The sequence below is a fragment of the Mesocricetus auratus genome, unplaced genomic scaffold (assembly GCF_017639785.1).
Source record: "Mesocricetus auratus isolate SY011 unplaced genomic scaffold, BCM_Maur_2.0 Super-Scaffold_100001, whole genome shotgun sequence".
In the NCBI taxonomy this organism is placed as follows: domain Eukaryota; kingdom Metazoa; phylum Chordata; class Mammalia; order Rodentia; family Cricetidae; genus Mesocricetus; species Mesocricetus auratus.
This window is the reverse complement of record NW_024429187.1, coordinates 10,646,104-10,709,333: the sequence shown is the minus strand read 5'-3', so window position 1 is coordinate 10,709,333 and position 63,230 is coordinate 10,646,104. Positions and strand designations below refer to the sequence as shown.

General features: G+C 45.9%; 3 protein-coding genes across 9 annotated transcripts; 1 reads left to right on the top strand and 2 right to left on the bottom strand.

Annotated features, from left to right (window-relative positions):
* Positions 1–6,153: 6,153 nt before the first annotated feature.
* Golt1b (golgi transport 1B) lies at positions 6,154–19,413 on the bottom strand. Of its 2 annotated transcripts, XM_040743537.1 has the most exons (6): positions 19,261–19,413; positions 14,829–14,920; positions 13,222–13,400; positions 10,398–10,479; positions 8,809–8,841; positions 6,154–8,449 (listed from the first exon to the last, which is right to left on the bottom strand). In XM_040743537.1, the coding sequence occupies exons 1-5, from the start codon at positions 19,283–19,285 to the stop codon at positions 8,833–8,835; spliced, it is 387 nt and encodes a 128-aa protein (XP_040599471.1). In that variant the 5' UTR covers positions 19,286–19,413; the 3' UTR covers positions 6,154–8,449; positions 8,809–8,832. The 2 variants fall into 2 exon arrangements, with proteins under 2 accessions (XP_040599471.1, XP_005072973.1); XM_005072916.4 differs by lacking the exon at positions 8,809–8,841.
* Positions 19,414–19,569: 156 nt separating this feature from the next.
* Positions 19,570–44,138, top strand: Recql (RecQ like helicase). Of its 3 annotated transcripts, none has more exons than XM_040743532.1 (15): positions 19,570–19,831; positions 21,221–21,268; positions 26,716–26,913; positions 28,162–28,341; positions 29,531–29,637; positions 33,177–33,375; positions 36,875–37,041; positions 37,710–37,791; positions 38,934–39,082; positions 39,174–39,291; positions 39,744–39,882; positions 40,993–41,084; positions 41,999–42,218; positions 42,549–42,678; positions 43,379–44,138. In XM_040743532.1, the coding sequence occupies exons 2-15, from the start codon at positions 21,253–21,255 to the stop codon at positions 43,526–43,528; spliced, it is 1,947 nt and encodes a 648-aa protein (XP_040599466.1). In that variant the 5' UTR covers positions 19,570–19,831; positions 21,221–21,252; the 3' UTR covers positions 43,529–44,138. The 3 variants fall into 3 exon arrangements, with proteins under 3 accessions (XP_040599466.1, XP_040599469.1, XP_040599468.1); XM_040743535.1 differs by having other exon boundaries at positions 19,613–19,631; XM_040743534.1 differs by lacking the exon at positions 19,570–19,831 and adding an exon at positions 20,066–20,298.
* Pyroxd1 (pyridine nucleotide-disulphide oxidoreductase domain 1) lies at positions 44,053–61,502 on the bottom strand. Of its 4 annotated transcripts, none has more exons than XM_005072915.4 (12): positions 61,278–61,502; positions 59,584–59,664; positions 58,205–58,324; positions 55,281–55,409; positions 53,092–53,165; positions 51,066–51,226; positions 49,724–49,824; positions 48,804–48,936; positions 47,725–47,837; positions 47,094–47,216; positions 45,282–45,419; positions 44,053–44,526 (listed from the first exon to the last, which is right to left on the bottom strand). In XM_005072915.4, exons 1-12 carry the CDS (start codon positions 61,350–61,352, stop codon positions 44,278–44,280), a joined length of 1,497 nt encoding a protein of 498 aa, XP_005072972.1. In that variant the 5' UTR covers positions 61,353–61,502; the 3' UTR covers positions 44,053–44,277. The 4 variants fall into 4 exon arrangements, with proteins under 4 accessions (XP_005072972.1, XP_040599470.1, XP_012970966.1 ...); XM_040743536.1 differs by lacking the exon at positions 61,278–61,502 and adding an exon at positions 60,848–60,951; XM_013115512.3 differs by lacking the exon at positions 55,281–55,409.
* Between the last annotated feature and the right edge of the window lie 1,728 nt (positions 61,503–63,230).

Below are 63,230 nucleotides of genomic sequence, written 5' to 3'. Positions count from 1 at the left end.
ATTTATTTGAGGTGGTAGCTTACAGTTTCAGAGGAGTATGGCAGTGTGCAGGCCAAGAGCTGAGGATTCTATCTCCTGATCCAAAGGAGGCAGGAAGTGAGCTGAGATACTGGGTGGGATTGAGCATATATGAGACCTTAAAGCCCACCTACACAGTGACTCACTTCTTCCCAGAAGACCATACCTACTCCAACAAGACCACACCTAATAGTGCCACTCCTTTGGCGGCGGGGGCGGCAATTTTCTTTCAAACCACAACAGTGTCCACTACATTGTGGAGTGGAACCTTCAAAATGTGGGCCCAAAATAAACCTTTTCACTCCATAAACTGTATCATCTTCATCATTCATGACAGTGACAGAGAGCTGACTACCATAGCTAGGTATCCTGTAGGTGGCAGAAATTCATTACTCAACTCTACAGGGTCAAAAGTCAGCATGGTTGGGTTCTGGTAAGGTAAGGGCCTTCTCTGCTGTGTCCTCATATGCTGGAAGAGGAAAACAAATTCCTGTGATCTCTGTTATAAGGACATGTGTCCCATTGGTCTCAGTGTGTGTGTGTGTGTGTGTGTGTGTGTGTGTGTGTGTGTGTGTGTGTATGTATGTGTGTGTGTGTGTGTGTGTGTGTGTATGTATGTATGTGTGTGTGTGTATGTATGTATGTATGTATGTATGTATGTATGTGTGTGTGTATGTATGTATGTATGAGGTTTTGCCTGGATGTGGAATGTGGAGATTGATGTTTAAAGGGTGGATATTATTTGCCAATTCTTGGAAACCAGACTGAGATTTAGATGCTTGATGATCAGGTTGGTCCTTGGATACGGACGGGAAAATTGAGGTTTGACTAGAGTCGTAGCTACTGTTTCTGATGCTGAGATACCACAAGAAAAGCAATTAAAAAGAGAAAGTGTTTATTGTGGCTCACAGTTCAAACATGCAGTCCATCATGGTGGGGAAGCCAAGGGGATGGGAGTGAGAGCATCCACAGAGATGAGAACAGCAGGTCACAGTGCCTCCAGAGAGGTTGAGAGTAAGTACGGAATGCTTGTGCTCAGCTCACTTATACACAGTCCAGTATCTGAGCCCAAGGAATGGCACCATGCCAAAAGCTCTGGATCTCATCAAACTGACGACTGACCATCCATTATAGTGAATGAGAATGGAAAATAGAGAGGCGTTCATATTTACGGATTTCTAGACTGTTCTTCCCATCAGAGCAGCCAGAGCTGCTCAAACGGTGGCTTGTATCCACTGTCTTAGCAGACAGATTAAACCAGGGGCTGGTTTAGTAGGCACAGCGATGCTCGGCAGACCTGAGGGCCTGAGTTTGATCCCCAGGTCCCATAAGGCGAAAGGCTGTCTTCTGACCTCTACATGTACGCTGTGTCCCCCCATCTCTCTCTCTCTCTCTCTCTCTCTCTCTCTCTCTCTCTCTCTCTCTGTCTCTCTCTCTCTCTCTCTCTCTCTCTCTCTCTCACACACACACACACACGTAAAGAAGTGTAGGAAAAATCTTTTTAAAAAAGCCCACAAAAGTGTTGGGAAGAGCAACAGGAAAATGAGTCACCAACACTTCTTCCAGTCTAAGGAAAAACAATCACGCTCTGTTCGTCTGGTGAATCTGTAAGCAGGTGTTTTACGTCAAAGCTGCCATTTTCCATTTCGTGGAACAATGAAGGGAATAGCTCTGACATGTTATCAATATCACGGGCTCACCATGGACAGCATGCCAGATGTTGCTCTGAAAGACCTGACAGAGGGCATCACATCAGGAAGTCACTGCTCTTAGGCCACGGGCTTTAAAAGGAGATGCACTTCTGAATCAAGGGAGCGAGCCATGCTGTTTGGTTCAAAATGTGATCGGTCAAAATACCGAACCTTTTCTGCCTATGTGCACAGGCAGGCTGCCAATCAAACCGGCTCTCATGCCTTCCTTAAAGGTATAATCATTAGAGATCATTATGCCTTCATCGCTAAGACGATTTGGATTCTGAAACCTGGCTCTAGTACGCGCAGGTTCCATTTGAACAACAATCACCTGTCACTGTTTAAAGTGACATATATTTGAATTGATTGGCTGCTCAGCCAAGGGTAGTATCAGTACCAGTGCTAACATCGTCTCTGAACTCGGAGTTGCCTCATAAGCTCACGGGCACAAGAAGAGGCTCTTAGAAGTTCATTTCTCCAGGGAGAAGACTCCTCACTGAGGCCTAGCTGCAACATAAATACAGCCTGATCCTTCTGCCTCCGACTATTTTGGGATTTATAGGTGTGTGCCGACATGCCCATGACTTCTTTAGACCCTGCAGAATCAGAGCTAAGACAAAGCATTACTGGGCCACAAGGCAGTCAGGGCTGCATACCTCTTGCATTCCTGTCTTAATTCTACCTCTGATGAAACCTGGAACTCATATTAGTCTACCCGAAGATTAACTGGGGATCACTGTTAGTCTACCAGAAGATTAATTGGGGATCACTATTCGTTTACCTGAAGATTTACTGGGGGTCACTGAGCCCCTTTTGTCCCCTTCCCAATGTACACAGAGAAACATCTCCTTTCTCCAATTTCCATGATTATCTTTTCAGTTGGGCATTGACACCAGCTGCCAGCCTAGTCTGTTGGGGCTGCCACAGCTGGGCTTTTGCATTAAAACTCCAGTCTCAAGGCCCAAGAATTCCATTGCTGATAAGCATGGGTTTTCAGATACAGTCCCTTGGGGAGCAAGCTTACTTCATTACTTTCACCTCCAGGGAGTTCTTCATGCTATCAACTCTCATTACAAAGTCTTCCCCGCCCCTTTATTTAACAGTGGAAGGGACGGTGACCAATGGTGACCAATGATTCATGCCCAATTGGAGACATCTAGAGTGACTTGCATTGTCCTGGCATTTCACTTTCCTAGGGAAGACAGACTGCCCCCGATGACCCATCCTCTCCAGTAGCAAGTTACCTTGGGTAAAGGTCAGGAATGTGAAGTAGAGATCTCTGCAGGGATCACCTCATTCACTGTAGCTGACAGAGACCTCCCAATTCCACAAAACTGACTTAGATACACTAGGGGTTGGAGGGGACAGCAGCAAATCTGGACAACTGCATTTGATTGGTTTAGCATTTCCTGGTGCCTATGAAACCCAGGTACGGATATACGTCGTAAGAGACTGGAGCTTTAAGAATCATTTGCTACCAAATCAGTGTAAAAGCAGAAAGTGGGGCGGGGATGGGGGTGGGTGAGAAGGGAGTCGGGGGGTGGGAAGGGATCGAGACCCTCCCCGCTACTACTAGTTACTGGGTTGGGGGGGGTGTCAGGAATACACACTGAGTCGGGAGTCTGTTGAAGTAGAATCTCAATTTATTCCAACAGGCATGAATTTAGGACTGAGGCAGGGGATGGGAATCTTAGGATAGGGTAAGGTGATGGCCAATAGTGAGGGCCAATAGTATTCCACCAAGAAGACAGGTAGCTAGGCAGGGGGCAACCTTACATCAGGTCTGGCTGAGTCACCCCCACGTGGAGGTTACAGGTCAGAGACAGGTCACCAAACTCTAGCCAGGCTCAGGAGGTTACACTGGGCCTCACATAGGAGCCTTTTTTAGGCCCAACATAAAGGACCCAGAAGATGCAGCTGTCTTGGCATGGCAGATAGGTAAGGGGAGATATGCTAGTGGCATTTAGTGAGGTCCTTACAAGTGAGTAGTATCACTGGAAAGTACTGCAGTCAGTCAGTAAATTCCACACCTTACTTCAGTCGACAACAGGACTCAAGTTGAAACTTGTGGCTCCTGGACAAGGTTTGGGAGTTGTGCTAGATCACCCACCCACCCACCCATCCATCCATCCATCTATCCATCCATCCATCCATCCATCCATCCATCCATCCATCCATCCATCCATCCATCCATCCATCCATCTATCCATCCATCCATCTATCCATCCATCCATCTATCCATCCATCTATCCATCCATCCATGCATCCATCCATCCATCCACCCACCCATCCATCCATCCATCTATCCATCCATGCATCCATGCATCCATGCATCCATCCATCCATCCATCCATCCATCCATCCATCCATCCATCCACCCATCTATCCATCCATCCACCTATCCATCCATCCATCCATCCATCCACCCACCCATCCATCTATCCATCCATCCATCCATGCATCTATCCATCCATCCATCCATCTATCCCCCACCCACCCATCCATCCATCCATGCATCCATCCCCAATTATCTATCGTCAGTCAAGATGTTTCATTATTTAGTTCAGGCTGGTCATGAAGTCCTGGCAATCCTCCTGTTTCAGCCTCCCAAGTAGTGGGATAGACACTTAACAGACTCAAGATATTCAGTTCCCATTGACAATAAACTGGAATCAGGTTTTAATATGGGATTCAGTAAATACTTACCAGGTTAATGGTGCAATGGCTCATGGTTTTTGCCTATAATAACAAATTTTATGATAACGCTATTGATGAAGACTCTTTTCATTCATGTCATCACAAGTATTAAAGTGCAATAAATTTCTTTTCCAGAAAAAAATATTGTATAGCCTTTTGAACTTAGAAATTCATTCCACTCACTCTAAAATTCACTGCTAATTTTAAATTCTGTAATTAATGATAGCAACCACAACAAATTTCCCTAAAAAGCCCAGCTACATGTAGTGAAAGAAAATCCACAGCAAGCTTGTTATGGTGTGTAGCAGTGACAGTTCTGAATCTTGGGATCTACATGACAACAAAAAGAAACAAAGGTTTGTCTCCCAACACCCATCACCTCACCCTACAATAAATACACTCCTGGAATAGCAAAAGAAATCACGTTTTGAGGAAAGACTCTTCGAATTAATGCTGATAGCTTTTTTTTTTTGTCATCCAAAAACATAATCATGTCACTGGGATCAATTAGGAGACACCTGTGGGCAGGTGAGGGAAATCTCCTGGAAGGTTTGCGGAAAACAGGCAACACCCTTCAAGAGGAACAGAACCTTCGGGCAGTGGGCCAGATGGTCTGAGGGAAAAGCAGCTGCTCTTGCCTGCCCTCCTCTGCTTGTGAGTCTGCCATCTACTCTCTGAGCCTTCAATCCTTTGCTGTCAGAACTCAGTTCCTTTGCTCTTCCAACATGGACTGAAGAACTGCGGCTCCCCAGGAATCCCCCATGCCACCAGCACCAGACTGGGTATCAGGCATCTAGCCTCAAGGACTGAAAGGCTCCAGGATTCTTAGCCCTTTGCAGTGGGCAGACAGGGATGGTTAGACTGAATCTGATAGCCAACCTAAACACCACTGTGACATATGCTCATTTTATGGATCCCTAACATACAACACACATCTGAAAAAACAAGTTTATTACAAAGCTGGAGGCTAAAAGTGGAAGAAAATGAAAGGCTTGGATGTCTGAACATTATTTTACCACCATTTATTTCAGTGCAACTCAAGGGTAAGTTTGGAAATGTTAAGAGTTAAAAATTCCTTGTAGACGGGGATTATTATTCTTCTAATTGCTAACATTTGGTCAAGAGTTTTAAGCTTCCAAGAGACACTCAGAAAATGTTGAATAACCAAATGCTTAGCAGACTTCTGAGTTGGTTTTTTTGAGAAAGTACTTAAGTGGCCGGGGCTGCCTGCATCTCACAGGGATCTATTAGTGCTGCCTCCTGAGTGCTAGGATTAAAGACTGCACCAATATGCCCAGAGAAGTTCACCATTTTTAAAAAAACAGCAAGTGGCTGAAGACAATGAATATTCATAAACACTTATATGTGTGAGTGTTTTGCCTACCTATGCATACATCACACATATGCCTGGTGCCCGAGGCCCAAAGGGAGCCATATTCTCTTGACCTGGCATAATTGGAAGGTTGTGAGACGACACAAGGTTGCCAGGAACCAAATCTGGATGCCCTGCTAGAGCTGTGAACCTCTGGGCCATCTCTCTCTGTCCACTCAATATTCTTTAATACATTTGACTAGTTTTCAAATGTGTTTTGCTAATTTAGTTGTTCTATGACTGTACTTAAAAAACTTGGAAATTAAAACATCAAGGCCACTTGACAAAATTGCACATAGGCCAGATTTTTAAAAGGTAGATTATTTTATAGTGCTATTTAAGTCTTAAAACTTCAAAGATAAACTTGACCACCAATGAATAGAAAAGTACCCTTTTATTGAGGTAAGACAAGTGTATTTACAATATGCCATTGTTAGAGTATAGAATTTGACCATGAGACTTGTAAAGCAGCTGAATTCCAGAGAACTGTAAGGGACAACATTGCAGGCATGTTTCTGTTACAGAAGATACATTTGAACATGACAGAAACACTTAAGGCTGAGTACTGGAACTTTTCCTCCATCTGGGGTTTTGGTTTTTGTTACAAAGACAGAAGGCTGATTTTAGAAGTGGGTGGGGTGAGGGAGCCCTCAAGAACAGGGCTTCCGGAAGTCAAAAGGCTGGTTTGTTTAAAGACAGAGCCTCCTCACGGTTCTGACTAGGAAGCGCAGAGATGAGCAGTCAAGCAGTCGCAGGTCCATTGCAGACTCACCTGGAACCGAAAGCCAGCCCAGTCGTCTGCCTGACAAAGGACCATGAGCTTCTTGCATCTTCTCACAGCTCAGTGTTCTGAAATCAGACTGCTGAAAGGGGATGCTTGCTGTAGTGCAAAAGACACTTTGATGGGGTCATGTCGAGAGAGGATTTAAATGGCAAACTCCTGCTCTAACAGAGTGACACCTAGTCACTGTCAAATCATATGGACCAAAGCCTATGAGAAGTCTAGAGGGCATCTCAAACAAGTCAGTTCTCAGAGCATGGCATGGACACTCCAGGGAAGGTGTGACTTTTTGAGGAGCATCAGACACAACGCCAGGTCTTTTATTATCCCATGAGCGATTGAGGTAGGATTCTCTATTTATCGAGTTTTCACAGGTTACACCATAAAGTCAGATGCAAGTACCAAACATGACAGTAATCCACAAGAATGAGCCATCCCACTACAAACCAGTCCTTCCTTCTGCAGACTGGCAAGGCTGGGGATTTTCCTGGCACCAAGAAATGTAACTAAAAACAAACATTGTAATGTCTTGTAGAAATGGTTTGTAAATAAATACAATTATGATTTTCTGCATTAAAAAGCTTTGAAACTGCTAAAAATAAATAGCTTAATTATTAGTGGTAAGGTAAATAGTATATTACATCTGAGGAAGTGCTCCCATGACCAGATAAGGAAGGAAACCATTGTTCCTGTTGGCAGACTAGCAACAGAAGGGAATGACAAGATTCCACCAGCATCATGCTTCTGAGGAACCCCACATGTTTAGCTATAACCTAATAGTTTTTACATGTCAATGGGGCATCTTTTCTCCTAACTCAAGATGGAGAACAGTGGGGGAAGCAGATGTGGTGCTTGCTGCTTTTTGGATGTTACAATAAAGCTGAAGATAGGAAAATTAAGATGAAATAACAGCCCTTCTCACAGTCATAGAATCATGCCTTTAACATGCTACACACCTTCAACAGCACCACAAGTTGTGAAACCAAGGTAGGAGACTGTGGCGTGTGGCCAAATTTCTTATGAACACAAGAAGAAAAACTACATCATGACATGGGAAAAACCATCTGATGTGCATCATTTAATATCTCAACAACTGATTCCAACAACTTCTGTAGCAGACTACTCCATGGTCAGAATGCTCTCTGCTTGGCATCTGTAATACACCCAGGCCATGAGATTTGTGCATCCAGAGTGTTGTAGAGTCAAGAAAGCACTTGGTCAGCTATGATTGAGAAGTAACAGCTCAAAATGACCTCTGCATATTCTGAAAAAGAATATCTAGTTCAGATTTTTATCTGGCTCCAAAATATTAAGATTCAAAAGGACCACAAAAGTTTTATTTTCATGTTTACAAAAAAAGTGATTCACACATGAAACTGGGCTTTCCTTGGGCTGATACATGGAGACGACATAATCCAATCCAATTCAGGCATCATTATTAGAGACCCAGGACACCTAGAAATATCTGGGCTATCATAAAAAAAAAAAAATCAAATGCCTACTGGTGTTCCTGAATCTTCTAAAAAAGAAAGAGAAAAAAAAAGGTAACAGACACCATGGTTCTCTAGGAACCACTGGCTGTTTCACAGGTTGCAGCAAGCCTAAGAAACAGCCTTCTCAAGTCACTAAGCATCGTAACAAGGCTTCATCCTCTCCAGCCGCAGCACTCAGATGACCTGGTCACAAGCCTGCTGTCAGTGCTTCTTCTGTAAGTGTTGGTACTTTGGAGGGTGCGTGTTTTGAACTTCTGAAGGACTTTACAAGTTAGTTTGTGAAATTAAACTTTGTGCTGAATAGTCTCCAAAGGGTTCATAAATAATATAACATTTAAAGTCTCCAGTTCCCTTGCTGTTATACCATATTGTTGCTCTCTCCAACTTTATCTACAAACTGTAAGGAGAAGAAAAACACAATTAAAGGGGGCTCAGGCATTGTATAACATTGAACTAACACTTTAAATGCTGGTTTAAAACATCCAGTGTTACAAGATTTGCAGGGATTCAAGGCATGACAGTGGTTAACTGGATGGTGTCCACCACCACCTTCTCAGGTGCGTATAAAATTTACTTCTCAAAGTTGCTTTTGCATGACATGTCATACACATGAATTTAAGGGTGAAACATGAAAAATGCAACACAACGAATAAAATAATGTATAAAATGACACTGACACCGCTAGCTCAACAAAAAGAAAGACTGAAATGCCAGCCACTCATGCATTAATGAACCCAATAAGATATTTCCACTGACCATTCCTGTGGATCTCTTCTGGGCCTATGTGGTCTTTGGACAAACAGATTTAACTCAATTAAGTTCAGTAATAAAAAACAGCTATCAACTAAAAATATATTAAATGGGCATTCTGGACATCATACTGAAGGGCGCAAAGACACTGAAACATTCAGTGTTGCCAACGTAAACGTGTAATTGTCAAATATGAACTTCAACGACACTCATGTAAATGGCTATTCACTGTTTATTCCTTCCCAAATCATAACGTTTGTCTTACTTCGGCATCCCCGATGGTGATGATGTACACTTGCAACAGTTATATAACCATGGCAATGCTACAAGGCAGGGCGCTGCTCAGAGTTCCAGCCAGCAGTGCCTCTGCCTCACGTTTCAAATCTGCTGCTCAGGTACTGACTGTAGACTCCTACTGTACTGCACTGACTGCCCATTTACACAATCACTACAGAATTCGTAACTGAGGACACAGTAAGCCATCACAACTCCAGTCGTATTAGCAAATTCTATATATAAACAATACCTAAGCTGAGTGTGGTCATAAGAATGAATGGAGCTGGGGTCTACCCCACCCCAAGCTGAGGTACCAACCTTTGAAATGATCATCAACAGGTGACTGATAATATCTGTAGATTCATTAGAACCTTAAAACAAATTTCAGTGGTCAAAACACCGTATTTGCTCTCCACAGATAATGTGCCCAGCTGTAACAGGGTGCTTTGCCTCTGAAACTGACCTGCTATGGAAAGGACTTACAGTGCTGCTCATTTCCTGGAAGTCTCTGTTAGCTGACAACTCAGGCGACACCGTGGCACTCCCTGCAATCTCTAGACAGACAGATGGGCCTAACCACCTTCTGTGCTTTAACCTGTTCAGAACGAGCATGGGACTATTGAACGCAGATTCTCCCCAGATGACTTCTGGTGTGGGTTAGCTCTAGAGCATTCTCTCAATGTATCAGCATCTCACTCAGTTTTCAGACTAAGGAAGACAGCTAGAAAGAGGTCACCTAGAGTTGTCATGAGGTGGACTGGGTTTCTGAGGTCGGTGAAATGTCACTCTTCCTTGACTTGAGTGGCAGGCGCTATGTGGCCCGGGAGAGGAATGGCTAATAGTCATCTGCCTACTCTGCTATGACTATGATCACAGCTCGGGAGCTCTCCTCTTGATAATTTAAACAGGTAAATGTTATGATCGAGGTGTACACAAGGAAGGCAGGTAAAGCCTGGGAGGTTTCAGAGACCCCACAACGGATGGAGCCCCCATGGCAGGTCAGCATTACATATCCACAGAACACACCCTGAAAGCAGGATGGGTCTCACTTATAAATTCACAAAAGTAGCTTAGCATTATCAACCTGAGTAACACTAAAAATAGAAAATACTAAAAATGGCATGTTCAAACAAAATGTTAGGTTTCGTAGACTACGAACTATTAGTTTCTGGTTTTCATGGTAACTAGAATCTATGTGACACAATCATTTATATCATAATGACTCAATCATATCAATGGTTCAAGCTCCCAGTAAAAAGGCATCACAATCTATTCATTTGCATGGTTTTAAAAGTGTATTGCTAACTATGACTACTTACTGATCTGATTCCAGGTAGATTTAGGAGGGATCCAAGGACAGGCACTCTTCTGATAAAGCCAACGACCACAGGAAAGAAACCCCTGGGAGGCAGAAGACAGGTTGTCAGATCAGTGCTTTCTACCAGGAGGAACCACTAACCAAGGGAAACAGAGACTTCAGAGTCACCAGTTACCACACAGTTAACACCTTGGTAATTGGCAAAATTGTGCCCACAGTACAATGGGACCTAGCTGTGCTGCTTTCTGTTGTACTGCTGAAGACAGGGGAGCTGAGGGATTGGGTAACCAGAAGAATTGAGCTGAGACTATGTGCGAAATCCTGAAAACAACACGACAGGTCAGCCTCACTTCTTGTCCCTGTTGCTGTGGACACATGCCCACAGAAGCGAAGCAGCCTCTAGTTAGTTTATCTGTGGGTCAGAGGGGCTGCCTCTCTCTAAGCTGAGAAGCAGTTTAAGAACACACTAGAAATAACAGCACGTGGTTCTTAAAATGCATTCACAGGGATAAGAGTGCCGTGAGAAAGGTCTCAACTTATCTGAACACGCCTTGGCTCTCCCTAGAGAAGCCCTCACCTCTGCTCTTAGAGTATTCTGTGTCTTCGTACACTACCATGTCATTATCACTGGATGCTTGAGACCTTAACAGTTTGTCTTCCACATCAGAAATGGCAGCTTTCCTGAGACAGATTTGGCAATTAATTCATTTTCATGGTATGGTGACATGGTGCCTGGCATTTTAAAATATAAATACAGTGTTGCTGAGCATTATCTTTTCACACACACACTCTGCTGCCTGCCTGACTCACTCCTTTAAGACAGCAGCGACCAGCATCCCTTGTGTTCAGCGCGGACGCCTCCCCGTGCATGCACATGGAGCACGCTGTGGTCAAGGGGAGCCACTAGAAAGCGACCCTTGCATAAGAAAATGATGTGGCACACACCTGTGAACACACCCACATGGGCGTGGTCAGCACTGCAGTACGTAGACCTCTCCCTACAGCTACCCACTTACATACCCCGCCAAAGAAATCGAAGCCTGTTGTACTGGGCGCTTGTGTGTGCCAAGCTGACACAAGCTGGAGTCATCAGAGGAAGGAGCCTTAGTGGAGGAAATGCCTCCTGGACAGCTAGCTAGCTACGGTAAGGCATTTTCTCAGTGGTTAATGGAGGAGGGCCCAGCCCATGGCGGGTGATTCCTTCCCTGGGTTCTATAAGATGGGCTGAGCAAGGCAGTAAGCAGCACCCTCCATGGCCTCTGCATCAGCTCCTGCTTCTGGGATCCTGCCGTTTTGAGTTCCTGTCCTGACTTCCTTCAGTGATGAACAGCAATGCTGAAGTGTAAGCCAGATAAACCCTTTCCTCCCCAACTTGCTGTTCAGTCATGGTGTTTTCTCAAAGCAATAGAAATCCTAACTAGGACAAATTGATACCAAGAGTGGGGTACTCGGACACACTGGACCGTGTTTTGGGGAGAACTGCGGAGGACTTTGGAACGTTGGGCTAGAAGACGCATTGAGGGTTAAGAGCTCAGTGGGGTGTTCTTTAGGAACTTAGAATATAAGGATGTTGAGAAGTACAGAGGGCAGAGGCCTGACTTGCAAAGATTCAGAGGGAAGTTTAAAGACTCTATGAAGGTCATTAGTTATTTTGAATTAAGATCCCGTAGTTCTGCTTAGCTGGGGCTGGAGAATCAGCTGTAATTAACAAGATACCAGAAGTACTAAGGCAAAAGTTTGCTTTGCTGGAATACTCGACGCTGGTGGCTGAGCTAAGAAATTAGAGGTGATAAAGAAGAGACCAGAATCATTGAGGTGAAATCTTCTGGAAGTGTTTCCTGAGGGCACAGAAACTGTGTTCCAGAGGCAGCTAAGATTGTGCCTCATGATGGCAGCCGTACTTGGTAATGTGTCAGCATCACCCAGGTGGTATTGGTTTTGCAGCATGACGGGGTCATGGAGAGCCGCTGAAGCTCGGCACTGTGAGAGGCCAGGAGAGGCCATTGGTGAAGGTGCAGCCTCGGTGGCAGCTGAAGGCTCAGGACTGAAGGGTCATGCAGAGAAGCAGACACAAGGACACCCTATGTGGGTCCACTGGGGAAAGTGCTGCCCAGTGCGGCAAGGGACTCGGGACTCTGGGGATGCAGCATCACCGAGGACCACCCAGAGCAGCAGCAGCAGCGGAGTGGAGCAGCTGGTGCCTAGAAGACAGCTGTGTGTGCTGCACAGGGCACAGAGGGGACTCAGCCCTCTGAAGAGTCCAGAAGACCACGAGTGGACCCCAGGTGTTGGATGGTTGACATTTTGCTTTGCTTTGCTTGTGACTGTGCCCTGAGTTTTCTTCCATCTTGACATAAGAAAGTATTTTATTGGAGCCCTCAGTTGAGAGACTTAAAAGACTTGGCATTTTTAAAGAGATTGGATATTTTAAAGGAATTGACATTTTAAATGTGTTTGAATTTGTAAAGACTATGGGACTTTTAAAGTTATTTAAGATCTTGGGGATGAATAAGAAAGGGTGTGGCTTAACAGTGATGTGTTTGTTTGTCAAGTTGACAAGGGGTAGTTTTGTGTGTCAATCTGACACAAGCTAGAGTCATCTGGGGAAAGAGCATTGAAGATACTTAACGAATACTTTTATTACCTTACTCAGGCAGTCATTTACCTTTAGGAAACATTTTTATAGCTGACTGACCTAAAATTAAAAGTCTTAGTCTAAAGAGTGGTCATTCAGGAAGCGATCTTCCCACGTTAGCTCACCTACCCAGGTTCTGCAATAGGTACCTCATTCACTGGCTCACTAAAAGAAGGAAATAATGGCCTACCTGAACAAGAGAAAGAATCCATAAATTTCGAAGATCATGCCTATCAAAGGCCAACCAACGAGGACCACGAACACACCACCCAGAAAGAATCCAGTGGCTTTCACTTTGTGCTTCTGGAAGAAGAATCTGAATGTTCTTTCTAGACCAATTACAAAAGCCAATCCAGCCACAAACAGAACCTAGGAGAGAAAGACAACACAGCACAGACAAGGTTAAACACCTCATCAAGTGAAGAGCCAGGAGAAACGTCCGTCAGCAGTCAAGCAGTTTGTCTGGCATCTGAAGCACGCACTGCCAGAGTCTTGCGTATATACCCTCAGCAGAGCCAGCTCATGGTGCACGCATGCTGTCCTGGCTGTCTTCGCTGTCTCACTTTTTGCCTAACTCCATTCAATGGAGAAAGATGATGAAATGGGACAGAAAGATCACATTTGCAGCAGTTTCCCCAGCTTGTCTGGGTGGAAAAGGGAACACCCTAGTTAAAAAGACTAAAGGCTTGCTTGAATTTGCCACCAAGTGTCGTCCCTGATTCTATAATAGTCACCGTGGGGTATAGGGGTTTCTACGGGTGGGTGATTTCAATGTTGTCTATACAGATGGCAGAGGATCAAGCCAAAGAGGCCAGCAGCAGAATAAGAAATTATTTCCCTGAACTGTGTATGAAATGCTCCCCCATAGTTTTCCTCAGCGGAAGTTACTCCTTGTCAATACACACCAGCCCACCAGCTAAGTGCCACATTCTCAGAAATCACTAACTTTGTTTTTCCTTCTTTTTAATTAAGGTAAGCCACAGACTCTAAAAACATCTCAGTGCCATTCAGGGCTTTCCCATCTTCTCACAGGGGTTATTTCCTCCTGCCTCCTGTCCGACCTGACACTGGACAGGGTAGTAGGGTTAGTACACAGCAAGAAAAGCGTTTCCTTTCTAGTGAAGTCAGGGACACGGCACCCAAGTATTCAGAAAGCAAGTGACAAGGTGTATTCACTTCTTTACCAGTCTGGAGGCGTGTGCATGGAGGACAGAGGGTATTTTAGAGGAATTGGTTCTTTCTCTTCATCTCTCATGGAGGTTCCAGGGACTGGTTGGTGGTGAGCCCCTTTACCTACTGAGCCAGCTCACGACAAAAGATGTACTTTTTAAAAGCTTCTGCTTATTAAAAATTTATTTATGCAATTTAAAAACACACAGGGTTCCAGACATTTACATTCAAAATAGTTTCATAAATTTAGAAGACAAGGAGCTAGCAAGTCATCTTTCTTTTATTATTTGAAATAGCACCTTGCTCAGGCTATCTCTGAACTGGTGGCAATCCCCCTGCTTTGGTTTTCTACGTGTTGAGCTTGTAGGTCTAAGCCACCATGCCTGGCTAGGTCTTTTGCCTCCAACTCCTATTCAAGGCTAGCACTTTCCTCCATTGTAAATCACACCACTGAGTAGTTGACCAACCAGGTGGGAACCTTACGTTTATCTTCTATCACACAGAGAGCTGATGGGGTTCACTGCCACTGCAAACAGTGAACCTGAGATTCACTGACCTATGATATCAGCAAGCAAGTCACTAATAGATAAGTCTGATGAATTTAAAATGCACATATCCAAAACTTACATTTCCAATAGCCAGCAATGCTTTGTCAAAAAAGAGGATCATTCCAAAGAACAGGAAAAACACTCCAAACCCTGTTAAGCCCATGCCGATTTCTGCAACACAAAGCACATGGTTAAGGCAGAGAACCAGGTCCCTGACAATCCCACAAACGCAGCAAAAATCCCGCAGGTAGGTCAGCTTCTCAATGGCATCCAGATCTCTAACAAAGTGAGGCAGCGTCAGCGAGTTCTGTGGCCAAGTGTAAATCAGGAACAGAAGAAAAGTCTCAATTCTTAGGCAGGAGACAGGAAAAGATAGGTCTAGATTTTAAACACACACACACACACACACACACACACACACACACACACACACACACACACACACACACACCTCTCTCTCTCTGAAAAACTTCTCTGGTCTTAGACAAAAATGCACAGATTTTAACTATTTGTTTCCTACAAATTTTATACTACCCCTGTTACATGCTTAGGACTAGACCCTGAAATCACGACCTAGCCCACATTTTTACCTGTTCACTTAGAACCTACTCGCCCATCAACTACTAGAGACCAGGGGGTGTTTGTTGTAGGTACTAAACGTAGTGGTGGACACAGCAGGGTCTACCCTGCACATAAAATGCTTTACTGACCTTATATTTTCTGGGTCCTATATTTTGTTTGAGGCCACAGACACTCTTGCTACTGCTACAAAACAAAGCCTGCCAGTTACTTCCTGGTCACCCTGCTTTAGCTGTTAGAGGCTAACTGGCAACCTCTATTCTTTTTCCCCACAACTGCTGCTTGTATTAGTGATTCCTGACCCGTTATTTAGGATTTTCCCTTCAGCTCTAGAGTGCTAAAATCCAGGCCAGTCTGCCCTCCACCCCCATACACATCAGAAATCAAGATTAAGACTGAACCATATCAAGGGTCTGACGGGCCAAACTTTAAAACTTTACCTCTCTCTACATCTCCATGGCCTCAATTTTTATACTATCTTCCATTTTGTTTCTAAAATTAGCCTGAAAGTACTGACAAGCATGTCTACCACCATTCTAGTTTAAATGTATTTCAGATGCAAATACCCTAAATCCAGGCTAATACTTTCTTGCTCAAATGTTTTAGGAGAATTTACAAAGCAACTAGAAGGAAGTAAAACTTTATTAAGCAACTAGGAGTTAGGAGCAATTCATAACAGCCAAGCTATCCAAATGTGACTTCTATGTTCAGATTATCTTAATAATTACACAAGTTCCAAGATGTTTGTTTATGGAAAAGAAGAGCAAGCTGCTAAAGGGCCTGCTATGCAAGAGGAGGATTTGAGTTCGGATCCTAGCACCCACCCACAGAGGCAGACAGGGTGGTTCATGCCAGACATCCCAGGGCTGGGGAACACACAGGATTCTGAAGAGCTCTGGCTAGGCAGTCCAGCTAAATCAGTGAGCTCGAGGTTCCATGAGAGACCCTGTCATTCATATTCACCACCCCCAGAATGACTGACTGAATGTCAATCTGGCCACAACTGAGCACAGACAAAGGAAAAGCATCCCCAAGTTTCTAAGTAAAGGAGGAAATTAAATGGAAGCACAGGGACTATGCATTGAGAACCCGCCAGGAGTCAGGAGCTGTCAGGTTTTCCCAGAGCACATGAAGTGCAATCCCCCCAGTGTCACTGGGAAGCAGGCAGAACGACATCACTTCAGGGTTGGGGGAAGATGATGCCTTGACAGGGGATTTAAGCTGCCCCAAATCAAACTACAGTTAATTATCTAAACCAGGTCCATTTTAACCATGTAAGTATTCTTACCCATAGTTTAAAACATATTTACTAAACTCAAGGGTACTGGGCTGCACAGAATGATGTAACTGACATAAGTTTAATCTCAGTCTAGAACAATCCAGTAGGTACCAGAACTACTGAGAGTTAGCTGCAGTGGAAAAGAATGCCCCACATGGCTCATCACAGCGCCGTGTCCATATGCACGCCTGGTGATTCCTTCAACAAAGTTCTGAGGCACCAAGCAGCAACGGCTTAAGCTTCTGCGAGCATCCACTACTGACTGCTGCATGCAAGCATTACTGTGGACAGCAACCAAGTCGCCGGCAGCAGGTAGACTTCAGATCTAGTCTTCTCATTCCACAATCCTTCTACAGCCCAGGACACAAACAGTCCCATGACCCCATCAAGTGCAGCAGGTCACAGGGGGACAGCCTCACCACACCCCCTTTCACCTCCAGATTCCCCTTTGTTCCTGTCCTTATCCAACCATAAGTTCTCTGAAGTCAAAGGGACTATATGGTGAAATGATCTTCCAGCCAAGGATTATACTTGGGAAAACGTAATATCCCGTCTTCAGTTTTTATTTTTCTGCCCATAAAAAGTAAATTTTGATATAAGCAATCTGAGAGGTTAAATTAGGTAACATTAAAAAAAAACCTACTTAAGGAACTTTATAAAAAAATGATCAGTTTAACTTAATGTCAATCATGGTTGACATTTTAGTGAGGGTGACACTTCACAGAGACTGAGCCCCATTACGTTCTTTAAGAAACAGGTAAGTTCAACCAGGTATGAAGCTCAGTAAGTCAAACAAATAGCACAGCAGCATTTTACTTAATGTGACAATCCAGATGTAACAGGATGCTGTTCCCATCTAAAGCCTTGGCATTTCTTTAGGCACTTCTGGAATGAGGAGAGGGCTACTATAGAGTCTTAAGTCAGCCATAAACTGTCTGTCATCCACCCTTCTCAGAAGTGAAAGCCCTGAATCATGTTGGCACATCTCTGGGGTGATACTGGTCCAATCTCTCAGTAAACACAGACACAGATACAATCTGAATTAAAAAAAAAAAAACTCTGGTTCCTTAAGCATTGGTTCTAACTCATCATCTCACCTCAAGCTAGGCAAGTAAACACAGAGAAGTTCACCCTCCCAAGAAATTTGATAAAATGACGTGGGAAAGCGACTTCTTCAGAGCCCAATTCCTCACTGTCTTGTTTTTCTTTTCTTGGAGAGTAAGGTTCTCTGCCTTATGCACTGGGTAATTTAAATACCACAGGCTTGTACCATCCCCAGAGGTGCACTTTTACATCAAGTCTCTTAGAAGTCAGTGGTACAGTGAAAAGAACAAAGGCTTTTAGGCCAGCAGTCTTGGGACCACTGCCTTTTCTGTAGATGTGTGTGTGTGTGTGTGTGTGTGTGTGAATGTCTTAATGCTCCAATTTATAAATGTCCCATGTCTGCTTTCCTGATCTGAGTTTGGTACCCAGCACCCATACCAGGCAGCTAGCAACCATTTATAACTCCAGCTCCAAGGGATCCTATGGCTCTGGCTGCCTCTGGCACCCACATGCAGACGTCGATACCCCCACACAGACACATTAAAAGAAAAACTAACCCATTGTTATCTATATATCTACATCTGACATTAAGAGGAAAGAAAACACTTTCATATTAGTAACAGCTGGGGGGAAAAAAGGGACACCTTTATTTCTGATTAGAACCAAGTGAAGCAGATGGACCAACAGGCAACGCTCCCTGGCTAGTTCAAACCAAACACGAAGTGGGCACGAGTGGGCTGCGAAGGTGTCTAGGAAACCACCGAAGACCTGTGACATCCCAGGGTGCCGTGACTTGAATTTAAATCTTCAGACTCCACTTGAGAATAACTTCAGAGTAAAGTTTTCGTTTCTTTCCAGCGGGATGTTAGGATCTTGAAAAATCTAAGGTGACTCTATGAGAGTCTGAGGAAGCGAAGGTCATGGCAACGAGGAAGGGTGAGGCCAAAAAGATGTCATGCTCATAGAAAAAAATAAATAAAAGTAAACATTTTCGGCAGGTAAGTCAGCAGATAAAAAATAACTAGGATTGTCTAGAAAAGGTCGAAAAAGGAGAACAGGGGAGCCAGGTCACACTTGGCCAGTATACTCTGATCTCTGGACACACACAAAGGCGTAAGGACACCCTTCGCCCACAGAGACGGGCAGGCAGGGCTGCTCCCGCTGGTCATCTCAGCGCCTTGGAGGCTCAGGCCGAAGGATGGCGAGCTGGAGGCCGGCCCGCACACAAAGAGCGACCTTCCGATTGGCACATCCGGGAGACCCCGAGACGGGCAGGGACACCGGGGTCCCCTGCAGGGAGTCGCGGGCAACTGGGGAATCGCAGCGGCCGAGGGCAAAAAAACGATCCCCGCTCTCTACGGTCCCCCATGCCCCGGCCTCGCCGGAGCCCGAGAGCAGGCGGACGCTCGCACTCCCGTCGGCCCGGACGTCCGGCTCCGTCCGCCGGCGGCTCCCCCCGAGCCGGGCAGGCCGACGGCCGCGGTCCCCTCCCTCCCTCCCTCCCTCCTTCCGTCCCGCAGGCCGCCGCCCCACGCCGCGCTCGCTCCATTCATTGCGGGGCGGAGCGGAGGCTGCGGCGGGAGCGCGCGGGAGCCCGGGCGGCGCTTACTCTGCGTGTCCGTGAGGGAGATCATGGTGGCGGCGGCGGCAGCGACCGCGGCGCCTCGGGGCCCACGCTGCGAAGCCGAGTCCGGAGCAGAGCCGCGGGGACGCCGCCCGGCCCGAGCCGCCACGTCTTCCGGAAACACGCAGCCGCGGCCGCCGCGGCCGCCGTCGCCCGGCCGCCGGGCCGCGCGCCATTGGCTGCGGCTTGGCCAATAGGACGCGCTCTTCTTCCGACGCGTGCACGGCCGCCGCGCCGCGCCGCCAATCAGAGCAGGCGCGGGCTCGCGATTGGTGCAGGGGGCCGATCCGGAAGTGGTGGGCGCTGCGGGCCCGGTGGCGGGAACGGTGCTTCACGGCCGAGTTGCTAGTCGCCGGGTGCGTGCGTGCGTCCAGCCCCGCGCGTGGGAGCCCCGGCCGCCGCCGCAGCGGGTGCTGCCGCCGCCTGGTGGAGGCAGCGGGGTGGAGGGACGCGCTCGGTGTGAGCGTGCGGTCTCCTCCCGCACCGGCTCGGGCTGTTGACGGACGACACGCCTCTCCCGTAGCTTAACTGGTTCTTGGGTGCATTCTGTGCCGAGGTATCTTCTCTTGCAAAGTGGCATAATTTGGGGGAAGGGACAGGTTTTAGCCAGCAAAATCCTTTTTTTTTTTTTTTAATAATAACGGAGGACATGCGCATAGATCGTTGGCTCTCCCAAGCGAAGAGGTAGCTCCCGATCCCGGGTCCTGGAAAAGGCACTTTGCTAGGCTGTTTGATTACGAAAGTGAGAAGACTCAGTCTGTGCTCTGACCTCACCGCGCGTGGGCGGAATGCCATCGCTCTAGGAAGTGGCTAGGAGGAGTCTCGACTTACACGCCTCCTTCAATGCCGTTGGGGATGTGTGGCCTGCATCCCGTTTAATCAAGGCTCAGGCTATCTTTGCAGCCGTGTAACAGGAAGGGTGTGATTTGATAAAGCAAGCAGCCCAAGTGCCGTAAGCTCCCTGTAGCAGGCAGAGAGGGTGTCCTGAAAATGACCCGCTTGGAATACTAGTTTCTCCTAAGGGTGAGTTTAACGGTAACTCTCTAAAGCAAGTGTTTAGTAACGTGCTAAGTGGTTGACTTATTTATGTTTTGACGTAATCTGCGGTGTTTGGATCCATCCATCTTCTTATTTGTAAGATAAGTCCTGCCAGGCATGGCTGTGCCCACCTTTAGTCTAACACCTGGGAGGCAGGCTAACTCAGGACCCGTGACCCCTGTGGGTTGAGGCCATGGATCCTGCTATTCCTGCTTTTAAGGCCGGGGGAAGGGCTTAGAGGAACAGTGTGTCATGTTGCTATGGACCTGGAGGCAGATCTATTTAGTAGATGGCCTTTTCTGGCTGCATCATTTCACTGTAGGATGCTTGGTGAATGTTGTTGGCCTTCTGTTTGACACCAGCAACTATAGGGTTTTTTAAAAACGGTATTTGCTGTCTAAAACTCCTTTTGCACACAATAGTGACAGATTGTCCTTGACTGAGGAGTATTCATTGTATTGGTTTGGTTTGCATTTTGTTTTGTGGTGCTGGAGATTAAACTGTGTAGCTGAGCTCCACGAGGTCACAAAGTTGGTGAACCCAAAGCCAAAGCAAGCACAGCTAAGATTTGAAAAGAGTGGAGAATGTATTGGCACTATGAGGCAGGGAGAACAAGGGAATTATTTTGCAAATGATGCTTTCCAGGAACAAAGGGAAAGTTAGGAATCGGGAGCCCTGTTCGTATTCATACCGGGCAGGAGAATCAGGAAGGATACATTCCTGCACATACCCAGGGTGCACAGCGGATAGTAAAGAAGATTTTCGAAGTGCGTTGCTGAGGAGTCTGTCCCCGAAAAGTGCCTGCCTTGCCCAATCACTAATGCTTGTGCATGCTGAAGAGGACCTGTTCCGGCCTCCACAGTACTGCAGTTAGAAAATGTCGCCTTATTTGTTCTTGTACTTTTAGAAGGACGCTTGGATCTCCAGTTCAGTGTCAGAATGGCATCTGTCTCAGGTTAGTGGATGAAATTATTCTTTGTTACTGTGTTCTACTTTAATTTGCTCCTTTATTAAAAAAGTGTAAACTTATTCTAGAAATGATTTTTTTAAAGCTGTTTTATTTATATGCACAACAGAATTTCCTGTTTCAGTATTATTAAGCAGACAGATCACTGATGGCCATCTTAACTCCGGAACGTTCTTACCACCCCAGTTTGAAAGTTGGCCCACAAAGCCCCTCACACTAACTTTCCCCCAACCCGGGAGAGTTACTGTTCTCCTTTCTCCTTTCTCTCTCTCTGAACTTGAACCTCATATGGCATTATGCCTTCAAGGTCATGCGTGTCTAAGTGTTTTTCCTCTTTAAAACACTTGTTGTATTTAATATATGGGCTGCGTTTTGTTTGCTCATGCATCTGTTGATGAACAATTAAATTTTTTCTTTTGCCAAGTTTGACAGCTAGCAATAATTCTCATATGGCCTTAGGTATAGAAATGTCTTAAATTCCTTACAACGGACTTTTAAATTGTGCGTGTGTGTCTGTGGTGTGACTATGGGTGTATGTGTGCCACAGCATCTGTGGAGAGGTCGGAGGGCAATATTCTGGAACCGCTTCCCTTTCCCACTTTGGAGTCAAGGGATAGATCTCGGGCCATCAGACAAGCTTTACCCACTGAGCTGTCTGTCTCACTGGCCGTCTCTCCAGTTGTTTTGAGTGTATTGAGCCTGCAGAACCAAGTGGTAATTTCATGTTGAATGCTCTGAGGAGCTGGTGCTGCTGTGCACAGTGACTGCATCGATTGTAAAGGCTCTGAGAATGTCTAGGAGACTGAGAACAGATAAAGAAGAAAATATAAATCACTCAACCCCCAATGCTCCAGTTAATATGAATGCTAATTGACATCAGTTTTATTAGTTTTCAACCAAAGTTTTAATGATTTGTACAGCTTTGGAGTGTGATTTGGAAAAAAAAAACAAATATAGACTTCAGATGTGGTACTAAATAAATTCTTTAGTTTAATTATTCTCTTTTTAATGCCTGATATGTGTAACATTTTAAAACCTGACCTTACTTATTTGAACTTTTGCTCTCTATCCATTTTGACAACATGAACAGTGCCACATTGAACATATTGGACTCTAAGCTTTGTGTGGCTCTCTGAGTAGTTCCTTAAGGTCCCAGAAGCAGCCCCTACATTGTCCACCTTCCCTGGAACAGCTGTCAGCGTGTTGATGTGTTTCCCTTTATTGCAGGTTTCACATGACCAGACTGTGCTGTGATAGATAGTAAGGTCTTGCTCTCGGTTTGATTGGCAGGTGACCCACTGGCAGGGGCAGGGAACTTAAAGTAGGATGGTTCTCCAGCCTTTTCTGTGGTGTAGTGGTTATGGCCTTTGCTGCATGCTACCCTAGCAGCCGGGAAACAAGACTGAGTTCTCTTTAGAAACACACTCAGCAGGGTTTTCGTCTGTATTGAACACACCTGCCACACAAACGGCCTCATTACAGCATGACAGTTTGCCTAAGTGTAAACGTGGACGTGTGACCACCCACGGTTTTGGCTTCGACTCAGGACTCATTCTCACAGCCTGCAGGTTAGTGGTCAGTGGTGATGATCGGTTTAGGTCCTTCCCCAGGTGGTCTTTACTTCACGGGAAAGATGAGGCCGCCAGGTGCTGATGAACCCAGGGTGCTGTGGTCATGGCTGGATCCCATATCTTACTTTACTACCAGACTTAAGCTCTCCCGTGGAGTATGGCTTAAAACTAACCAGGTGATGGAGCAGGTCCACTTTAAGAAGTTAGTCTACTTCCTGTGCTGTTCTGCCCATCTGTTGGTCTGTGTTTGAAACACCCTTTGACATTGCCTGTGGTTTGTTGTTGGTATTCGATGGGAGGGAACCACTTGCTGGTTTCAACTTGGGACATTGCTAGGACATCCACACATGAACCATGAGCTTAGGGACACTGGGATGTGACCACTCGCCTCAGTGTGCTCTTAGATAAAAGCAGAGTGTGCCTGTGCTCTTGTCCTCCTTCTCCTTTGTGAAGTGCCGAAGCCATTCGCTTGAGTATTATTCTCGCCTGTAACTTGTATTGTATAGGCTGGCTTTAGAAATAGTATTACTTTGAGTATGTCTCAGTACCCAGAATTTCTTATGTTCGTAGTCCATCAGGACTTTGTGTAAAGGTTGCCCGTGCTGACTTTGTTTCGTGGGTTGGCACTAACGCCTGGACGAGGCAGAATTTGATCAGAGAAGCAGAAGCACCACGTTGGTTGAAAGGGATTCGCTGCAGTGATTAACCCTTACATGACCGTGGGAAGTAGTTAAGCCCTCTGTGTGCTGTCTGTGTGTCTGACACTGGGCCGGGGTGGCTGGGCAGCAAGCAGAATAAGCGGAGTCCCAGAAGGTGGGGGAGCAAAGGCACAGTGCTGTCTGGAGATGACTGTTAGTCCTTATCACGTTGCTTGTCCCACGGCTCTCACACAGTGGGGCTGAAGGTTCAGAGAGCGAGCGGCAGGAGGATGGCTCTGGAGGTGCTGCAGGCCCGCTGCTTCCGTGAGGGTTCCATGTCAAGAAGCCCTGATCTGACACTCATCTAGAGCGGTAGATGTGGAAGGGAGGGTTCTCTAGAGCTTCTCAGCGAAGGGGATGCTGGGCAGTACAGCTCTACCCTGACCAAGGCAGCCCAGCCCAGCACTTGCCATGGTGCTGCAATTGTGCTTGCGCCTGGAGCAACTCCCTGTGGAGCCTGCCAGAGAGCACTGATTGCCTTTGTTGTCTCAGCCACACCCTCTCGGTTAACCTGAGACTCAGCCTGATGGAGGAGGTAACTACTATTAATCCTTTGCTTAGGTGTTTGGGAAGTAGGAGAGGAACCAAGGAGAAAGCCCCAGGTGCACCAGTGGGCGAGCTGTGGTTAGAAGCAAAATATGAGTATGATCCATAAGGCGCTTTGTAAATTGAAGCATGGTGGATTTCACAGGAGCATTTCAGGGAAGGCAGGCCCATGTGCAGAGTAAGTGTGCGTGAGTGAGTCACTTGTCAGCCTGCTGCCAGGCAGCTGGTCTTCCCTTTAAGAAGGTGCCACAGAGGAGACACAGTGAGTCTGTATTGTCTGTGAGCTGTATGGAACCACTGTAGTCCCAGCGAGTGGATGTTGGTGCTGTAACACGAGAGTTCGTTAAAGAAGGAATTCAGGGGTTTTGTTACCTTTTATTAACTGCAGAACCTGTGCACAGTAATTACGAGACAGAATGAGGAATCTGGGCTGCTTCCTCGTTCCCAAGGGGAATGGGGACTTGAACAAGACGCTAAGTGCGCCTGCTCCAGTGGCTCATTGCCGTCCACCCGCCTCCCCAGAGAGTGTGCAACCCACGGCCCCTGCCCTTTACCCGGGTCATGCTCTCTTCAGTGCAACCCCAGCCTCTTGGGCTAAACTGCTCCTTACGATTGGCCAGCAGAGCAGTGACAGAATTCCCAACGGTCTGTGCTTGCCCTTGCACAAGAATGGCCTTGGCCGATGTCCAGATGGCGTTGTCCGTCCGACGGGTTAGCGTCTTGTTTGTTATTGTTGGTGGGCAGTCCCACAGGACGGAGGGTCTTCACAGTGGTGCCCTGTGGAGTTCTTTGCAGTCCCCCCAGACCCTGTGCCACTCCTAGCCCAGCCCTCACCATCTTGCCAGCCTGATGTAATACCTGAGGAGCCGTGTGAGCACCGCCTGAGGATCTGCAAACTAATTCTTTCCTTGTTGTTCCTCAGGGACCCTTGAGGTATTCTTGCTCGTGTCTAGACTGTGCCAGTGTGTCACACAGATTCTTCTACAAGTTGGACCTGTGTTGATTTTCTTCCTCAGTCTAACAGCCAGAATCTCCCTGAGAGGTCTTAGGCTCATGAGGGGGCGAGACAGGCTTGCGCCCTGTTGTTGCCCTCACTTAAAACCCGTGTGGGCTCACTTCTTCATGTACGACCTCCTTTGTGGTCTGGCGGTCTGCCCTCTGCACGAATGGTAGGAAGCACAGGTCACTTAGTTTCTTGCGGCACGCCACACTGATTTCAGAAGGAAGGTAATAAACACCTGTAAAAATGTGTGGCAGCCGGGGGTGGTGGCACACACCTGAATTTCATACTCAGGAGGCTGAGAGAAGAGCATTGTAAGTTCAAGGCCAGCCTGGGCAAGTCAGTGAGCCCCTGTCTCAGAACACAACGAGGATTCGTGCGGTAGGTCAGGGTGGAGTGCTTGTGTGGTACATGTGAGGTCTTAGGTGCAGCCCTGCAATGATCAAATAACAAAAACAACAGTGAGATACAACTGTGAGAGTCAGGTACCCGTGCCTGGTTAGCTGTGCCGACAGCGAGAAAGAGAGATGGGTGTGAAGCATGGGAAGGATGCATTCAAGCCTGCACGGGTAGGCAGCTTCTGGAGGGTAAGTCGGAACTTAGGAGGACAGCATGGGTGCTCACTGGGACTTGCATCACAGTGCCAGCATGGCCCGGACGCTCTGGCCTGCTGACGACCTCTGCCACACAGATGTGCAAGCAAACCTACCCCAGACTTCCAGGAAAACAGAGAAGCTGCAGGCCGCTTGCTGCTCCACGAATGTTCAGCAGGTGCTGGAGGCGCTGACCTCTGACCCATGGCAGCAAGGGCGTCAGCAGACACCTGCCATTAGTGAGCCCTGACCCTATGCCTGCCTTCCCCGTGTGGACCTGACAGCCGCTTCATTTCTTCCTTTCGGATCATGACCACAAGATGTCATCCTAGAAAGAAGCATTAAATACACTAGCTGCTTGGGCAGATGTGATACCATTAGCTTTAAATTTTCCCTTGATGGGGTATCAGAAAGGGTTTCACTGTGACTTCAGTCTTGCATTGCTACTTGACTTTAATAGTGGGCTTCACACAGAGACTTCAAGTTTGTTGCTGTGGTATTGTGGCGCAGGTTAGCACAGTACTGATACCTTTCACGCATTCCATCGACTTGCTGGCGACTGGCAGGTTGTTATCATAGCACTGCTTCAGCTGAAACGTGAAGGCCTTTGTGAAGGAATGGCTCAGTCACCAGGTGGCTTGCTGGGAGAGATTTAAGAGACTGTTAAACCAGTTGTGAGTGACATAATAAGAATGGCTACTGTCATTTATTACATATTTAGCTTCTGACCAGGTCCCTGTCGAGAACTCCCCATGTGTCGTCCCTCTTAACTCTTCCTAGTGGTACTTTGTTCTTAGTAATTGGACTTCTGGGCGTTCAGTGGAAGGGGAGATTGAGGTGTTGGCAAAGGTTTTTTGCTGAGGTCACTTAGTGGGGAGGGGGACTAGCTAACCCCAGGTCTCTGTGACTTTAGAACACGTTCTTAGCCCCCTGCTCTTCTACTTTTAGGTTGTAATTTAGACAGTGAGGAATTTCCAGAATCTCATACTGTCCATTCTGTCTTGTCTGCCCACTCCCCCACCCCCAGCTCTAACGGAGGAATTGGAATCCGTAACCGATGAGCTGCATGCAGTTGACATCCAGATTCAGGAACTCACAGAGAGGCAGCAGGAGCTCCTCCAGAAAAAGGCAGTCCTGACAAAGAAAATCAAGCAGTGCTTAGAGGGCTCAGATGCCGTGGCCAGCAGTGACTGCGACTCCTCACCAGCCGAGTGGGATAAAGAAGGTTTGCCAGTCTGCCTCGTGCCTTCTGATTGCTGTAATGTAGAATCCCTTCACTCCATGTGGGTCAGTCTGTGCCAGGGGATAAAGCTGGCTCTTGGGGGGGGGGCGGGCGTGGGGAGCTTTCAGGTAGAACATTCTTTATTCAGGTCCATGATTTTTTTATATGTAGACTTGAAAATTAGGGGGTTTCTCCACATACGGTTTTAGTAGCAATCCTCAATGTCTAAAAAGTGAATAGAGTATTAGCTAATTTTTAAGCGTTAACTGAAACAAAGAGAAAAAGTTAGCCAAACCTTGCCATAGGCCAGGCATTGGGTGGTGCACGTCTCTAATCCCAGCACTCGGGAGGTAGAGGAAGGAGGATCTCTGAGTTCAAGGCGAGTTCCAGGACAGCCTCCAAAGCCACAGAGAAACCCTGTCTCGAAAAACCAAAAAAAAAAAAAAAAAAAAAAAAGCTTGTCATAGTGAACAACTCCCACTCCCTTATTTTGAGACAGTCTCTACATAGCTATAGCTGTCCTGGAACTCTTTGTGTAGAACAGACTGGCCTTGAACTCACAGAGATCTGACTGCCTCTGCCTCCTGAGTGCTGGGATTAAATGCATGTGCCACACCCAACCCAGAACAAACCATTCTTAAAGTCGTGAATGGTTAGAGAGATGGCTCAGTGGTTAAGAGCACTGATTGCTGGGTTGGTTCCCAGTGCCTGCACGGTGGCTCACAAATATCTGTATCTCCAGTCCCAGGGTGTCTAATGTAAACAATTAAAAACGTACAAAACATATTATGAGTTCCGTATTAGTGGGGTATTTCTAGGAATTATAATTTTTGTGTGTATGTAGATTATTTTCTGGTACTGGTCTCTAAATGCAAATGTGACCTTTGTTGAGTTCATTCATGCTTGAGGTTGCAGGACTGCAACTCCCTAGTCACCGTTGAGATTGTCACATGCCTGCCTGCCTGGCTGAGCATCACCCTCCTTCACTTGGGCTAATTTCGTTACTGGCAAGTGTTTAATTGGTTTCTGTTGGAATAACAATATAATAGTCAATATGCTTTTGACTACCTAGTTACATTCATCACAAAATTATTATACACATTTGGTGGTTTATAGTTGTTAAACGTTTTATGTATGTCTGTGTGATTTGTATATATTCTGGTAGCTCTATAAAAAAATGAACATGTATATTTGTTTCTCATTTACAGTCCTGTTCATTCTAATCTGGCTAGCCTATTTTTCTCTTTCTAGATTTCCCGTGGTCTGGAAAGGTTAAAGATGTGCTGCAAAATGTTTTCAAACTGCAGAAGTTCAGAGCCCTGCAGCTGGAAACCGTCAATGTCACCATGGCGAGAAAGGACATCTTTCTGGTCATGCCCACAGGAGGTGGGAAGAGCCTGTGCTACCAGCTGCCGGCACTGTGCTCAGAGGGTGTGTACAGTAGAGCGGCTGACGTGGAAGTCAGGGAGTGGGTCTCATTGGACTGCTTTGCTTCATTTGTCTGTTCTTCCAGTCTTCTGCTAAAATGGGCCGCACTGGAGAAAGGATGTGGTTGAGGTTGGGGAGGGAAATGCTGACGTTGCTGTTGGGCATGCGGGCTTCACGATGCATGCAGGTGGGCTGGAGTGGAGGAGGTGTGAGACAGCTCTGGGCCAGATGAGCTAGGCTGCCATAAGTCATGTCTCTGGAGCCACTGGAGTGAACTCTGTCCTCCCACGAGGAGAGAGGAGGGCTTCAAGTGACACCCAGAGCCGAGAGAGGGCATGCAGAAAGCCGAGGAGCAGCCAGCCTCGGGAAGACCAGGGGAAGGTGCTGGAACAGTCTAGGGTTAGCAGGGCTTGGAGGAGGGGGTTGTGATGTCTGCCTGCAGAAGGTCACGTAAAAGCCGAACCTAAAAGATAAGGTTAAAGGCCAGCGCTAGTCTTTGACCTTGGCTAGGAATTTAGACAGAGGCTGGTGTGGGGCCCAGCCAGCAAGAATGAGTGAGGTTGAGTGACTGGGAAGCCAAGCTTCTGAGGGTGGGGTTTTCTGGAAAAAAAAAAAAACAAAACAAAACAGCTACTAGGAAAGAAGAGAGGTGTTAGTTTGTCTGATGTGCTATAACAAATGTCTGGTTTGTGTTACTTCATTGAGATTTTGTATATCGGTTATCAAAGAGGGTAACAAATTCAAAATAGTGAAATCTGTTTTTCTGTGAGATTGAAGAAAGGTAGAGATTTCTGTTAAAAATACTTAGTTTTTATTTGTGTGGGTGTGGGTGAGAGTGTATGTCTGTGTCCACATGCATGCAGGAGTCCTCTAAGCTCAGAAGAGGTACTGGATCTCGTGCAGTTAGAGTTACAGATGGTTGTGAACCACCACATGCTGGGAACTGAATCCTGGTGCTCTGAACTCCTGAGCCATCACTCTTACATTTTACTTGGGTTACACTCATCTTGTTTGGTCATTTATTTTGCCCATCTCCCTTACTTATGAAGCTAGGAAATAGTTGCACTGATAAATCTGCGTCAGCAACTGCCTGAACAGTAGGTAGGTCCCACAGGGTACAGAAAGTGAGTAGTGCAGCCCATCGTGGTGCGAGTGTGAGGTTGAAAGTAGGTTTGTTTCTCTTCTCTTTTAGGTTTTACACTTGTGATTTGCCCACTCATCTCTCTTATGGAAGATCAACTGATGGTTTTAAAACAGTTGGGGATTTCAGCTACTATGTTGAACGCTTCCAGCTCTAAGGTCCGTGAGTGTGGTTTGGGTTTTCAGTTATAAACTCTTAGTTCATTTGGGTCTCAGCTATGTCCGAGTTGCCTCTAAGTTACAAACCCTCAGTCAGGAGTCTGATGTGCTATAATAAATGTCTTAGACGCCATAATTTCTAAACAGTTGAAGTTTATTGCCAACGGTTCTAGAAGCAATAAACTGCTCACAGGCTAGTTCTGAACACTGTTTGTATACCCCATTCATTAAAAATGCCCTTTATACTTATAAAGATGGGGAAAAGAAAAACAACCAAACAACAGTGAAAACCAGCAGTGTTTTATGGCATGTGAAGTCACAGAGATTTGGGGTTCAGTGTCCGTAAGTAAACTTGTGTTGGACCCAGCAAGCTCACTTCCTAGGCGCCGCTTCACTCCTACAGCAACTCTGAGTTGAGTGGTGGTGGTGAGCACGCATCCACACGACAGCCTTCCTCATGTCTCGCACGTCAGAGGAAGCGCTTGCTACCATGCTTGTGTTATGTCCTATACAAGAGCAAGGAACGGCTGGGGAGAGGTTCAGGGGGAGCTGGAGACGGGAGGGTCCCTGGAGCTTGTTGGCCAGATGACCTAGCCTAATCGATGAGCTCAAGGTTCAGCAGGAGACTGTCTCAGACACTGAAGCGGAGCGTGTAGAAGAGGAAACTTTACTCTGACTTCTGATGTTGGCTACATGTGAACATCTCCACATGCATACAGCACACACATACAAATAGTAAAGAACCTTTAGTCTAGTTTAATATAGAGAATGGGTTACTAAGAACACGTGTGTGGGCATGGACCATCTTATCCTTATCTGCAAGGACAGACTGCTTCTAAGATGTTCTTTGTAAATTCTGTTCTCCACCTCTTTAAAAATACACAAACTAGTGTCAATAGTAAAATAAAGAAAAGAAGTTTCTGCATAGTTGCCATTCTTCATCTTTACCCTTAACCTCTTGATGTATTACTAAACAAATCCAAGGTCTCATGTTTTGATCGGAGATTTTTCAGTGTATAACTCTTACTATTTAGCTTTGTCTCACTTATTTGTGTGTAGTAGAGTAGGGCATGAATACGCCACAGTGCACACGTATGTGGAGGTCAGGGCATGAACACGTCACCGTGCACACATGTGTGGAGGTCAGTAGAGTAGGGCATGAACATGTCATTGTGCACACACTGTGGAGGTCAGGGCATGAACACGTCACTGTGCACACATGTGTGGAGGTCAGTAGAGTAGGGCATGAACACATCACCGTGCACACACGTGTGGAGGTCAGTAGAGTAGGGCATGAATACGCCACAGTGCACACGTATGTGGAGGTCAGGGCATGAACACGTCACCGTGCACACGTGTGGAGGTCAGTAGAGTAGGGCATGAACATGTTACAGTGCACACACATGTGGAGGTCAGTAGAGTAGGGCGTGAACATGTCACTGTGCACACACTGTGGAGGTCAGGGCATGAACACGTCACCGTGCACACGTGTGGAGGTCAGTAGAGTAGGGCATGAACACATCACCGTGCACACACGTGTGGAGGTCAGTAGAGTAGGGCATGAATACGCCACAGTGCACACGTATGTGGAGGTCAGGGCATGAACACGTCACCGTGCACACGTGTGGAGGTCAGTAGAGTAGGGCATGAACATGTTACAGTGCACACACATGTGGAGGTCAGTAGAGTAGGGCGTGAACATGTCACTGTGCACACACTGTGGAGGTCAGGGCATGAACACGTCACCGTGCACACGTGTGGAGGTCAGTAGAGTAGGGCATGAACATGTTACAGTGCACACACATGTGGAGGTCAGTAGAGTAGGGCGTGAACATGTCACTGTGCACACACTGGAGGTCAGGGCATGAACACGTCACCGTGCACACATGTGTGGAGGTCAGTAGAGTAGGGCATGAACACATCACCGTGCACACACGTGTGGAGGTCAGTAGAGTAGGGCATGAATACGCCACAGTGCACACGTATGTGGAGGTCAGGGCATGAACACGTCACCGTGCACACGTGTGGAGGTCAGTAGAGTAGGGCATGAACATGTTACAGTGCACACACATGTGGAGGTAAGTAGAGTAGGGCGTGAACACATCACAGTGCACACACGTGTGGAGGTCAGGGCATGAACACGTCACTGTGCACACATGTGTGGAGGTCAGTAGAGTAGGGCATGAACACGTCACCGTGCACACGTATGTGGAGGTCAGGGCATGAACACATCACAGTGCACACACGTGTGGAGGTCAGTAGAGTAGGGCGTGAACACGTCACCGTGCACACGTGTGGAGGTCAGTAGAGTAGGGCATGAACATGTTACAGTGCACACACATGTGGAGGTAAGTAGAGTAGGGCGTGAACACATCACAGTGCACACACGTGTGGAGGTCAGGGCATGAACACGTCACTGTGCACACATGTGTGGAGGTCAGTAGAGTAGGGCATGAACACGTCACCGTGCACACGTATGTGGAGGTCAGGGCATGAACACATCACAGTGCACACACGTGTGGAGGTCAGTAGAGTAGGGCGTGAACACGTCACCGTGCACACGTGTGGAGGTCAGTAGAGTAGGGCATGAATACGCCACAGTGCACACACATGTGGAGGTCAGGGCATGAACACGTCACCGTGCACACATGTGTGGAGGTCAGTAGAGTAGGGCGTGAACACATCACAGTGCACACACGTGTGGAGGTCAGTAGAGTAGGGTGTGAACACGTCACCGTGCACACGTGTGGAGGTCAGTAGAGTAGGGCATGAATACGCCACAGTGCACACACATGTGGAGGTCAGTAGAGTAGGGCGTGAACACGTCACCGTGCACACACTGTGGAGGTCAGTAGAGTAGGGCGTGAACATGTTACAGTGCACACACGTGTGGAGGTCAGAAGACAGCTTGCAGGAGTCGTGTCTCCTTCCACCATGTGTTTTCTGAGGATCAAACTCAGTTCTCAGGTTTGGCGGCAGACTCCTGTGCCTGCTGAGCCATGTTCCTGGCCCTGTACATACCTCTAAAGAGAAAAAAGAAAGCTAATACGATAGAATGTGTAGTGGTGAGTGTACCCAAGAGTCTGTGTATTTAAATAGGTATTCGGTAACGTCATTGAAATGGCTAAAATTACAAATATTTTTATTCATGGGTGTATAATTAATGTAATGAATGAACTTGTGAAACTAACCTTTATGGCCACAGCTACTGTATTTGGTTCACATTTGGGTTCTATTGACAATTTAAAATTGTACATATTCTTTATTAGAGAATTTTGTCTCGTTTGTGCCCCCCCTTCCCCCTTTTTTTGCCAAGTGACTGATTTTCTTCAGCCATCTGGAGTAGGTGAGTCGCTAGGATACTGTTGGTACAGCTGCCACGGAGCTTGCAGAGGACGTGGCTTCAGTTTTAATGAGCCAGCGTCTGCTTCAGAAGAGCTCCAGGCTGTTGCTTTTCAGTAGCGAACACCCACTTTTCACTTAGTATCGTGGTCCACCAGCTCGACTCTACAACGATGTGTCTGTTTTGTCTTTAACAGGAGCACGTGAAATGGGTTCACGCCGAAATGGTGAATAAAAACTCCCAGTTAAAGCTGGTTTATGTGACTCCAGAGAAAATTGCAAAAAGCAAGATGTTCATGTCAAGACTGGAGAAAGCCTATGAAGCGGGGAGACTGACTCGAATAGCGGTGGATGAAGTGCATTGCTGCAGTCAGTGGGGACATGATTTCAGGCCCGGTACGCATGCTCACGCTGGGATGATTTCAGGCCCGGTACGCATGCTCACGCTGGGATGAGTTCAGGCCCGGTACGCATGCTCACGCTGGGATGATTTCAGGCCCGGTACGCATGCTCACGCTGGGATGAGTTCAGGCCCGGTACGCTTGCTCACGCTGGGACTGGGTCCTTGCTCAGTTCGACATGGTGGAAGTGCCTGCCTCTGTTGAAACTGTTCACTCGTGTGGTGGGTAACCATTTCCTGTGGCTTCATTGTAGCATCTCATGTACTCGTGCTAGCCTGTGACATACCTGCCTTCTGGCCCGGTTACATCGCTTCTTGACTGTTTCCTATTTATTGAGGAATTTGCAGGACTTTAAGCTCTTCTCGTCTTTCTGGGTTTTTCAGTATCCCACCCAACTTGGAGCAGTTGAAGTTTGATGAGACATTTTAGTAATACTTCAGCTGCCAACTTAATCCTATAGTCATCCTAGAGAAAGTTACTCATTATTTCATTTTTAAAAATCTTGGCTCAGGAGATAGTTCAGTAGTATGTGTTTACTCTCCAGGTGTATGGACCTGAGTTCGAATCCCCAGGACCCATGGAAAGGTGACTCCAGTAGCTTAGCACTCCTTTGTCAAGATGGGAAGGGGAGATGAGAATCTGGGAGCTTGTGGGCCAGCTTGCCAGGTATACGCAGCACAGGATAACAAAGACATTGCCTCAAATGGTAGAAGGTGAAGAACCAACCCTCAGGCGGCAGTGACCTCTGCGTGGATGTGTTCACACACATCATGCATACATGCACAATTTTATTATTACTTGTTTTGTTTTTTGAGACGGGTTCTCTCTGTGTAGTCCTGGAACTCAATTATGTAGACCAGGCTGGCCTTGAGATCACAGAGATTGCCTGTTTCTCCCCCATGTGCTGGAATTAAAGGCACGTGCAACTTTCTAGCTACAACTTTAAATTAAGAATTCTTATTCCCTGGCTTTGGCCACTTTTCCTTTTGGGGTTTTTCACTCTCAAGGACCTGGGTCAGCCTGCTTGTCTGTCCATGGGTCCCGTGTTTTCCCATGCAGTCAGTGTGCCATGGCCACTGGCCTCTGCTGCGTTTGCCGTGGCCCTGCCACCAGCCTGTGTCGGATGAGGGGCCGTCCCCCCCCCTGGTGTCCACGTTACTGCTGCACCATTTTCCACCCCAGCTCAGCTTTCTACCACCAGTCAGTCATCCCGTTAGCTGTCTACCATCCTTCCAGCAAGTTCCACCTGCCAGGATTTGGTTTGTGCGCCCTCATAGTGGCTCACACTGGTCACCTCTCACCACCTTCTTCTCCCTTATTTACCAGTGTGTAGCAAACACTGTTGCATTTCTCATTTCCAGTTTTTTTTTGTCTCTTTCATTTTTTCCTTAAGTATCAGTGTTTTCTAGAGTTCTATTCTGCCTTTACTTTTCTTTAAATTTCTTCTGTGACAGTGATCTTATGGTTCGAAGACTGAATTATTTAGATTGTAATTTCTTTTCTTAAATTTCAACCCCAGAACTCCATTATCTTAAAAAAAAGTTTTGTTTTTTTTAGATTTATTTATCATACATGTATGAGTGTTTTGCCTTTGTGTATGTATGTTCACCTTGTGTGTACCTGATGCCTCAAAAGGCCAGAGGAGAGTTGTTGGATACCCTGGACTGGACTGAGCTACCATATGGGTCCCAGGAATTGAACCCAGTTGAACAGGTAGTGATCTCAACTGCTAAAGCATCTCTTCAGCCCCAAAGTCCATTATCTTGACCATGTTGCCATAGCTCAGCACTGAAGACATCAGTATGGGCCTTAAAACGGGCTTTTCCCCCTGTCCAGTGTTTTCCTGTTCTACATGGTCTTTGCAGTGCTATTCAAGACTTATTTCTGGAACGTAAGCCTGTGTGTTCTTTGCCTGACTTGAGAGTTAGGTGATGACCCCTCGTGTCCTATCAGGTAGAATCTTGTCTTCTTAGAACCAACTGTCAGTGTTGTTCGTAGCTTCACATAAGCCTGATTTATACATGAATGTTTCAGTGAGGGTGCAGGCAGAGACACTATGGATGTGACAGGATTTATGGAGACAGGACATAGAGCTTGCACAGCTGAAAGAGGAACTGAACGTAGTTTGAACTGGTTTGAAGAGGGAAGCTGGAGGGTCAGCGGGTAACCCCAGAGCGCTTTCCTGAGCATTGTGAAGGAGGTCCCACCAGGGCTGGGAGGGCCACACATAGTGTCCAAGGGGCCTCAGTGGGATCGTTGATGGAGAGCCTTGTCCTCTGAGTATCATCTGTGGAGCCTGCTGTGAGGTCTACAACTGTTCGTTGTCGAAGCTCGCAGTTGGAAGAGGAGGCCAAGGAAGAATGGAAGAGTTAGGCTGACTAGATATTCAAAGACAAACTGCTCTTGGTACTGTCTGTAGAAGGAATTCTGGGAGGTGGAATTCCCTGAATGCATTGGACAGTAGGTTCACCCCTGTGATCTGGGCCCTGAATTGCTTGCTGGGTAACTCCCACAGTAATTACCACTATGTGCTGTCTTCCTGCTCCACCCTGTGTATTCTTCCAGACCTGACGCAAACGCTATCTCTGAGGTCAACAACTTCCTAGGCAGTCATCTTCTCCAGTGCCCACCGCCTACCACATTGCCTTTTCAGTTTCTTCCAAACATTTTAAGTACTGAAGGGGAATAAGAACCACTCTTGTCATGATAGAATGTGTGATAGGTATCTCTGACAGATGGTGTCTCTGCAACAGGTTCTCCCAAAAGCAGTGGCCTTACCTTGTCTTCTCTGAACTGCTACTCTTGGGTGGTACCCGGTGGTAGATCTGTGGTGAGCACACAGACGACTAACGGCATCATCCAGCTTGCTGGTTGCAAAGATCAAGTGTTAGTTTTCCCAATGTCTCTTGAGCCTATTGTTTAACAAGTATACCGTAGTGCATTGCTTGACAGCATGCCTAGTGCCTCTTACTGCATGACCTTTCTGGGACTATCACTGCCATTCAACCCAGATAGAGAAGGTCATGACACATCAGAGAAACAGTTCCACACAAGTCCAGCTGATTTGGAAAGCTGTCACTGGAAAGCTCGTGCCGGCTTGGGTGATGACTCGGGAGTGGTGCAGCACAGGAGTCCTGGGTAGGATTTACTGGCAGTACACTACTGGACAGCCATCCTTTTCCCTGTAATGTTTACTCACATAACCTCATGGAGAGACCTTTCTGTCATGTGGGTTCCTTGAGCCTGAGTGACCCTCCCACAAATGTTTCAGTCCAGAGGAACTATGTGCACAACACCCGCTGCTAACAGACGGCCGTCAACGTCGTTTCTGGAGAAAAGTGCCGTCGAGCCTCTGAACTCGAGCGGCAGGCCCTTCAGACGTAGTTAACTCTCAAGTAAAACTGGGAGCCGTTGCTCATCTGTGTGGTGTTGAGCGTCTGATTTACTCTTCCTCCGAGGGCTCACGGAGAGACAGACCATGCCATCTTTTTCAGATTATAAGGCTCTCGGCATCTTGAAGCGCCAGTTTCCCAACACCTCGCTGATTGGGCTGACTGCAACAGCAACCAACCATGTGTTGAAGGATGCACAGAAAATCTTGTGTGTGGAAAAGTGTTTGACTTTTACAGCATCTTTCAACCGACCAAATCTTTATTACGAGGTATACAGAGGTTGTTTCTTCATGGTGCTTATTTATAATGATAATGTAAGCATTTTTAATGTCATGAAATAATTAAGACATTCATTAGTGCTTAGTTTATCTGTGTCTTGTACAGCATAACTCACATTAGGAGTGTTAAGTGATACTGCCTTACATACAGTTGAGCAAGTATGGTATATTTGTTCGATTCTTTCCTGCACAAGGATTGAGAGCAAGGAGGGGTAAAACCAAGAGGCCTACTGACATCTCTGTAACTAAGTAATGGAAGCATATACACACTAATGAGTTCGCCAGTATTTCCCATGTGGATTTTATCTGATTCTTATGCTTGGAGGTAAAATATCCCAGTGGCTTTCTGATTTCTTTGAAGCTGTGTTAAGGACAGATTTAATCTTTGCATTTTCGTTGCTTTCATAGTAAGCTTCATGTTTGTATTAAAGCTTCAGACAATAGAAAAGCACCCATCTTCACAAGTTACCTGCTAATCTCACTCTGGCAGAGTAGGGACTGAAAATCAGGGAGAGGCTGGGCAGAGGCAGGAATGAGTCAGATGGGTGAGTGCTGTGAGTTTAGCAAGAGTGACAGGAAGGGACACCTCCCACAAGGGACTCACACCTCAGAGGTTGTAGCAGGCACAATCTACTTTTTAATGAGACTGCTTTTTATAGGTTCGGCAGAAACCTCCGAATGCTGAAGACTTTATTGAGGACATTGTAAAACTGATTAATGGACGATACAAAGGACAATCAGGTAATATTAAAAACAAGTCAGCTTGGGGGCTGAGAGTCTGTTTATGAAATGGCATAAATCTCTCCAGTGATACATGACTTATACCTGAAAATGAGATCAATCTATTCATCTGGTCTCAGGGGCTGTGTGTGGCATCCCTGTCACAGTTGGAGTCAAAGCTGCCTGCTTTGCCTGCTGTGGAGTAGGTCCGGTGACAGTATGGTTGACTCATTAGCTAGTATCTGTTGTGTACCTTCCTGTGTAAGCAATGATGTTCTGAACAGACGCAAGACACAGTATCTTATAGGAAGGGTCCTGTGCATACTTACAGAGGAAGCAAGGTGAAATTGGGGACATCTGTTCCTGAGTTCCTGAGCTAAGGACGACACCAGTGCCTACCTGTCCTCTAGGTGGTTAGGAGAGAGTAATGGTTTCTGGGAAAAGGAGTTCCTGAGTCAGGTCTGAGAGAGGCTGCATCTGTTTGTCCCCCTTGGAGTTTGTGCCTACACATTAGGGACTATCCCTCCCACCCCCAGAGTTTTGTGCCTACACATTAGGGACTATCCCCCCCCCGTGGAGTTTGTGCCTGCATATTAGGGGCTATCATCCCCCCTGCCCCCATGGAAAGGCCAGTTTAACTGAATCTTGGCAGATTCTTCAAAGTCACTCTTGAAAGCATCTCACAGAGTGTACATCAGTTTAAGAAATGCTGTGTATGGGCCGGGCGTTGGTGGCGCACGCCTTTAATCCCAGCACTCGGGAGGCAGAGGCAGGCGGATCTCTGTGAGTTCGAGACCAGCCTGGACTACCAAGCGAGTTCCAGGACAACCTCCAAAGCCACAGAGAAACCCTGTCTCGAAAAACCAAAAAAAAAAAAAAAAAAAAAAAAAAAAAAGAAATGCTGTGTAGTGGGAATAAAGCTGCAGAGCTCTTTGGGGTGTGGGAACCCCAGCTGGTGGCCCAGGGCTCATTTCTGCTTAGTGTTATCTGGACATCCAACCTTGGATTATACCCAACAGTCAGTATCTGCTTAGGGGTTTGGGCCTTCATAACTCATTTCCCCTTCTGCCTTGTAACAGATTAGTGTCTTGAACATGGTGCAGATTAACTCACAGGTCTGTGCTGTGCATACATACCTAATACTTGGTCATGTTTTACTGCAGGAATCATATACTGTTTTTCTCAGAAAGACTCTGAACAAGTTACTATTAGTTTACAAAAATTGGGAATTCGTGCAGGCACTTACCATGCCAATATGGAACCAGAAGATAAGACCAAGGTTCATACACAGTGGTCAGCCGATGAACTTCAGGTTAAGTACATGTGTTTTCTATGACAGCCTGGCTTACCTTTAAAGACACTTAAATGATGTACTTAACTAACCAGGTATTAACACACTTCAGGTGGTAGTGGCTACAGTTGCATTTGGCATGGGCATCGATAAGCCAGACGTGAGGTTTGTCATCCATCACTCAATGAGCAAATCCATGGAGAATTACTACCAAGAGAGTGGGCGTGCAGGTATGTAGGGCTCCAGTCCAGAAGTGACCTCGGGAGGTTTGCAGAGGACATGCTAAGAATTGCGTGCTTTCAATGCTTGCTTTAGGTGGTAATTTTTAGAACAAGTCTTTTAGATTTATACTTATTTACACACACTCTGTTGGGATGTTAAAAATTGTTCCTTACATGTTGTAAGCAATGCTTATGTCTACCACTTGGAATTTTAGTTAGTAGGTTCACATATACAACCCTAAATATCAAACTATTCATGGACATTCTTTTTTCTATATTAATCTGATTTTTGATGAACCTCTTTGTAATCATTTAAAACCCTCAAGGTAGATCTTATAGATTAATTTCATATCTAAAAACTTCTAGCTGTATTGTGAAGCTGTCAGCCAATTGACATATACTTTTGCATGTTACGGATTTTTGAAAGCAGTGATGCAAACTCAAGATTCCTCAAAGCACAGGTCGCGATGACTCGAGAGCAGACTGTATTCTGTATTATGGCTTTGGAGACATATTCAGGATCAGCTCGATGGTGGTCATGGAGAATGTAGGACAGCAGAAGTTGTATGAGATGGTGTCATACTGCCAGAATATAAGCAAGTGAGCCACCTGCCTTCCTACATATAGCATGTCATATGTGTGTTGTGTGGTGCTTGGGTACCTACTGAATAGCACAGCTAGCACAGAACACTGTAAGGGTAGATGCCTATGGTGGAGAGACCTGGACCCCTGACTGCCTTCCTCTAAGAGAAGGGGCTCTGCGTGGCTATGAGGTGTTCCTCAAGGCCAGTCTGTTGAAGTTACGAATGAAGCCTTTTTCCCTTGGCTTTGATGTGTAGCTCCCTGCAGTGACTGGAAAGGTGTGTGGGAAGATAGGCACCGGGGAGGGAAGTTCAGGCATGTCCATCCTGGCGATCAGTCTCTGCTTGTTCCAGGGCCGGGTCAAGTCTCTCATTAGGAAATACTTGGCAGTCTCTGAGTGATCCAGGGCGGAGTCAAGTTTCTCACTAAGAAATACATGCAGTCTCTGCTTATAGCACTCAGCTCCCTTGGGGCTCCATGGCTGCAGCCATCCTATGTCACAAAAGAGCTCAAAAGTGTCCAAGTATGCAGTGACCTGCCAATGACACAAACCACATTTGCTTTCTAACTAATGCTACAGTAGTCGAAAGAAAGGAGAAAGTGGAAATTTCTTTTCACAGGAGTCCAGAAGACTCCTAGGAAGGAAACTTTCAGGTTTAGTGTAAAATATAAGAAACTATAGCATCAAGAACATTCTCAAAGTGAGACAGATAACTTCTGAAGTGACGGTTGTCAACACACCGCTGGTAAAATAGGAGTCACCTGAGACTCCTTGGGTGGGCTCATTGTAGTCACTGGTGTCCTTGTGTGGCAGAGGGAGTAAAGAGGTCCGCTTGTTGTGACGAGAGCAGCTGCAGCCCACAGGTGATGCTCTGAAGCAGAGGGGGCCAGGGACTGAGGAGTGTGGGCAAACTCGGGTGAAAGCAGAGATCAGGCTTCCAGATCTGCCACTGCCTTGACTTTGGCCCTGTGAGATTTCTTACACAAAGGTCAGGTAACACACTTGTGTTGTCCTGGTCACCATGTCTGAACTGCCGTGACAGCAGTAGGAAGCCCCAGGGTATGTGTTACTCTGCAGCAAACCCTACAAGCTTGACTAGGTGAGTGACTTCTCCCGTGTGTCTGCAGGTGCCGTCGTGTGCTGATAGCACAACATTTCGATGAAGTGTGGAACGCAGACGCCTGTAACAAAATGTGTGACAACTGCTGTAAAGACACTTGTAAGCCTGATGTTTAGACGCTTAGAGGCTCAGTGCAGTGAGTGGTGCGTGGGGGAAGGGAATTAAGTAGAATTAAAACCAGATAGAATTAGAAGGCAAACGATGGGTAGAATTTTTCAGATTCAAAAGTGATTGAAACAAAGGTAAATCAAATGTGTGGGCACACATTTTATATTGCTATACTGAGGACATCAAAGTTTTTAAGAAATAAGGAAAAGTTAGAATTCCCCTGAATGGAAAGAAATACTGTACTGTAAGAAAAGGCTAATGTCATGCTTGTCTCTATACTTCATAGTCTCTGCTCGTGATACAGTATAGGAACCCGTCTCAATCAGTTTTAACTTCTGCTCGGTGCTGTGTTCTTGAAGAGCTGAACTCAGCAGTTCTCACGGGAGGCCCCTGGGCACTGACGCTTCAGTGGGTAGAGCTCTCTCTGCTTTTAACTTGACAGCTACAGATACTAACCTGATAGCTAGTTCACAAGGCTGTTTTATAGAGACCAAACTCATGAATCCTAGTGTAAGACAGGATGCTAGTCTAGTGTTTGGGAACTTCTATCAGAACTGGCTTTCTTAGTACGTTGTGATCAGCAGCATCAGATAAGACGGTGTGAAGACTGGGTTTTCTCCTGCACTGCACACCTCACAGTGATGTCTGGCAGACACCTGTTCCTGGGCACACTGCAGCCTTTGACAGCGAGGTCACCGTCTGTACCTCACCACAATCCCCTACGTGTGTTTTAGGAGTGGAATTTAGCCTGGTGATAAAGCCTGAGGCGCACCCTGCTCTTAATTCTGAGACATTAAAAGAAGTAGGTGTAAAGGGCCTCAGTACTAATTAAGCCATTTTAACCAGAGTTGGCTTCTCGCCCTCGCCTCTAGATCCCAGTTGCCCATCGTTCTCTGTTCTTGCAGTGTTTGAGAAGAGGAATATAACCCAGCACTGCAGAGGCCTGGTCAAGATTCTGAAGCAGGCGGAGCAACTGAATGAGAAGCTCACTCCACTGAAGCTGATGGATGCGTGGACGGGGAAGGGAGCAGCCAAGCTGAGAGTGGCTGGCGTCGTTGCCCCGGCCCTTCCCCGCGAAGACCTGGAGAAAATCATCGCACATGCTCTCCTGCAGCAGTATCTCAAGTACACAGCCTGTTTGTCTTCTTGTCTTCATGTCTCCTCCTCTGTAACTGGAGCACAGTCAACAGCTTTGCATTTGTTTTATGTGAACTGTTAAGCACTATAGAAAACAGGTCACCTAATAGTCTTAGACCTTCCTTGGTCATGAAGTTAGAAAAGTTAAAAAACAAAAAACCACCACAACCCAAAGGAAAAGAAAAAAGAAAAACCAAAACCCAACCTGTTTCCCTTAAGGGTTGTATTTGTGGTGTTCTAGTGTGTCTTAAAATTATACTCTTCTAAAAGTGTTTTGTGACTCCTTCAAGCTCTCTGCTTGATTCCTTTCTTTTACAGAGAAGACTACAGTTTCACAGCTTACGCTACCATCTCGTATCTGAAGGTTGGATCCAGAGCGAGTCTTCTGAGCAATGAAGCCCATGTTGTCACTTTGCAAGTGACGAGGTCCACACAGAGCAGCATCAGGGTAACTGGCTGTTAATTCTCAGTATGTGCCTGAAACCTCTGGGGTGCTTTACTGAAGTTCTCTACTGGGTTTGGTTAGACACCCTGGGTTTTAAATTTGAACAGTTAAGTAGTGGGGGGGGCTCTAAACTGGCCCAGTGTAGAGTGAGGGGGGGTTGCAACCACTTGGAATATGAGGGCTCGATTTAGAGCCAAATTCTGTGGGATGCTTCCCTCATAATGCTGGGTGGGATCCCCTGGTTAAGAAGTCTCTGCTGGGGTTAGCAAGATGCTTAGTGATAAAAGTGCTTTCTGCTGGCCAAGCTCCATCCCTGGACTGATTCCTGTGAGCTGTCATCTAACGGAGGAGAGGCTGTACTCCTGCGTGTGTCCTCTGACCTCCACGGTGTGCATGTGTGCACACAATAGATAAATGATAAATGAAAAGAGAGTGAAGTCCTGTGTTCTCCGGAGGTTACAAGCCGCTGCTAAGTCTGTGCTGTGGCGGCCTCTGGGAACTGCATGTCTTCTTCAGGGTGTTTCTTACAATACCCCTGTTTCATTTAAGACAGTTGCCCATATTTGAACAGAAATGTGTAGCTAGAGACCAGAGCCTGTAAAGAGCTGCCTGGTACACGGGGTATCCTGAGACTGGTGGCTCACGACAGAGCTGAGGAGCCGAGCAGTCACTGACAGGGCGCTATTTTGTCATTCTGTCGCAGGCTGCGTCATCTGAAGCTTATCAGTCAGAACATGCGGATGTGAAAGGGGGAGAAGAAAGCTCAAGTAGCTCCCAGAAGTCTACAAAAAGGCCTCAGCCATCTGGTCCTAGAAACACAGGAGCTAAGAAAAGAAAACTTGATGATGTCTGAATGTGACCTAATCTTGCACAAAATAACTGTTTACCCATGTTCCTGTCTGGATCACTTTTATAGCTAATCAAGTGTTTACTTTTTGAAGCAATTTTGTATCTTATACATATAAAGCTATATTTTCAGAGCTTATCTGAAGATGGGTGTATTCAGGACCATTGAGAATTATATTTTACATGCAAGGCTGTCTAAATGTAATATAAATGAGATTAAGTTCATGTGACTGTCATAAACTCATTTGTCTTGCCATGACTAGCTGTTGTTTTCTGTGTGACTCTCCTTTGAAGCAACACATGCTGGCATGGGTGCACACACCTTCCCCAGATGGTGTCGTTTTAAAGTGAGTAATGCAGATGATTTCTGACTAGAAAAGCTGCTGTTACAATTTAGATAAAAACAGTAAGTCATCAGTACCAAGTGTATCAGCAAGAAGATTCTACAGTCTATGCAAATCAAGATAGCAGACCTCCTGAAACCCTGGCCTTACTTTAATGTTCAGGCAAAGAAAGGATCTGGTACTTGAGTGTTTTTGTGAGTCAAGGTTTATTGTCAACTCTGTAGTAGGAATGCTCATCTGTTAATGAATCATTAAACTGAGTTCATCCTAGGAGTTTTCTTGACTCTTTGCGAATCAGGACTCTGTCTTCAGCATTCTCGACTTGTGGGGTCATTCATTTGGTGCAGTTGTTATTTTTCCCAGTTCTTTCTTTCCTCCTTATTTTGAACTTAGTATTCCTGAAGAAATTCTGTCAGTCAAAATAGTCCTCTATATCGATATTTGGATCTAGGAGGTCCTCTCCATATGATGAAAGGTCCATCTGGTTTAAAATTAAATTTTCAAATGTTTCCTCTAAATCAGTTTCACCAATTAAGACAGCTCCCATCATGCGTCCATTCTGCATGACGACTTTGACATACTCTTGTCCTCTGGTGCACCTCAGCATTAGCTCGTGATCTGAGCCTAGACCTTGTGCATTGTATTTTCCCAGCAGCACAACCTGCATGAGGATGAAGAGATCACTTGTGAGTAGCTCCTCCCAACCCCCCACAGATAATATAAGTCATGTCTGGGTCATGTCAGCTTAGACAGAAAAACAAAACACAAAAGTTTTGCAGTGGGAGGGACCCAAAGAAAGCACTTGAATGGCATGAACACACTGTACATGACACTGCCACCCAGCCTACAGTCCCATTAAATGTGCATCATTAATATTTTAACATTAAAAGTAGAATATATGTGGGTATGCTATTCAGTCTTTAAGATTAGAAGTGTACACACACACACACACACACACACACAGTGAACCACATTTTCCTGGAACTATGATAGACCCTTCCTCAGACTTGTAGGCATGTTTCCCCTTATGTCTAGTTTAGGAAGTGGAGACCTGTGGCAGAATGAAGACAACTACAAAAAGTAAACGTCTGTCAGCTCCTGGCTCTTGATGTGTATGTGTGTATCTGTGTATACATGCTTGTGCTTGCATCATGGGTATGCAGGTTCCCATGGGGGCCAGCAGAGGGTGTCAGATCCCCTCGAACTGGTGTTATAGGTGGCTGTGAGCTGTCGAATGTGGGAGCAGGGAACTGAACTCAGATCCGCTCACGATTAGCAATAACTGCTGGGCCATCTTTCCAGTCCCCCAAACATCATTTTTGATAACACAGTTTAAACCATAGATAATTACTTGGAAAGAGATACAGTTGTCATATTTTCAAGCATAAAGGGTATTTTTCCCCTTTATCATCTTACCTTGTAGTTAAAAAACTTTGTAACATGAGCAAATAGTTCAAAGCTGAAATCCATGTCAATCGAGTGTCCCAAACTGGCTGCAGCCATGCACTTGGCGGCATACCACCCCATCTGCCGTGCCTGGGTCCATAGTCTCATCTGAATAATGGAAAATGGTACTTTGTATTACTCCTAGTTATCTGAATAAAAAGTATCATCCATGTATGTGGGTGCGTATGGGCATATTTGTGAGCATGAATAGGAGTGCGTGCATGCCATGAGCACGTATGAGTGTCAGTGGGCACCTGAGTCTGTCCTTGTCTGAGGTGGAGTCTGTTTTGTCATTTGTTTTTCAGTCGAGTATGCCACGTTAGCGGCCCTCCTGGCTCTCTCAGTAGGAATGCTGGATTACGATGGTTTATGGTGACTCCAGCTTTTACATGGGTTCTGGGAATCCAAACTCTGGTCTTCACACTTGTGTAGCAAGAGCTTTTATACCCACTTCAACTTCTGCATCTTCCCTATGGCTTCAGTCTTACAAATTCCTTTAAGTGTACGTCTGATGACTGTTCCAGCTAGTGTTATCTTTAGTGGTCACCACTGAACACCAGTCAGCATGGTATTTGCTAATTCTAAATTAGTGCATCATGCGTGAAGGGATGATACCCAACTGTATGTTTGGATGTAGTAACCATTAAATGTAGGGAACCATTTTAGTCTTTACCAGGTGGGAACAAAATGTTATATCCCATTTTCCAGTGCCTTCACTTCCCAGGACCAGACAGTGGTGGCCTCTGAGCTGACTCTGGTCAGACAGACACAGAGTCCCCGAGGTCATTGCAGGGTTTTTATGACAGTTCGTCTCTTCATATGCTTTCATTACATTTCCACAGAGGCTTTTTTAGAAGACAAAAGTCGTAGCCTTGGGAGTCACGAGAGTAAAATGCTGGTTTGTTTTCTCATCTTCAGTGACTTTCCCTGAATAAACAGTAGCTCTGCCCCATGGCTATCAGGAGAACAGGCTGGCTTGAAGTGATTGAGTTCCCTGCCGCCCCTCTGTGGACGTGTGCACCTACTGCTGACTTTAGTACAATCACAGCTGTAGCATGAGCCCTCCGCGTGTCTAGAAGAGAGTTTGTCCTTTACTTCAGTCTCTGGAAGAAAGTTTACTGAACTAAGGGCCTGCTGTACAGTAAACAGCATTGGCAGCAGAAGCGGCCTGCAGTGTCACACCGCTGGAACCTCCGGCACCAGAACTTGATACCTTCTCTAGGATTCACACTGGTGAGCTGAGCGGCTGAGTCTGCAATGGTCACAAGCTCCTCATCATGCTAATACTGGAGTTTGTTTACAGTTTTATGCTAGGCCACATCCAGAGCTGTCCTGGGGACAGGCCTGTTGGCTGTGGACTGGAGATACCTGACAGGAGTCGTCTGAACCTGGAACTCCCTTATGTCTGCACTGAGGGTGCTAAAAGCTAATTAAGTGTCTTGCTTGCAGATTAGATTGTGGAACTATGAAATTCCCTCAGAATAAGGGTTATCTGCTCTTTCGAGCTGTTGTTCCCGTGTATCAAATTATGACATAAATTAAAGATGTAATTTTTTCTGGAGGGGTTATGCAGAAGAGAAAGGTAACACCTAGGATTCTTTCTAAACTAAAAACATTCCAGTCTACTGTAATATTAAGTGACTTTACAGTGGGAATCTAGTTATGCATCCGCAAATCAGCAGCAATGGCTTCCAACTTAAAGTAGAAAAGCTGGCCCAGAAAACTGGATGCACTGGTAGCAACTGCTTCAGGACAGTAAAGGGGTCATAGGGGCAGGCTCACCTGCTGCCACACCGGGCTTGGCTGCCAGCATGCAGTGCAGATGTCCCCAGCAGCATAGACGTCGGGAAGTGACGTGCGCATCTGGTCATCCACTTTCAGGCCGCCATCCTCCGCTAGATCAAACTAAACAGTTGTTCATTAGCATAAGGATGACAAAAACAGAAACTGACGTTCATTCTAATGAGAAAGTCAAGCCCGTGTGTGTTAGCCAAGCTCTGATCAGAAAGACAAAAGCAGGTGCAGAGCGTAGACACCTGGCCAGAATCAGTTCCTACCCAACAGACTCAAAAGTCTCAATAGTTTTAGTATCAAAAATACACCATAGTCATATGTTTACCCCAACCCTAATCAGAAGAATGTTCTTTAACACTTTGAATGCTAAGATGCTAATGTAACAATCTGCAAGATTTACTCTTGAGAATTCATGCAGGTCAATCTCACACTATCGTTTAGATACATAAATTGGACACTATGTCTCTGATGAGACTTAAGCTAGATGTTAAGTGCTTGGGGATGGCAAGTAGACTAGAATACTGTAAATCAAGTCAGACTTAAGACACAGTGTTGCTGCCATCCTAGGTGACAGTTTACTAAAATGGTAGGGTTAGTAAGCGGACAGAATTCGCCTTACGTTGTTTCCATGGAGAAAAGGGTGTACGTTTGGTGTGACTCCCGTAGCACTGACAAGGAAATCGCAGCCGTATATTGTCCCATTTGTTAGTTCCACATACACAGGCCACATTTCTTTAAGGAAAAGACAGAAATCAGTTCTCAAGTGTCACCTCTAGCAGTCCTCAGTAGCATGTGAACAGAACAGACAGAAAAGGCAGCCGGCTTTCGAGCGCCTCTAGATTTCAGAAGGCCCACTGGCTGGGACAGCTGAGCACGTGCCACTGTCTTGTGTGTGGCAGCTTCACAAGCATGGTACTCTACAGGGGACTGAACACTCCTCTGGACGTGTGCAGAGACACTAATAGTAAATTTAAACTGATCACTTTCTAAGTTACTTGTGTAGATTAATACTTCATGTCACTCAGCATTTATTCCTGCTCTTCTGGATGTTTCTCCTCACTGGCCACAGTCCCAACTCTACCATTCTTTTTCCAAAAACAAACAACAACAAACCTGGAACATTCCAGAACATTAGCTGCCTGACTGCAGTACTGATAATTCACAGGGCTGTGTGTCTGGAGGAGTAGTTCTCAAGTGGTGTAGAATGAGACCAGGCATCTGCACTTAGTCCCAAACACAGATTTTTAAATTTGGTCTAGAAATTGTGTTACTTATAGTTGTGTTACTTATGAAAGCTTCTATTTTGTTTTAATCTGTGAAATACTGACTGATTTACTGGGCTGGGTTACAATGATCCAAATAATGTAACCCAAATAAAATGGGAAGCCTCATAACATGGAATTTCCTAGAAAATTTACCTACGAGTAGTGAAATGATGGCCCGAAGTTACTGATTACTTTTTGACCAAATTTTATAAGAAAACTTGAAAATAAAATATAGCACACACCTTTAATATGGCACACACCTTTAATCCCAGCACTAGGTGGGCAGAGGGGGCAGGTGGATCTCTTGGGTTCAAGGCCAACCTGGTCTACAGAGAGAATTCCGGGACAGCCAGGGTGACACAGAAATCCTGTCTCAAAAAATTTTATATATGTATATCATGATTAACTTAAGGAGTAATATTTTTCCTTTTACCTTTATCAACTGTAACTGACTTATCCTGATGCTTTGGAAAAGCTAAGGGCTTTTTCTTCGTAATCTTAAACTCCTCTTGAAGGTAGATTTTCTTTACTTCACATCTGGTTTCGATGTGAATACTGTGTGAAAACTGGAAACAAAATAAACCCTGGTCAGCACAATGCAGACAGTGCATGTGGGGACACTGATGTACTGGTATAAACACAGCACACTGATGTTCCCAGATAAGCCTCTCGGAGACCGTGCTACAGGAGTGAGCAGAATCCACCCAGCACTTGAAAGCCAAGCATGACATGCTAAGTGAAGAGGGAAGCCTGGGAAGTCACAGAATTCTACACATCCTAATTACAGTGCGGCAGACGCAGCACCAAGGAGGCAGCAGACAGCAGCATTCACTGAAGGAATCTTAAAGCCTTGGATGCTAACACTGTCATCTTAGGAGTCCCAGCAATGCTGGGGGAAATATTCCATGTTATTTCTATCCCCAGTCAGATACCCTTGGCCGGCTCCCCATCTACCCACCGAAGCTCGAAAAGTTTCAAAGCAAATACAGGCACTAATGACAGCTTTTTTCTAACTTTAAAAAAATAGGTGATAAATGAAAGCAAGTTATCTGCTTATTCAATTAAAATATGAGACATCTGACTCCACCTAACAACCTTCATAAGAGTGCACACATCAAAGGGATGTTCATCAGAAGACGCAACTGTGGCTATCCCTGTAGTCTGCACGCAGACGTCTCCAGCTCAGCAGTTAGAAAGAAGGCTGGACATTTGTTTTACACAAATTTCATATTCAATATTTTGGGTGGGCATCTGGGCTAGTGGCTTTGAAGATCTTTCTGCATGGTAGACTTAAGGTCAAGAGACGCAGAGATTTGGCATTTGGGTGGGTTTCATCCGTTTATGGAAACATACCTCTTCTGGTCCTTTCAGATCTAAGCCTCCGTGCCAGTCTGGTCCGAGGGCACTGCCCACATTATCAGCTCTAGCTTTGCTTCCGCTTTCCTTTCTTGCCCCTAAGAAATGAACTCAGATGACTTTAAAATGGCTGGGCAGAGAACCAGTTATCTCTGAAGCCTCGGGCAGTGGCCTGGTTCTCATGCAGACGTGCAGGACGGTGGCACCATCTCGACTTTGGCTGCTTTGTTCCCCGAGTGTTCTGTGACTGTGACAGAACGGTGACCTCTCACCTACACACTGTAAACACCCAGGGCATCTCAGTGTCACACACTTGCTAGTTTAATAAGGGTATGAAAATTAGCTATTAGAGTCTAAATTCTGTCAATTTGTAGCCTCACCAGGACTTAAGAAAATTCACTTTGAATTTCATGAGCCAAAATTCTTTGAACGCTCTTAAAGGTAAACTAGAGAATATGGTTCTCAATGTTTGCAGAAAGTAGTTTTGGGCATTGCTCACTTGTAGCAACTATTTGCCAAGATGCAAATGGGCTGCTTAATTTACTTAATTTAAAATTCCCATGCATATTAAGTGTTTATTTTTACTTTAAATTAACTTGTTAAAAAAGTTGTTCAGATTTTTTGTTTTGAGATTGGGTCTTTCTTTGTAGCCCTGGCTGGCCAAGAACTGTGAAGCGAGAGAACCTACCACTGACGAGATTAAAGGTACATGCCACCATGCCATGTATGTATGCATGCGTGTGTGTATGTATGTATGTATGTTTGTATGTATGCATGTATGTATGTATGTTTGTATGTATTATGTGTATGGGTGTTTTGCCTGCATGTATGTCTGTCCACCTCTTATGCTCTTGGTTCCCTTGAAAGTCAGAAGGGAGGCTGGAGAGATGGCTCAGCAGTGAAGAACATTGGCTGTTCTTCTAGACGTCCTGAGTTCAATTCCTAGCCACCACATGGTGGCTCACAACCACCTTGAATGAGCTCTGATGCCCTCTGCTGGCATGCAGGCAGAAGATGTACACATAATAATAAATAAATAAATAAAATATTAAAAAAAAAAGAAACTCGGAAGGAGGTGCTGGTTCCCTTGGAACTAGAGTTACAGATATGGGCTTATTTATGAGTACTGAGAATCAAACTTGGGTCTTCTTAAAGAGCAGTGGGTGTTCTTAACTACTGAGTCATCTATCCAGTCCCCATGTATTTCTAATTTGAAAATTTCATATAAAGACACAGAAGTAAATGTCTATATTCCTGCTCCCTAAATACTTTTTACTGAATTTTTATAGTTACAAAATAGTTTTGTCTGTGAATGCAACAAGTCAGGTCCTGTACTTACCTTCAATTGTATATATGGTCCTTCTATGTGCAATTTTAGCCTCTGATTTCTCAGACATGAGCTTGGAAGTCAAAAATTCTGCCGCGCCTGCGTCAAAGAAAGTATTCCCAATGGCTTTATCCTTTATGGCCCAAATCACTTCACAGCCTTGAATTTCATACCTAGGAAAAATATTACAGTTTCCTGTAGGAAAGTCAAGGGAAAAAATCTCTGCAAGTAATACTTGCAGGAAAAGGACATGGGCTACAGACGAGTGTAGTTCACAGCAAGTTTATCAACTTTACAGAAAGAACCCAGTGATGTCATGGACAGAACACCACACATGTCTCACAATGATTGTCCTTCCAGTGTTCAGTGCACAACGCAGCCGCATCAATGTGCTCCAGGGGTACTATCTGGCTGGGACAGAAGCAGTAACTATGTATGTGCATGTATGTATGCATGTGTGCATGTATATATAGATGTATGTATGTATATATGTATGTATGGACGGATGGATGATATGACCTAAGAACACTGAAAACACTGCTTTGTCTGGTGACTGTTTTCTAGATGCTCATGTAGGAAGGTAAGAAGGAGGTCTGTAGGCTGACATCTTCATGCCATTGTAAAGAACTACCACCCACTTTAATTTTTCTTCCCAAATCATCCAGCCAAAGAGGTGCAGTTCGGGAAGATAAGGATGTGGAAGGGAAAACACTGCCCTTGGAATACAAGCTGCCCCCTATTGCTGTCCACCAGCTGGCCAAGCTCCCAGCATGTTATTTATCTACATTCGGACACTAGGAGTGCTGTGTGCATTCCACTCTCTCCCTGATGGCCATCATAATTCAGATAGTGGTGAAATTTTTCATACACTTTCTTCTATTTAATAACTAGTGTATATGTGGACAATCTTAAATAGATTGGGTATGTAGCCCCCTACCATAGGACACTTGAATTTTATAACAATAGGAGTATAATTAACATATTTTTAACACTTTAAAGGTGTTCTTTATCCTTGTGTGCGCATCCTGTGTGCGGGTACATGTGTCACAGCATGCACATGAAGGTTGTGACAACTTTATGGAGTCGTTGTCTTTAAAGTTTTTCTTACTGTATGTCTGTGTGTCAATGCATCTACCTCGGTGTGTATGTGGAGGCCCGAGGTCAACACTGGAGTCAGCGCCGCCCCCTCTGTGGATGCACTGGGGCTGAACCGAGGACAACCCTGGAGTCAGCGTTGCCCCCCCTCTGTGGACGCGCTGGGGCTGAACTGAGGTCATCAAGTTGCACTTCATTGCAGAGCCATCTGCCACCCCAGGGTCTCCCACTGCTATGGTATAAAGCACGGCCATCTGCCATCTTTATTTACAGGCTGGCAGGGTGACTTTTCTAGACGAATCAACAGGCAGATGAGAGACAAAGGGTACTGCATGACTCCACAGTGCCTGGAAGTCACACTCTGAGATACGGTAGGCTCCATTGCCCCATCCCGGCCAATGAACATTCATAGCCACCGAGTTTCTGATCACTGGGCGGCCATTCGATTTGGTGCTGCTCACGCTACATATTATAGCATTGCTCACCAGAAGATAACAGAGAACATACATGTGGGTTGCATACATTTTATACTTCAGTTACATTTAAGCATGGTTATGAAATGCTTTTCTTTTTATAATGTGGAAATTTGTTTGTATGTCATTCATACTTCTAGAAGTAATGCTATAGACAGGTGAGTTATGAGTGAAGTATGCTGGGTAGAAGCGGTGACTAGAAATTGGTAACGGTATGCATATGCAGACTACTAAACAGTGCACACTTACATCATGAGTCAAACCAGCCCAGGCCAAACACATCCTAGAGCCTGTACATTTAGAGGAATATTGCTGCAACTTGGGCTATGTAAGAGCTAAATTGCAAAGTGGGTCTTCTCTTTGAGAACATATGGGAAAGCAGGCATATTCTCTTGACCTTTAAGATGTGTTTTCTCATCTGCGAATAACCATACAGTCTCAGCATCCTTTAGTATTAGAGACAGACTTACACTAGCTCAAGCGCAATGCCACCATTCCCGACGATCATTATTCTCTTGGCTTTTTTAAGCTGTTTCTGAAATTCCTGTTAAGAAGAAACGATGAGATAGCATTTTGACAGAAAAGAGGCATCACTGATAATATTCTAAACATGGGTGTTTTACACAGCTTTCAGGGGGACAACAAAATAAAATGTACTCCCGTGTGCCAGGACACTCCCTCCCAATTAGCATTATGGCCCCCCACGTGCTTCCTCTTGCCTCTGTGTCACCGTATTTTAAAGCCTGTGGGCCTCAGCAGGAGAGACTGTCTGTCTCACCACATGCTTTGTGTTTGGTCCCTTCTGTAAGCATCGGGTTCAACTACAGGCTTCCCTGGGGCCCTCACTTCCTACTCAGGACTGAGAATCAGGATGCATGCGTTAGGAGTCAGCAGTTTCTTACAAGACAACCTTAGATGAGCTACTAACCTTCTATGTCCTAGGGTATCCACTACAAAAAGGAAAAAAGTCACTGTACCTCCCAGTGTTTATGTAAGGATCATGGGACATGTATGCAACATCACATATGCAAAGCTTGAAAGTAGCAGAGACAGAATAATTTCTAACATTAATTGAGGGAATGTCACCATTTTATGACTAATGCCTCTTGCACCACCTTCGCTCATGATTAAGATGAGCTCAGAGTAGTCTGTGGCCCTCCTGGCACGTTCACAATGCAGGTTTCCCTTGCTTTAGAGTCACTGCAGACCAAGTAATTCATTCCTCCCTTCTAAGTAACCACCACCATTAAGTTCACTTAAAAACATACACCACTGACTGAAACTGACTTAGAATTCTACAAGAAAAACCCTGAAGTTTTTTAATTTGCTGCTTATCAAAGGTCAGGCCTTAAGGAAGCTCTTTAAAGAGCAGGAAACCAGAGGAAAAAAATCACACATTTAAGTCATACACGGGGAGCACCAGTAGTTATCCTAGAATAACCATACTCAGTGCTAATTTGAATGTAATTGGCCCCTATATGCTCAGAGAATGGCACTAGTAGGAGGTGTGGCCTTGCTGAAGTAGGTGTAGCCTAGTTGCTGGAAGTGTGTTACTGTGGAGGCAGCTTTGATGTCCCGTGCTCAGGCTTCCCTCGGTGTGACCTTCAGACCACTGCCAGGTGCCTGCAGGATGGAGGACTCTCAGCTACCTCTCCAGCACCGTGTCTGCCTGTACACGGCCACGTCCCACCATGATGACAATGAACTAGACCTTTGAAACTGTAAACCAGCTCCAAAGGAATAGTTTCCTTTAAGAGCTGCCATGGTCATGGGGTCTCTTCACAGCAACAGGAGCCCTTACTAAGACACTCTGGTAAACTGACTAGTCACCCCAGAGTAAGCATCCTTGGGGAGCGCTGCGTAGTCAGTTACCTTAGAATAGGGAAATCATCCCTTTTTCATCCCCCCCCCCGACTGTAGCATGACATCTGTACTCTATGCGATAAAGATAAAGTAACATTTAAAAGAAGCCTAATTGCTCATAAGAAACTACTGAGCTCTGCCAGGTTCCTCTAAATTCCCAAGGACTTAAGGCAACAGCAGTCTGGAGAAAATCGTTAGCCACTTTAAAAATACGGCTCATATAATGCAATGTAATCATGTCCTTGTGGGGTGTGGAGATGAATCCAGAAGCTCCTTGGTAACAAGGGGTGCTAAGCCCTGACGTAGTTAAGAAAGGTATGCCATGCAGCAGGGAGGGCAGTGTAGCCTTCCTGGGAGGGTTTGCTTGTTACAGGGCAGAGCAGCAAGCCAAGCAAGTTCTGGGACTCCATCCACAAAGGTCTTCCAACTACTATTATTATTTGCTGGGAAATTACTGGGAAATCTGTTTTACTTTGGGAAAATGACTGTTACACTGTTTAGTTGCTAATCTCATATTCCCAATACAGAGTGAAGAACGTGTTGATGTAGAGGGCGGGCGATGCCAGCACTGTCTTCATAGTTTTCAGTGTCCCAGCCACAAGAACAGGGTGTCAGTTTTAGCTATAACCACGTTAGCCGAAGTGAAGCTGGCAATAGTAAGAGAACCACTCGGTGGCCTCTGAATGGTGGGTGCGTCAGAACCGCCCTTCTTTGTGACACTGTAGGAGCTGACAGTCGGTGAAACACTGCCATCTGCAAGAGAACCTCACTTTTGTGGCCCCCCTTAAGACATTACCTGAGCACTGTCGGTATCCCGGATTCCCAATACATACGGGTTTCCCTCACAGATCAGCTTTGGCTTAGCCCCGGCGCACAGACAGAGTTTCTTATACACATGCCGATGGCCGTCCTCCATGAAGATACACTGGGAAGACAGGGCAAGAAGGCAGCAAACGGCTGAGAGAAGCAAAGCCCAAACCCAGGGCGGTCCATGCTCAGTAACAGTGAGCGCAGGGTAGCCAGGGAGTGCACCTTCTCCAGTTAATGAGCACCCTCATAAGCCTTCTCCAGTGTAAGCAGCACCCTCATAACATAAGCCTTCTCCAGTGTAAGGAGCACCCTCATAGCCTTCTCCAGTTAATGAGCACCCTCATAGCCTTCTCCAGTGTAAGGAGCACCCTCATAGCCTTCTCCAGTTAATGAGCACCCTCATAGCCTTCTCCAGTGTAAGGAGCATCCTCATAGCCTTCTCCAGTGTAAGCGGCACCCTCATAACATAAGCCTTCTCCAGTTAATGAGCACCCTCATAAGCCATTTTGAGGATCTAATGGGAAACTACCTCTCCTTCTCTGAAACACAAAGGTTTGTATTAACACAATCTCAGGACTATGCTGACTTTAAATTAATATGATAATTTTTCCCCCAGGAACAAGCTTCAATGAAGATTTATATATGTATTTTTTTATCTTGAAGGAAGTTCCTAAAAGACCACTGACTGTAATCATATCACATCACACCTTAATAATCTTTTGTTTGTTTTTTGAGACAGGGTCTCTCTGGGTACCTTTGGAGCCTATCCTGGCACTCCCTCTGTAGCCCATGCTGGCCTTGAACTCACAGAGATCTGCCTGCATCTGCCTCCCGAGTGCCGGAATTAAAGGCATGTGCCATCAACGCCTGGCTGATACCTTAATAATCTTAACATTTTCTATGTGTTCAAATGAGCAGTACATGTTGAAGTTACAATTTCTTTTTAAAAATAAAATATATTAAATAATATTAAAATACTATAAAATACTATAAAAATCATTAAATGTAAGTAACAGTGGCTCTGCTAGTATTTATTAGCTTTACTAGTGAAGATTTTACATGTGGGCATTTTTTTGGTGGGGGGGGTTTCGGGACAGGGTTTCTCTGTACTGTTTTGGAGTCTGTCCTGAAACTCACTCTGTAGACTAGACTGGCCTCGAACTCACAGAGATCCGCCTGCCTCTGCCTCCTCCCAAGTGCTGGAATTAAAGGTGTGCTCCACCAACGCCCGGCAAATGAAAGATTTTGAAGATGCCGGAATTGAACCGGGGGGCGTCATACCTGCAGAGCAAGTGTGCTACCACTGAGCTACATACCCATACCTGGATGGACCCTGTTCCACTGTGGTGGTTTGAATACAACTGACCCCGTAAACTCATCGGGAGTAGCACTATTGGGAGGTGTGGCTCTGTTAAGGAAGTGCGTCACTGTGGGCATGGGCATTGAGGCCTCCTTTGCTCAGTGTGGTGCACAGTTGTCTGAGGATCACGATGCAGAGCTCTCAGCTTCTTCTCCAGCACCATGACTGCCTGCGTGCCGCCATGCTTCTTCCCATGACACTGATGGGTTAAACCTCTGAACTGTAAGCTAGCCATCCCAATTAAATGTTTCTGTCTGTAAGAGTTGCTGTGAATGGTATCTCTTCACAGCAGCAGAAACTAAATGGGACATCCACATAACAAGTAATCCATGCTGTGATTTGGAACTCTGGTTCTTTTTCACGAAACAAGGCACTTTTCCTTTGTTTTTAGTGAACTGTATTTTCTTTGTAACTTAGAGTTTACAGAAACAACTGCAAACCCCTCTCCATCCTTCCTAAAGCTCAGGGAAGATACAGCATCCCTGAGACCCCTCACCTGCTCTCACATCTCACATCCAGAAGATTTTGTGGAGTAGCTCAAACCTGGAACATTTCCCAATTATATTGGACCTGTCAAGCAGGCCCTACATCACATCTGGACAACTGAACTATGACCTGTCAAGCAGGCCCTACATCACTCTGGACAGCTGCAACTATGTTGCAATTGGTGGTTGGCCAAGGGCTGCTTGCACCACCTCAGTTTACCCTCGACACGATTGTTAGACATAGCTTACTTAAAAGACTGTGTTGTCCATACATCTGCAATTTCATATGACTGTAAAATAAACCTGGTATCACTCAATCTTATTTACTTATGCTTGCTTACCAGCCTCTTTTCCCACACCGTAATCCCGTTGACCAATCAATCCCTCATCCTCCCTTTCTTCCTTGGGGTGGGCAGTTCTCTCTTTTTTTTCTGAGGCAGGATTTCTCTGTGGCTTTGGAGGCTGTCTTGGACTCGCTCTTGTAGACCAGGCTGGCCTCAAACTCACAGAGATCCGCCTGCCTCTGCCTCCAAGTCCAAGTGCTGGGATTAAAGGCGTGTGCCACCACCGCCCAGCGGGGTGGGCAATTCTTCAAATGAATGTTCTTTTCTACCTGTAAAACTCTTAACTTACCAACTTTTAAAAACCACGCTCAAGCATGTCATTCCCTCTGTGAAGTCTTACTAGATCTCAGAATCCGAGCTTTGACAGTAATTTCATGACTACCTCTCACACACTGCTATAATACGATCACACAGAATCAATGTCTACACTCCCCATGACACTGACAACTTGCAGGAGCAAGAGTGCTATTCCTGCTGTATGCCAGCACCTTGTGCTGTACCCAGGACACAGTGGGCACTCCATAACTACCAACGGAACCTGACGTGCCACGCTACCTAATCACAGAACTTTTCCCAGCGGGCAAACTTTCTACTAATGGGATTCATGCCACTAGCCTACACAGTTTAGGGATTAAACAATGGTGATGACAAAGGTGTGCTTAAGAGGGCAAAACCTGGGATTTAACATAAAAAAATATCATTTAAGAAGAAAAAACCTTACATGTTCTTCGCTCTTCAGCTGTTTTACTGCAGATTCTATGACCTTAATGTTGGGAAAGCGGTTTTCGAGCACAGTGCTTGGCTGTTCTTCAACATCAAATTCTTCCAATACTTTAGAAACCTTTATGAGATCAAAGAGACTTATAAGTGCACATTTTAAGAAAGTATTTCCTTTGTCTTACACAGTACTGTTTCATGCTTACACACAAGAAGGTTAGCCTACTACACTGCTGTGGTTTGAGGCCTGGTGATCATTCTAGGAGCTGGAGCCCACTGCAGGGAAGTCAGGCCCCTAGATGAGGGTATTGCAGCCTCGGTGCCTCCTCTCTGTCCCCAGCCTATATGAAGTAGGCAGCTTTGGCCTACCACACGCTTCGACTGTGACACTCTGCTTTCCCACCTAATCATGGACTGACTCCTCTTTTGTCCATGACACTGACAGCTCATATAAGCGAGGGTGATATTCCTGCTGTATGCCAGCACCTTGTGCTGTACCCAGGACATAGTGAGCATTCCAGAACTACCAACAGAACCTGACGTACCATGCTACCTAATCACAGAACTTCTGGTGGAGGGAGATGCTCTTAGGCATTTTTGTCATGGTGATGGAAAGCTCATTAACACATGCATTCATTATACAGTAGATGAGGACCAGGCTCTGCATCCTCTGCTCTGGGCTCAACTGTTCAGTCACTGCTGTGCTCTGGATATTATTTTTTTTTCTGCCTCTAAAAATGTCAGCGAACACAACTGACTTTACTGGCACTTAACTGAACAGACAACGATTTTCTAAAAGTAGTCTAGCTTCTCCACTCTCTTTAGCAGGTTACTGTCTTGGTCATCTTTAGAGTTTTCTTTCCTCTTCTTTAAAACCATCGCTATCTCCTTGGATTCCCTCTGTCCTTGCCAGCTCAGATTCCTGTGGGGAATTTCATCTTCGGTCCAAACCCCTTAGTTCTCTGCTGCCCTATCTTCAACCACAAAGAAACCCTCAAACACGTATAGCTCACACTCCCTAGTCTATGTGACAGACCACAGCTCAGCGTTAGAACTTGGTTGCTCTGCAAATATTGAATGAAAATCTGACTGCAGTACTTGTAATATTCAAGCCTGTTTTCAGGAGCTTTTTACATTCTCCTGAGTTACCAAGGACCCCAGAGACCTATGTGAATCACATACAGTGATACTCGCTTTATTAGAGATAAAAGTTGAGAAAAATGCCAGAACTCCCCAACTCAGTTAAAAATAACTGCACCTAATATACATTGAACACACAGACGTTTCATGAAAAAAGCTTCAGATTTCCCCAAACACAACAAATTCAGTGAAAGGGCAGTGTTTTACATCTTGAACGCATTTAATTGCTGTCCAGTTTCTCACCTGCTTGAAGTTTGTAACTGCTTTGATAACAGGAGAGGCTGTTATGAGGAGAATGTCTTCTGCAGGAAAGTTAACAGCTAGCTGAATTTTAAAGAGAAACAACAGGATAATAAATAAGTGCAGGTACTACTGAATAGATGATATCGTACGGTGATAATGAAGTCTAATAAAACTTCAGTGTTTCACAAGTAAAAATCTGTTACTCTGAGTTCTGTCATAATGGTACAGCATTGGTAATGATAAACTCTTGCAGTGCTAAAATAAACAATGCACTCACGTTAAAGCTGAGCAAAGTCCTGAACACGTAAAATCACTACCGCAGTGCCTTTGCTTGACTTATTTTGCATACCAATTTAAAGTTACACAGCCGATAGCAAACTGCCAGGTTTCATTTATTTTAAAAGTGTCTTACTTTGCCTTCACTGAGGATAAAACTAAAACAAGTCTCTTATACTAAAAGGAATCGCAGCATGACTTTTCCCAAAGCACTGGCACTCCCCTTCCGACTGGTACACATTCTGGGAAGACAAAGCCATGTTAAAAGTCATCTTAACAAAATGCTAAGACTCAATGCGCTATTGTTTCATTATTCCCGCCTTTCTCCCTCACTTTGGAGGGAAGCACTTGTTCCCCTCGGAGTCTGCTTCTCTGCCTGCTATTCCCACGGCCCATAAAGCTGAGCACTCTCGCGTAACACGCCCTTAGGACAGGGACGGTCCCTTGTCTCAAACTGTTTGTCAACATCATCTCTCTCCATCTTTGCGGACTTTTCATATTACGAAATCTTTATTTCCGTTGCTGATCAAGCCCTCGAAACTTTATACTGCTGAGAACTATCTGCAAGTTAGCCTCGAGGCTCATACAGCTGTCAGCCATTTGCCACTATGCCAAACACCGCAGCCAATCCCGTTTCAAAAGCTTTCATCTGAACACTTTACTCTGCAGGTCAAAACCGTTTATTCGTAGAATTTTGTTAAACACTCGGCATGTCACAAAACCCTATATGCTCTGAGTTCTGGCAGTCTTCCTTGCCACTGTCTCTTAATCAGTTAGTTATTCATGCTTTTTTCCAGTACACGGTACACTGGAGTCTATCATTCTTCTCTTCTCTGGTTTATTACATTGCCTGCAATGAGAACTCTGCATGGGTAAACAGAAGACGGCCTGCAAAGGTTAAAACCTCAAAGTACTTAAATCCCTTCTACTACTTCTTATGACGAAAGTGGTTGGTCACAGCAACAAAACAGTCTAGTCCTTGCAATACCCGCATATGAACTCATCCGATTCACGATTCGGTTATCCTATCTGCCCTCCTTTGCCCCAAACTTTTGCTGGAGGTGAAATCTTGGGAGTTCAAATCGTTGGGTCAGTACTTTCATTAACTAAGGACCTGGCAGCTGTGGATTAACTAAATTTCATGCGCGAAGGGAATACGGAGAGCGGATGGATTTCCTGTCCAAACGCCAAGGCCCCTGGCCGGTCTGCGCTCCATTCCTCCCCGAGTCTGGTTTGCTGGCCAGTAACCCCGAAGACGGAAAGTTTCCCCAGCCCACAGCTCAGCACCCGCCCGGCTGCTCGGCGCAGGGGCGTGGCGGAGGGGCGTGGCGGAGGGCCGGAAGAGCGAGCCGCGAAGGGGACCAACCCGAATCCCCCCACCCCCGGGTCCGGAAGGGGCGGAGCCCGCGCCGACGAACCTGCTCGGCGCACGTGACGCCGGCGATGCCGCCTCCCACCACCACGAACGGCCCCACCGACCGCGCGGCCTCCATGCTCTCCCGCGGCAGGAGACTGACGGTCGCTGGCGTCCTGCGAGCCGCTGTTCACGCGGAAGGGAAGCTGTCCGCGCAGTCACTTCCGGCGCCCGGTCCACGGACTCTGGGCTACGGGTGCCCGGAAGCTTCACACGCGATCCGTTTCAGTGCTTCCGGCGTGCTCCGGGTATTGTGGCTCGGTCGCCTCGTCCGCGTCGTCCTCAGTGTGTAGGACCGCCTTCGGGCGCCCGAGCGCAGCGCTCTGCTCCCTTCCCGTAGGCGAAGAACGCGAAGCTCCTGGCGTCGTCCCCGCGGCCGCCGTTCTCCTAGCAAGGGGAGGGTTCCACCGGAGGACGCTTCGTTCTTGATGTCAGTCAGACGCCGTCGTATTGTTCCGTGAGAAGCTGGCCTCCAATCCCCAGTTTTGAGCTCAGTAAAACATGCGCAGTAAGCCGGGCGGTGGTGGCGCATGCCTTTAATCCCAGCCTTTAATCCCAGCACTCGGGAGGCAGAGGCAGGCGGATCTCTGAGTTCGAGACCAGCCTGGTCTACAGAGCGAGTTCCAGGACAGCCTCCTAAACAATACAGAGAAACCCTGTCTTGAAAAAACCAAAACCAAACAAACAAAAACGTGCAGTAAAAGGGTGTTGCTTGCCACCTCATCCAATGGACGTTTCAGACACCCTCCCCCAGCCCCCCAGCATTTCTTAGTTCAGCATTAATAGGATTTTTGTTTTGTTTGGTGTTAATTTGTGTGAGGAGTGGCTTTGGGAAATGGCTGAGTGACTTTCCGGGTTTTCCTCTGCAGTATTCTCCGTCACCTTGCCTTTATCTTTGTGGTCTCATGGTTTACCTGGCTAGACGCTGTGTTGTAACCTGGAGGCGTTTCTCGGGGGACTCAGTCCAACATTGCCAGCGATTGATGCTGTCCCCTATAATAGGAAAATCCGAATACCTACTTACAGGTATTTACTGCTTCTAATGCTCGTCGTCCTTCATCCACCATGTTAAACGTGCACGGTTCGATTCCAGTTCCTGTTCCCAGTTTAGACAGCCTTCTGGCGGGAAATGGTGTGTCCTGTCTGCTTAGCTCTCACCTCCATGTTTTCACAGGAGAACGTCCACTCCTTCCCAGCTTTGAAGAATGCTTAGCTCCCTCCCCATGCCCGCTGCTTTCTCTCCTCTCTGCAACCCTTTTCCTCAGTAAGCTGTCTGTCTTCGTTAATAGCTTTAATAACCTTACAACAGCATAAGGAGTTGTCTCTGTGTAACCCCAAAACACCTTGCGGTCTTCTGAATTTAAACGTACCCTACTTTGTTTTATCCCAACCCCACCAGCGTCATAAGCTCCTTACTCCTAACCCAGCTATCGTTGAACACAAAGCTATAGAAATATAAATCATATCAAATCAAAAGCAATGTGTTGTGAATAGCTTTAAAAAAACGAAGAAACATCCAACGTAAGAAAATAGCATTCAATTTGACAAAAAAATTCATAGATAAACATCTTTCTGACCTACACCGTTTTTTGTTTCGCTTCTGTTTTGCTTGTCTAGTTGCTATTATACTCTATGTAGAACACAAGAAAAACAACAACAAAAAACAGAAGGGATGTTCAAGAATAAATAGACTTTTTTGAATGTACAATGAAATAGCAAAAAGCATTGTAATACATACATGTATCTCTCTCCACACACACACACAGAGCCTGTATAGGTACTGAACACACACGATACATGGACACACATTCAGGAAAACCACTTATACACAAACTTAGGTCCTCACACTTGCACGACAAGCCTGAGCCATCCGCAGCTCATCATTGTCACACCCATCTCCTCCCCGAGACTCAGGCATCATGGTGAATGAAAGGATTGTGGCTTTTGGGAGAGTGCC

Coding starts and splice junctions, on each gene's coding strand:
- Golt1b (XM_005072916.4), bottom strand. CDS start 19,285: ATGATCTCCCTCACGGACACGCAGA. Junction 14,921..19,260: donor CTCCCTCACGGACACGCAGA/GTAAGCGCCGCC, acceptor TTTGTGTTGCAG/AAATCGGCATGGGCTTAACA. Junction 10,480..13,221: donor GGATTCTTTCTCTTGTTCAG/GTAGGCCATTAT, acceptor TCTGCCTCCCAG/GGGTTTCTTTCCTGTGGTCG.
- Recql (XM_040743532.1), top strand. Junction 39,292..39,743: donor CCAAGAGAGTGGGCGTGCAG/GTATGTAGGGCT, acceptor CTCAAAGCACAG/GTCGCGATGACTCGAGAGCA. Junction 41,085..41,998: donor CAACTGCTGTAAAGACACTT/GTAAGCCTGATG, acceptor CTGTTCTTGCAG/TGTTTGAGAAGAGGAATATA.
- Pyroxd1 (XM_005072915.4), bottom strand. CDS start 61,352: ATGGAGGCCGCGCGGTCGGTGGGGCCGTTCGTGGTGGTGGGAGGCGGC. Junction 49,825..51,065: donor GACCATATATACAATTGAAG/GTAAGTACAGGA, acceptor TTCATTTCTTAG/GGGCAAGAAAGGAAAGCGGA. Junction 47,838..48,803: donor GTCAGTTACAGTTGATAAAG/GTAAAAGGAAAA, acceptor TTTTCCTTAAAG/AAATGTGGCCTGTGTATGTG.